The sequence below is a fragment of the Lontra canadensis genome, unplaced genomic scaffold (assembly GCF_010015895.1).
Source record: "Lontra canadensis isolate GAN:19392208 unplaced genomic scaffold, GSC_riverotter_1.0 scaffold80, whole genome shotgun sequence".
NCBI lineage: Eukaryota > Metazoa > Chordata > Mammalia > Carnivora > Mustelidae > Lontra > Lontra canadensis.
The window spans coordinates 1,914,024-1,974,971 of NW_022631074.1; the positions used below are offsets into that span (position 1 = coordinate 1,914,024).

General features: G+C 34.1%; 1 pseudogene; it reads left to right on the forward strand.

The window, feature by feature from the left end:
• The first annotated feature begins 47,496 nt into the window (after nt 1-47,496).
• LOC116882074 lies at nt 47,497-47,628 on the forward strand (annotated as a pseudogene).
• The last annotated feature ends 13,320 nt before the right edge of the window (nt 47,629-60,948 follow it).

A 60,948-nucleotide genomic window follows, 5' to 3' on the forward strand; every position in this document is an offset into this window, starting at 1 on the left:
AAGGACATTGTTACAGCTATAAACTGTAACTCTTCATTTAGAACCAAGGGTAAACAATATTATCTGTGAATTTTTTATAGATATAAGTTCCAAAGACTTGGATGTTTGCACAGATTCATCTTGGATACTCATCAGCCATCAGTAGTTTAGGTTAGATGGGAAAAAGTAATGTAAATTCGTTTGGTTATCTTAATCAATTCCTTTAGATGAGTACATTAAAGAAAAATAAATCAGAGTGATTTTCAGTAAATTTGATCTAGAAATTTTGGACATACCAGTTACTAAATGTATGTGTTCTTTTAAAAAAATAATAACTTATTTTGCCTCCAAATCATGATAGATTGAGAGGTGGATAGCATTATTGTCCCTTGCAGAAAAGTTTACAGTATGGTTTATTACTATGCTAAACTCTGATAATTAAGTCAGAATGGGCATTTCCAGTTTCCAGTGAGAATATATGCTATTCCATTAAAAAAAAATGGGGTACAACATAACTTCTCTCCACCAATGATTAGCTATCACACCAAGAGATATGCTATACCATTTGATTTCCTGTTTAACTCATAACAATATCAATGATATACTTTTTCTAATGTAATCTACTTTCCAGTAGCATGGTGAAAATAAAAACAGTGTTCTAGAAAAAGCCAATGTAAATTCACTTTCCCTCAAAATATCTAGAACAATTAAGAAAAGCTGATATTTTAGGGCCAGTTTACTGCATGATTGTATTCTCTGTTTAACTTTTGGATGTATCACAGGTATATACTTTTATTATTTTTCCTTAATTTTAGGGAAATCAATTATACAACTTAACTAAGGAAACTGTAATAATCTTGAGGAATTAGATTTTTTCCTCAGAACTAAATATCCATATATGAAAGCTTCCTAGATCTTAGCTAACTGTATTCATTTTGGTTGCACTCAGTGTTATCAGCTACTTATGGCTATATGCTTATTAATGTCATTTGCATTTAAGTGTGATGATTTAGGTCACTCTTTTATGTTTCCATCTTTGTTTATTGAAACAAAGTGGTGTTTAGAATTTGTTTGCCTTAACGGTTCTAAGCACGTGACTTTCAAGGAAAGTAATTCCTTTCTATAAATGAATATTTTGAAAATGAAAAGTAATTAGAGATTAACAAAAGTAAGCAAATGGATTTTTTAAAGCTCCTTAATTATTATTTAAAGCACAATGGGTGTTTAAGATAACCAGTCTTCTGCAGAAAATTTAAAACCCTGTAGCTAATTTATATATTCAGTGAGTTCATAGAATACATTCACATTTGACAGGTGAGAGAATTGTGGCAGAAAGTTGAAGAGATTTATGGAAGGTCAGTCAGAAAATTAGCAAAAGATCAGGAAATGACATAAAACATTGTCTTTTCCTGTATTCTTATGTGGTGATCCTTAAGTGGTGAAAAGAATACTGCATTGAAGCAGTCATCCTGATGGGAGGTGAGCCCTCCCTCGAGCTTATAGATCCATAAGTAGTAATAATCGCCGTCTCGGGGTGTTCTGGTTTAGCAAATGATCTTCTCCGGGCTCTGAGTGAATATTTGTAGGTTTGGGAAAACACCCCTCTTTTGTTAAAGAAAGTATTTCTTTTTGTCTCCTTTATACTTTTGTAGATTTCTCATGAGTTCATCCTACTATGATTTCTTCCGTCTTCACTGTTCTCTTTATTCACCCAAGTTTTACTTCCTGCTCTAAATCATATTGTATGCTCTCCCGTGCCTGTTTCTTTCCTCTTCAGTTCATTGTCACACGTACACCTTTCCCAACTATATATTAATAGACTTAACAATAATTTGACAATCTGAAAATTTCAAAAAGTCATTTTTCCTTTTCCTCATAGTAATTCATCTTTTTAAGTTAGATTCGAGGCAAGTTAATTAAATGACATTTGTAGAAATGCTTCATTCAGTCCATGCCACAAAAATAAATGCAAAATAAGTAATTTCTGTCATTCCTTTATAGTATAGAGGTAATTCCATTAAATAACTATCAAAAACTTAATAGTGTGGGCAAGATGTAATGTAACAAATATTGATATTTTTAAACTCTATATGGCAATTCATTCTAATTGTTATGACTTTGAATAAGTCTGGAAAATGCAGTTTCAGAGAAACGGGTTTATAGACCCCATCTACTGACTTCTGTTCGACTCCATTCTGTTCCTTCTTTGTTCTGTCCCACAAAGAAGACAAGGAGCTTATGAATTTGCTGCCTGAAGTAGAGGCAGTGGACAAACACAGTTACTATGTTCGGAAGTTTAAAATGGGAAAGGCACATGTCAAAAGTCTAAATCCAAGGGATTAGAGAGTAACAGACACAGGGTTGGTAGCCTCTGGATCTCCAGCATCAAGAAGCTTCTGGGAAAGAGAGACAAGGGAAGAAGAGAGAGAGGCCATATGTAAGGCCATAAATCCTGGAGATTTGGTATAATTTTTTTCCTTAAAAGTATACAATACTCTAAGACAGATACTACCAGGAAACAGGATTATATTATTTGCAGCTCACTTACTTCAGAAATGCAAGGAAACCTGAGAGAAAAGCATAAACAAACACCTCCTCTGACCATACCCCTGCACATTAGCTAGATTAAATATTAATTTGCATGCATATGTCCCATATAAGTTGCGGACTACCTAGAAGTAACATAGAGGTAAGGACAGATTTCCTTTTGTCTTGATTTATTTCTCACATTTAAAAGAGAATATCTTGTAAATAGAAAGCCTCCAACATATAGTGTGTTGATGAATGACCAAACATATTTTAATTTTGCATCAGTCATAGAAGAAGGAGCATTGTAAAGGAAATTTGAGTTAGTTGTGTCTACATCTGACTCCCAGGTTCATTGTTTATGCATGAACTAGGGCAAGAGATAAGAGCTATGTGTGTCTTTCCTTATCTATATAATGGGGTCAATAATCGAACATAATTCACAGAACAGTTTGTATAGGAAAATATAATTATATAAGTAAAGTACTTAATGTACATATTAAACAATAAAATGGTAGCTGAAAACCTTTTGGTATGTATACACACACACACACACACACACACACACACACTTTCTTTTTTCTTTTCTTTTCTTTTTTTTTTAAGTAGGTTTTATGCAAAACATGGGGACCAATGTAGGACTTGAACTCAGACAATCCTGAGATCAAGATCAGAACTGAGATTAAGAATCAGATGCTTAACCAACTGAGCCATCCAGGCTCCCCCCTCATACACATTTTCATTGGCAAGGAGAAATACTCCTTTTCCAAAATATATATCTGTTTTATTGCTTGCTTATCTGAAATGTTTCCTTCAGCTTCAATTGCAAATATCCTCAGTAAAAGCAATAACGTAGGAATGAGTCTGTCACTGTGTAAGAAACTGATTTTTCCCCCTCTTTTGCTGGAAAAGCGTTAGAGCATAAGAACATACTGGGTCTGTACTGGGGAAAGGTATGACTACAAGGAGAAAAAATGAAATATTTAAGATAAAGTTTTTAAAAGCCTATTTGTAGATAAGCAGAAAATGAACCCTGGTGCTTACATATACACCTTAGGCCAATAAGAAAATTAAACTGCTTATTTGTAGGTTGGTCAAATCAGAAATAGATTTAACTTTTTGTTAATCAATTGGAGGCAGATATAATTTAAGGAGGCCACTCATTTTTGAATACCAAGGAATATATAGACATCAGGTTAAGAGGAAATCTTCAAACACTGTGAAGATCACCCACAAGAAACTACCTCTAACAAAACTAGAAAACCCTGTCCTTTGTGAGTTATGACCTCCAAAATAATATTGACCAGGCGATGATTGATTTTATTGAGCTTTTTGTTTCAATAAACTTTAATTGTTTTTCTGTTTTTTTATTTGATTAATTTCCTTTCTGATCTTTATTATTCTTTGTCTTTGTCTTTACTTGGTATGTAATTTGCTCTCCTTTTCGTAGCTTCTTATGTAAAACTTGATGCCATGAGTTTGAGAACTTTCTTTTTTTCTAATATAGGTAATTAATGTTATAATGTCCCTTCTCAGTACAGCTTTGGCAGCATTTCACAAATTGTCATATGTTGTTTTTCACTTGCATTCAGTTATATAGATGTGTGTTACTTAGTTCCCAATATTTAAACATTTTCAAGAAAACATCCTATTTTTAATTTTCTATTTAATTCCGTTGTTCAGAGTATACTTTGTATGACTTGAGTAATTTTAAATTTATTAAAATTTATTGTAGAGTATAGTATATTTTATCTTGGTGAAAGGTGTGTGTGAACGTGGGAGGAATATGTAATCCTATGTTGCTGGGCGGAATGTTCTAAACTATCAGCCGGGTTCAATTGATTAATAGAATGGTTCAGATTTGCTAATATTAGGTCTACTTACTAATATTAGGTCTACTTCTTTAGCCAGTTATTGATAAAAGGGTTTTCTAAGTCAATATGATATCCTGCTATTACAGGATATCATAGCCTCTGTAGCCTATAAGCAACAGAAATTTATTTCTCACAGTTCTAGAGGCTGGGAATTCTAAGATCTAGGTGCTAGCAGATATGGTATCTGCTGAGGGCCTTCCTGTTTTATAGATGTACATCGTTTTGCTGTGTCTCCCCATGGCAGAAGGGGCAGAGAGCTTTTGGGGGTCTATCTGGTATGGACACTAACCTATTCAGGAAATCTCTACCTGCAAGTACCTGTTCACCTCCTAAAGGTCCCACTTCCTAATGCCATCATATTGGATGTTAGAATTTCAACATTTGGGGCATGAGACAGAGTCTATAGGAGGGATTTTGAAATCTCAGACTATGTTTGTGGATTTCTTTTTCTTTGCAGTTGTATCACTTTTTGTTTCATGCATTTGAATTTATGTTATTATATGCATAAATGTTTAGGATTTTTATATACTTCTGATCTATTGATAACCTTTATCATTAAGAAATGACATTCTTCATTCCTGATAATATTCGTTGTTCTGAAGTCTACTTTGTCTAATATTGATATTATCATTTTATGATTTCTCTTTAATTTTTTTAGACTTAGCTTGAGATTTTACAGTTTTAGATTTATAGAAAAATTATGAAGATAGTACAAAGAGGCTACATCTACCCCACATTGTTTTCCCTTTTATTTATAGTTTCCATGAAAATAGTACATTTTTACAATTAGTAAACCAACAATGGTAGGTTATTGTTAACTAAAGTCCGTAATTTATTCAGACCCTCCATGTTAACTTAATGTCATGTTTCCATTTCTCATCCCATCCAGGATATTATGTTACATTACCAGTCAGGTTGTCTCCAGATTTTTTTGACTGTGGCCATTTCCAGCTTCTTTTATTAGAGTTAATATGCTATGTGTATTTTCCTCCTATTTTACCCTATTTGTATCTTATTTTCTAATGATTATTTTTTTAAAGAATTGTTTTATTATTATTATTACTACTGTTATTATAATTATTAGTAGTGGTAGTAGCAGTAGTAGTAATAAACTCTACCCCAAGGTGGGGTTTGAACTCAGGATACCAAGATCAAGTGTTCCATACTCTACTGACTGAGCCAGCCAGGCACCCCAACATATTTGTATGTTTTTATTCAAAGTTAGTTTTTAGTAAGTAGCATTTAGTTAGGTCTTATTTTTTCCCCAATATGATAGTCTTTGTCTTTTAATTGGGGGCAGTTTTTACCTTTTAATCATTTGTATTTAATGTGATTATTAATTTGGTTACCTTTAAGTCTATCATCTTTCTCTCTCTTTTCAATTACTTTAATTTGTTCCCATTTTCCTTTTTTTTTCTTTTTTTTTTTTTCAAGATTTTATTTATTTATTTGACAGACAGAGATCACAAGTAGGCAGAGAGGCAGGCAGAGAGAGAGGGAGGAAGCAGGCTCCCTGCCGAGCAGAGAGCCCGATGCTTGGCTCGATCCCAGGACCCTGAGACCATGACCCGAGCCGAAGGCATAGGCTTTAACCACTGAGCCACCCAGGCGCCCCCCTTTTTTTTTCTTTTTAAAGAGTTGAATATTTTTATGCTTCCACATTTTCCCCTCTTTCTGGCTTATTATCAGTAACTTTTTTTTATTATTTTAGTAATTGGTTAGTGTTTACAGTTTACATCTTTAACCCATCACACTCTATTCCCAAGATATAGTATCACTTAGTATAGAGGAAAAGAACCTTACAATTGTATTCTTCTATTTTTTTCTCCCAACTTTTATGCTATTATTGCTATACATTTTACTTTTACATATTTATAAACTTCACACTATATTACTATCATTTTTGTTCAAAAACTTAATTATCTCTTTTTTTTTGGCACTCTTTTTTAAGAGCTGTGGCCACCTTGGGAGTCAGCTAGGCTCATCTTGGGTTTCCTCTCCATGCAGTGAAACATGAAAATCCTCAATAAAGTAAAATGTAGTATTTTAAGGGCTCACCTTGTTTGTTTTTCATCTTTCAGGGTTCACTGTCCTTTATTCACTGTCTGATAAACAATATCTCATAAATTTATATCTCATAAATATATTTCATATATTTTGTTTGCTTCGGTGAGAATGTGTATCTGGTCCTTATTGCGTTTTGGCCATCTAAAATAAATTAAGAGCAGAGTAATTTTCCATGTAAATTTTGGTTCATTGCAAGTGCTCTAGCAGAGAGTTGGAACTTCATGGGAAGATATCTCCTTCCCTCCTTCCCTCCTTCTCTCTCTCTCTCTCTCATTCTTTCTCTCTTACACACACACAAAGACATACACTTTATATCCTCACATCCCAGGTTTTTTTGTACTACAAATTATGGAAATATATTTAAGACAAAACATAATAAAAATTTAATGCTGTATGGTAATGTGATATTATCAAACACCCTGGATAAAAATCCAGGAACATAACTCTGTGACCCTGAACATATGACATAGCATATCTTAGACTCACTTTTCTCATGTCAATAACTGAATTAATAATTCTATAATCACAAGATTAAACTGATGATCAAAACACCAAGCACACTATGGAGCTTATAATAGATAACCTAATTTTTTTTTTAAGATTTTATTTATTTATTTGACAGAAAGAGAGAGATCACAAGTAGGCAGAGCATGAGGGGGAAGTAGGCTTCCTGCTGAGCAGAGAGCCCAATGCGGGGCTCAATCCCAGAACCCTGAGATCATGACCCGAGCAGAAGGCGGAAGATTAACCTGCTGAACCACTCAGGTGTCCCTAAAATATTTGTTTTATTTTCCATTGAAATAGGTATGGTTCCATATCAACTTACATAAACATTAATGTCCAATATGTGCATTTTATATTATATTATAATTTACCATCTCAAAATTTTATATTATATTATAATTTACCATCTCAAAACTCTGTAAAAATAACTACTTCTATTTTATAGCTAAGGAAACTGAATTTCCATTAAATAGGTAATCATGTTTGACAATACAAAATGAGCAAGCATTTTCTATAGGATTTGAACCCAGTTAATTTTTTTAAATATTTTATTTATTTATTTTATTTTAGAGAGAGAAAGTATGTGAGCGAAGAGGTGGACGGGCAGAGGGGGAGGGAGAAAATCTCAAGTAGACTCCATACTGAGCACAGAGACTGGCATGGGGCTTGCTATCACAACTCTGAGATCATGATGGGAACCAAAATCAGGAGTCTGACACTTAACCACCTGAGCCACCCAAGTGCCCCAATCCCAGTTCAATTTCGATCCATGCTTTTTTCTACTTATTTCTGTAGAGTTTAAGCCTCTCTTTCATAAAATAATTTATACTAATATTCTTCTAAGGATATGAATCTATACCAGGATTTTCAAACATAACACTCTGTATGCTCTTTCATACGCAATTTATACCTAAAATTCTATGGAATCTATAGTTATGTCCTGCTACTTCCATAAATTTCACATCATAATAAATAATAAAAATGCTATTTTCAGCAAGTGAACTTAATTTTATATACAAAATTAATATTTTGCATTAATCGTATTATACTTAATTTAATATACAATAATTAAGATTTCATATTAATTGTATTATACTTGATCTTATATACACAATAATTAATATTTTGTATTAATTGTATCAATTGCACTGTTGTTGGTTTCCTTAAAATATTGTATTTGGCTATAGCATGTTCAAAAGACTCTTTTTTTTTTTTAAGATTTTATTTATTTATTTGACAGACAGAGATTACAAGTAGGCAAAGAGGCAGGCAGAGAGAGAGGAGGAAGCAGTCTCCCTGCTGAGCAGATAGACTGATGTGGGGCTCGATCCCAGGACTCTGAGATCATGACCTGAGCCGAAGGAAGAGGCTTTAACCCACTGAGCCACCCAGGCGCCCCTTCAAAAGACTCTTAATTAAAACCTAAAAAACATCAGAAGGTCTCCAGGCAGAGACAGCTACCACTTTTTACAGTTCATGATTCAACATGTTTTGGTTATTCTTTATGATAGAACATAAACTTCTCTCGTGAACACTACAAATTGACAATGTCAAAAAAAAAAAAACCAGGATTCTGGAGGCCTGGCAAATGTCATAACCACTCTTAAAATCATATGCTACTATTTTATGGTAGTATTTTAAAATGTTTTGCATTAGCAGCACTCTGAATCATTATAGTGAAGATTACATTTTTTTCCCCCTAGTAGTAGTATTTTATGTTCTTTCAGTGTGACATTTTCTTTGGTCTATTTTGAGTTCATCTCCCTTTCTGTCAAATATTCTTTGGTAAAATGTTTTAACAGTCCATTTCTCATAGATGATCTTTGAGACTGTATTTCTCAGTCTGATTCCCTGTCTCTTATCAGCAGTTTGGAGACACGTGCCATTTTTGCCACAATCTCACAAGCACAGAAATCCACCTTTGTATCACCTTTCAAGTTTACACATTTTTCCACAGGCCAACCTCTCAGGGATCTGTCTTGTCACTTTTTCATGTGTCTATGCTCGGGAACCTCTTCTATCACTTTCCTGCTGTAATCATTGTAGGTCCCCTGAGTGCCACACATCCGTTTGCTGCCATACTTGCCCAGGCCTTTCTGTGAAGAAAATTCCAGAATAGCTTAAGCCTAGCATGCTCATGCACACAGAGGATCTTTTTCTCTTTATAGCTCAGTAGTCAAAGAGCTCAGAACCTGGAGTAAGCTTCCTGGTTTCCAAGTCCAACTTTCCTAAAAGTAACTGTGTGACAGTTGACAAATTGCTTAACCTTACTGTGTTTCAGCATTCGTAGTTGCAAAATGGGAGTAAGTCATATACTTACCTATGAGTGTTATGCTTAGAAGTGGTCCTAATATGGAACAGTTATCATGTGAATTTTAGTTATGACTACGGCCACACCTAAAGCTTCTATTAATATATTGCCATGACTATGTCTGCTATGGTGGTACAAGTAAGGATTTGTTTAGGCAAAAGTATGCCAAAAGCACAATATTGATTTTGGTGATTTCATGGCGTGTACCTCTCCCATAACTGACCCCAAATCTCAAACATCCAAACTAATGTTATTTATTTCCTTCTCATAAAATTCTTCTCTCAGGGAAAAACAAAGCCAAGTGACAAACAGAAGAACAAAATGATTCCTTTCACATGATTAGAAATGATAATTGACTTTCCAAATCTTTCTACTTGTTGAAGAGGAAGACAACCAAATCAGAGAAATAGTTAGCTTTGGTAAATACATTTTAAGCATTGCAGAACTTTACATGCATCACTTACTGATCCAACCACCCTGTCAAGAAAGTATTACTGTGCCATTTTACAAATGAATTTATTAAAGTGGAATAGATCGTTCAAGGTCGGATACAAAGTCGGAGTTTGTATTGTATTGTCTTTTCTGTTTCCAAAGATAAAGAAATGAAATCTTAAGTTCAAACCTGAAATTTCTGATTGAGTCACTCTCCATTCATAACTAACTGCATGAAATGGGATTTTGAGCAGGTAGTGACTGGGCATTTTCTAAGCACACCTGCAATTTATGCTTATAGTTAACAACCATATGTTTCTATGACTTCCCCAAGCTTGGTGAAACAGGTCAGCAGTTGATAGGGTGTCATTCAGATGCATACACTACTCTCTGGGCTAGAGCACAGAGAGCTGCCAGTCTTGACTTGTATCCATCGATTTATTCAGCAGGTAATTAATCTCCAGTGTATGTGAGACTTTGTTGTTCTTTTAGTATGCTATTCATTTAATGCTAAATTCTAATTGCTAAAGATTATTCTTTCTAACCATAAATTATGGTTTAGATTTAATGCTAAATTCTAATTGCTAAAGATTATTCTTTCTAACCATAAATTATGGTTTAGATCATTCTCTTAGCTTGGGCTGGTATAGCAAAATGCCATAGACTTGGTGTGTAAACAAGCAAGATCTGTTTCTCATAGTTCTGGGTGCTTGGAAGTCCAAGATCAGGATGGCAGTTAATTTGATTACCTCGTGAGGGCTCTCTTTCTGGCTTGAAAGAGAGCCCTCACGAAATCTATCTCCTTGCTCTATCCTCACAAGGCAAAGATCTCAAGCTCTGGTCTCTTCCTCCTTTTACAAAGACACTAACCCCATCGTGAGGCCCAACTGCTTTGACCTTATCCAAACCTGATTACCTCTCAAAAGACCCCAGTACCATTACATCGAAAGTTAGGGCTTCACCATATGAATTTAGGGGGTGCACACAGACATTCAGTGCATGATAATCATGTTTTTTTTTTTTTTCCCTGTTCAAACTCTTTAATGATTGCCTGAAATAATAAATTAAAGCATGTTTCACCATCTTCTCTGATGTGGAACCCCACCCCCTCATTCACTGCTCCTCTCCATCCTGACATTTCCTCAGCTCTTGAAATGTATCCCCCCACCCACAGAGAATAGTGTTACATGGCAGTGTTCCTTCTACATGTGATATTCATGCTCAATTTTCTCCTGGTTAATTTATCTTCAAATCTCTGCCCAAGTGTTAACTTCTTAGAGATGCCCTCTATGAATTCCAATACCTTACAAATTTAGTCCCTCTCTTATTCTTTCTGTTAAGTCTCTATTTTTTTTTTTACCTTCACAACATTTTTCAAAATATATAATTACACATTTAACTGCATTTGTTTGTGTAATGATTTTTTTTTTTTTCCCATCTGGCAAACTCTGGTAGGGTCACAGACCATTTTATTCCTGTTTACCATCATAATCTTAGCACCAGGCAGAATCTGACACATAAAAGTCAATTAATAAGTAGTTATTAAGAAGGCAATCCCTAAATAAAGGGTAGTTTCTTTGGTCCTAGCAAAATATTGTAGGTTTCATAATCAAATTGGTATATGTTAAAAAAGATTAAAAAAAAAAAACCACAAAACTCTGTTACTGGATGACATCAGGAGGATTCCTCAATATTCTTGAAACTCAGACAATCTTCTCAATAAAATGGGCATACAAATACCATATTCATCAGAACATTTTGAGAATTAAATGTGTAAATCTTTTAGCTTAGTATGTGTTAGTTTCCCTCTCTTTCCACTTAAGACCTAGCACTGATGAAATCTATTCATTTGACATTCTTCCACTAAAATCATGATTGCCTAGTAAGAAGCAGCTTCTGCATTTTCTTCTCCTTGATCATTATTTTGATTCATTTCTTTTTTTTCTTCACAAGTTCATGACTAAATACGGTATCTTAATGTATTGATTTTAGTAAGCTGAAAAATAACTATAGTTTTCTTCCACTTCTGAAGATGAGAACCAACAAGATGTGAAAGTCTTCAAATTGTTAATAGTGGTGGTTTCTGTTTTAAACAGCTTATTTGTGGCCATCTAAACTCTGATAAACTATTTGGAAATCTTAGTTTTTCATGGTCTAAGGATGATTTACCACTTGAAGAATGAGCATGAAGGCATAAACAGAAGAGATTAGGGGATTGTGAAATAATATGTATGATTGCTAAATTTTACTCAGAGGGATATTTTTAATATAAGTGACTGTTTACAGTTGCAAGCGTGTGTTCCCCATTCTTCCTAAAGCGTTTATTTGTAACTCTTTGGCTTTTCTGGTCGGTTTTCTTAATTACATCCCCTCAAACTGTGATATCCAATAAAGGTAATTAAGAAAATACTCATAAGGAAAGTGTTCCAAGGGCACCTGAGTGGCTCTGTTGGTTAAGTGTCAGACTCTGATTTCGGCTCAGGTCATAATCTCCGGGTCATGAGATCAAGCTCCTATAGTGCTCCACGCTGAGTGTGGAGGCTACTTGATTCTCTCTCCCTCTCCCTCTGCTCCTCCCCCTGCTTGTGTGTGTGCTCTCTCTCTCTCTCTCCCGCTCTCTAAAAAGTAAAAAAACTTTAAGAAAAATTTAAAAATAAAAGAAAGTGTTCTACCTCCCCTCTCCCCCCCAATCCAAAGATAGAGCCATGATCTCTAAAGAAAGAAAATAAAATTTGAGACAGAAAAACATATATGAAATGAAACAAAGTAACCATTCTCCATTATGGAGGAGGAGGAGCCATCCAACTCTTCCTCCTCTTCCTCCTCCTCCTCCCCCACAGAACCATTCATAACTCCATTAAGTTAGTCCTCCAATTCTGTGATTACTATTATTTCATTGGTTTATAAATGGTACCTGATTATGTTTTAATGCTTTATAAATGATAAAAATAGGTAGTAGGCAGTGTTTTGATGTTAATAATACTGAAGAAACTACAGCCAATATTTTTGCTGTTCAAACTGTAATAAAGTAATTATTACTGTTGGCTGGAAATTAATGAAATTGAGAAAAGCACTATTTATAAGCATATGTATGCTATCTCTGTACCCTAGAGTATAATTTTCATCTTTTGTTCATTCTTTAAATTGGAAGTGCATTTCAAGGAAAGTATTTGTATTTTAAATATTTTTAAATACGAGTAGAGTAAATCCCTATTTGTGAGCTACAGTTCTCCACTAGTTAAACTCATTCTGCTATAGTTGCTTACGCTCATAAATCCTTATCCATATAAAAACTACTTGTGATTTTAAATATAGAAGCATCAATGTTTGGTGACAAAATATTTGGAAACCTTAGATTTAATTGGCTCTTCAAGCAATATGGCAGCCTTAAAAAAATCTCAGGGCGGCTGGTTCTTTGCATTTGGCCATATTTGGCCAATGAGTCATCTAGGCAACTTGGTCTGTGTAGTTTCCTTGAACATACTATGTATTTCCTGTTCTCTGCTGACCAAAAGAGGTAGTGGTCAGGGAATAGAGGTAGTGTTTTTAATGCAGTAATCTATAGCACAGCAGGTGAGTTTGATTGACTCATATGGGAAACTTACATCCTTAAAAAGGTCCAACACTGACAACTACTTGAAAACTAATTTAAAAAAAATATTTTTGAAGGAAGCAAATATATGGCTTCAGCAAAACAGATTTTCTGAAATTTCATCAAATTTAGGTATAAATGAAAATTTGGCTTGTATGAATTTTATTCAGATAACAAGTGGCATGAGCCAAGACATCATAACGATACCTCAAAAAAAGGAAAAATCAAGCATCTTTTTAAAAAAATATATTTTATTTATTTATTTATTTGAGAGAAAGAAGGGGAGAAAGAATGAAAGAGAAGAAGAGAAAGAGAGAAAGAACATAAACAGGGGGAGCGGTGGAGAGAGAGGGAGAAGCAGGCTCCCTGCTGAGCAGAGAACCCTGATGTGATACAGGGCTTGATCCCAGGACCAGGGCATCCTGACCTGAGGCAAGCCAGATGCTTAACTGAGCCACCCAGGTGCCAAAGCATCTTTTTGTTGTTGTTGTTCAAACAGAATCATAGTTCTTGTTTCAGATGCTTTTCCCTTGAAAAAAAAAAAAAAAAGTCCTGTGAATCCAGACAGAAATAGAATAAATAGTATGTTAAGGAATTATTACAGCCAAGGGTCATTAGCTATAATCAAGGGCCAGCTTAAAGACAGAACAAGAAGCAGGAGGTGATTTGATCTTAAGCCAGATCAGAAGCCATGCACCATGGAAGCCATCTGGATGCCCAGAAAGTTAGTTTAAATTCTGGTCATTGATTTTTATTTAATTTGGAATAAGTCCTTAAATTCTAGGATAAGAGCAAATCTTTTTACAGGTAGGCTGGAAATTCCCTTTCTTCAGATCTCTTTTACTATTGTAAAATATTCTAAGCCTATCATTTTTAGAAATGCCACTGTCAAAGAAGCTAAGATGCAAAATGATAAATTATAGTTCAACCTTAGCAAATTTGAAATCTCCATATTTATTCAGATGTGCACCATATGTTGATATTTTCTTTTTTGTATTCTTCAGGAAAAAAAGTTCACTACCCACCTAGGAAAATACTGAATTTATTTCTGTGTAAACATTTTTGGTATCTGATTTTAAAGCAATCCATTGTCTTGGAAGGTTAATGCTTCCCGTAACTCTTGTTATTCAACTGTTTACTATCAGAACCCCATCTATATAGGTACTGTTCAATATGGTGGCCACCAGCCACATGCAGCTATTTAAATGTGAATTTTAATTAACTAAAATATATTACAAAATTAGTTTTTCAGTCATACTAACCATATTTCAAGTATTTGATAACCACAAGTAGATATAGACTATTTCCATCATCAGAGAAAGCGCTATCAAACAGCACTCTTCCAAACCAGGTGTGTTTGTAAACTATGGCCCATCAGTCAAATCTGGCCCATTGCCTGTTACTGTGAATAAAGTTTAATGGGAACACAGCCGTGCCCATCGGTTGAAACGTTACGTATGAGTGCTTCATCCTACAAAGGCAATGTTGAGTAGTTGTGACAGATAACAGTGTCTCCCATGGAGCCTAAAATATGTATTGTCTGGCTTTTTGCAAAAGGTGTCTACTGAACTCTGAACAAGACCATTGTCTAAAGTACATTTTAAGAGCTATAAAAATGAGTAGCTCTTGACTTTTGCTTTCCATTTTTTTAAAAAATTTTTATGTAATTTATGTTTTGCATAAATATGTTTCAAGGTCTGTGTCTTGGGCTCTTCTTACAGAGTGATAGTCTAAAGAGCTTTTTCAGATCCAGGTAGGAAAATGATTGCTAGGAATGGCTACTTTCATTGTTTATGTCAAATTGAAGTCATAAATTCTCTAGATACAAGGAATTCTGGGTATTACAGCAGCTAAGCCTGCCATTACAGCCACAAAATGTATCATAAATCAGCTTGGAGTTGGAAATATTTACAAGCCTTTTTTTCTTCATGTCTGTTTTATAATATGTAACAAATGCAGTTCACGATGTTCCTCAGTAATTTGAAGTTCATTTTGTATTTACAGACTCGATTGCACTTTATATGCAAATGACTCATTATACTTTAGAAAAGCAGAATGTTAATTTGATTAATTTCTTACCTTATTTAAATCTTATGAAATGTCACCTGCCATTCAATCTACACACCAGTTATAACAAAACAACAAACATTACAAAGAGCTGAAGCATTAAATTTCTCCTAATCAGAAGACAGGTATGACAGGATTCACTTTATGCACATACAAATACCGGATATGTTGGAGATGTGGAACTCTGCAACCAACCCCTCCATGGGCCCTAAATAACAAACTTCCTGTAATAAAACTGTCCTTCTAAAATAGACACCTGGGAATGTTGATTCCATTTTCTATGTGGTTTGCAGTAGTTTGTGAATTAGGCAATTTCTGTTTGCAAGTCTGAGGTACAATATAAATAAAACATTGCTTTGCAAGTATCCTTTGTGCAACTCCTTGTATCTAACATGATGCCGTCCCCTTTGAAGGAGTTTGTTTCCTCTTGTCATTGCCTTTGGTCATGGGGAATGATAAGGATAATTATGTTGTCTACCCCTGTGATACTTGGTGCTGTGTGTCTCCCTGGTAGGATGCCATATTTCCTCTTTTCAAAGCAGCTTCCGTTCCTTCTGTCCACTGTTCTCTCAGCTTTAAGGAAAGGGGAAATGTACAGCACAACACTGCAGGCTAGAATTTATTCCTGGAAGCCACAGAAGGGAAATTAGCATGGTTAGGTGGAAAAACCATCCCTCGAGCAGAGTAACCCTGTAGGGTCAGTTGGCTATCTCATGCTAATGCTGTGAGGAGAAGGAATGGTCTTTTAGACCTGTGTCATCATGCAGTCCTTGTGGCATAATAGGATGGTCTATTAAAGAGAGTAAAACTCAGGGACTCTTGTTTGTCCCAGCAAGCCATGGGAAATTGTAGCACATGAGAAGGAATATCATGGTAAAGGAGCCTTAGACCACTTCGAAATCCTGGGCTATCTAGAAAGCAAAACACAGATATTTTATGATGTAAGGGGAAAAACTAATTTGAAGAAAAAGGATAAGAATATGAGAAAAGTTGAAGAGAGGATTTGTTAAGTGAAGAATATTCAAATATAAGGAGGAATAAAATGTATCTGGGATTCATTAGGAAAAGCAAATTCAAAGGAACAGTAACTACCCCAATAGAAAAGAAAATATAATAAATCATAGAAGTTGCCTTGAAAATGCCTTACCTAAATATTCTTTTTGTTTTTTAATCAAAATTGGCCTTTTTGGGGATACATATATATATATATATGTATATATATGTATATATATATATAGAGAGAGAGATACATATATATACATCTCTCTCTCTCTCTCTCTATATATATATATATATATATATTTTTTTTTTTTTAGATTGAGTGATACTTTTTTTTTCTTCCAGGTTTGGCAAGACTGATTTTTATTTCTCATTGATTGTATCAATTTTTATGTAAGATGGTTATCTGAAGCTGTTTCTACTTGCGTTTTCTTTTCACTGGATTGAATAATAAGGAACTTTTGTAGTTCTTTTACTGCAGAACTTTGTAGTGACCTTGAGTAAAGTAGGAGTGTGTAGACAGACATCTGGTAATTCAGAGGTTGTTGTTTGCATAAAAAGTAGGGGAAAGATTTAGTAAATATAAGAGATATGCATAGCCAGATTAGTAGGATATTATTAATGACTCTGGACCATGGTATATATTTTAATTGATGTTTATTAATAGCTTAGCTCCCTGCGGCTTTGTAATATAACATTTACCAAACTTCTTTTTTGATGGAATTTACATATGGCACATCAGGATGATTAAAAGCCAGCAGTCTTTTCACAGCATGGCAAAAAATAGGATTTGATTTATCTTCATGCCTCGCCTACCACTTACTGTGACTGTACTTTTGAAATTTTAATATTCTCATTTCTCATAGGAGTTTGTTATGTAAAATATTATGTAAATAACTTTTTACATGTCTAAGAATTTTTTAAGTCTTTATTTAATAAAATAGTTGTCTGATGAGAGGAAAGGTAAGCTTGGTTCTCACAATATGTAATGGTTTTTCAGGGGATGATAGGTCTTTTAAATTAAGCAGAATTGTACATAGTCTAGCATATTGGAATATTGAAATTACTAATACAATGACTTTTTTAACAAGTACTTAAAAGATTTCTAAGTATTCTGTGTGTGGAATTAGCTACCTTGGCATATATTAGCACTGCTAGAACATTGTTAAAAATTAGGAGCTTAGGGGAGCCTGGGTGGCTCAGTCAATTAAGCAACAGATTATTAATTTTGGCTCTGGGCATGATCTCATGGTCATGGGAGCAAGTACCTCATCAGGCTTCACGGTCAGAGGGAGTCTGAGATCCTCTCTCTCCCATCGCCCCTTCCCCTGCTTGTGCACTCTCCCAAACAAATAAATAAATCTTTTTTTTTTTTAAGATTTTATTTATTTATTTGACAGACAGAGATTACAAGCAGTCAGAGAGGCAGGCAGAGAGAGAGGAGGAAGCAGGCCCCTTGCTGAGCAGAGATGCGTGCTCCATCCCAGGACCCTGGAATCATGACCTGAGCTGAAGGCAGAGGCTTTAACCCACTGAGCCACCCAGGCGCCCCAAAATAAATAAATCTTTAAAAAAAATTAGGAGCTTCACAGAATAGATTTTTCTATTCTCTCAGCAAATGCAATTCTGAATTCTTGTTAAACTGATGTGAAGTGCAGAGTAGTAGATATGTTAAAATGTTATATGGTTATAAAATACAGATTGAAGATAGTACAAGTACACCTGTGGGTGTGTGTATGTGTGTGTGTGAGAGAGAGAGAGACAGAGAAATAGTACAATGTTAATATGAGAACAAAATGATTTTCTTTCCGCAAATAGAATCATCATACTGTTTAGTGAGTGTAGCTCACTCATATTTTAACATGACAGGATTATAACAAGTTAAATTGAGTGATATTCTAATTTAGGTAAAATAGACTGCAAACTAACTTTAATAATTTCATTCCCTGATTCTATATAAAATAATATTAGCTACTCTGAAGTAAGAACTCATTATGTGTGAGTAATTTAACAACATCATCTTACTTCAACTTTATCATAACCTCGAATTATAAGTAATTTATATTCTATAGTTGGGACAAATACAGACTCAGGGTTTTTACTAAAGTAACAGTGGTCACAGATAGTAAGTGGCAGTGTCAAGATTTGAACTCAGAAATCCATAGCAAAAGCTGGATTCAAACCAAAGTTTATATTGTTCTATATAAAAATTGAATCACTCTTCTCCTTATTAATGAAAAACAAGATGTATAAGACTTGTTTGAATATTGCAATTTTTAATTTTAGTTCTAGCAAATCCTCCTTGGGTGTGAGGTTTTGAGGTAAGTATATAACATACTGGGGAGAAGGTGTAAGAAGTTGTTCCTTCAAATGCTGTGAGACACAATTCTAACAAGTGCTCTCAGGCATATAGTTCTTTAATAGCACATATTTTATTTAAGTGTCTAAACCACATTCATGCTCATTGTTTCTTTTTGATCCCCACAGCGTGCAAACAGCTTGCTGACAGGAGAGTCTCATTAAATCCATGATACGTGGGGGAGACCCTGAGGCTCCTCGTTCAAGGGTACATGGTCTTGAAGCAACTGTGTTGTAACTCAGGTTCAGGTGTTGAAAATAGCTTTTCTCTTCCCACTTTCCCCACAGCTGCTTTCATGAGTGAAAGAGGAAAAATCCTGCTTTGTTCACATTGTTTTAGTGCTAAAGAAAAAGAAATCACTAAGAAGTTTGAAATGCTGGGGTAGATTTCAAAGCTATAAGCCACGGGTCCATATGTCAGGGTCGGAAGAAGACAGTGCATTGTATAAAATTTTATCACGAAAACTATTGTCAGGAAATTGTTGATGCAATTTCTAGTCTGCTTATAATAAAATCATAGTGTTAAAGTCACTCCGCATCCACTGCTTCTGTAGATTTGATTCTGTTGGATGGAGTTGGGTTTTTTCCATGTCAGTCTGATGTGGGAAGTGAGGGAGGTGATGGCTGAGATACAGGAGCGAGTGCCTAATCAGCTACACTGACCTTTAAGGACTGTAACATCGTGAGTTGAATACATTATATTGCAGAGCTATATATATATCACTGTGTGGGGGCGGCAGAAGATTTCAAAATGTATGCTTTTTAAGACTGAATATATTTGTGAGTAGAAAAAGCTTTTTTTTTTTCTTTTTTTGGAGAAGCTTCTTAATACAAGACTCAGATTAGTGTTGCTTCGCCTTCTTTTCTATAGGGAAGTTTGGATTTAACAGCTCTATGATGGATTCACAGGCATCATTTTCTTGATTTAAATGACACTAAAAGAGCTTTCATAATAACAATGGTTTAAGTAAAAAATATTAAGATTACATTTTTTAAAAAGCAAAACAAAATGAATAAAAACTTAAATGGTTTTGTAGTATTCTTTCAAAGTTTGACTTGGGATTTCTTTGCTAAGTATGATGGCAAATAAGAATGTAATATATCCGTTGGACTAAAGTCAATCATATTGACATGCAATTTAATATATCTTAAAAGTTCATAGTGCCCTCCTTTTTTTAGTAAAATATATTTAAGATGATACTAACATTTTTTAAAGTATTGCATTTTCAATAATTACCATGAAATGTCTCCAGAACATGTAAAGCTTTTAATGTTTCCAGTTTTCTCAATTTCCCTTTCTACTGCCTCACTGCTTATGATATGCAGCGCATAAGAATTCCTTTGCAGTTTTATCCTGAGTTCCCTACTCTTTACCTTACTAATATGACAATCTTTAGCTCTATTCTTCCCTATTCCATTATATTTGCCTTTAGTTCTGTTCTACCAGATAATTTAATCAAATCTTTATAAATCATCCATGTTCTTGTTAATGATTGTTTTTATGGTTTTTTTTGGGGGGGGGTTATAAGTTTCCATTCATTAGTTTGTTTATTTTTCCCCCCAAGGAGTAAAAATGACAGGTGAGAATTAAATGGATTGAATAAAAGAAAAGGGGGATCAGTTAAAAATGATAATGACTTTGGCTTGAGTGTTTGAACAGATATGAGTACCACTTTCTAAAATAGAGGAAAATACACAAAGTGAAGTTTAATAAATAGATATTGGTGATGTTGGATAAAATCAGGAGTTCAACCTGGGAAATATTGTTTGCATTGCCTCTGCCTTCAAAGCAGAAATGTTCCTTAGAAAGTTCAATATATAAGTCCAGAGTTAGAATAGAAATACAACTAGAGATAATAATGTCTGATTCATGGATTAGATATGACAATCTCGGAGAGAGAAAGAGTGAGACCAGGACCTGGGATAAAGCTCTTGGGATCTTCATCATGGTAAATCTATTTTCCTGTTAAGTATGATTTTAATGGAATTTAAACTTTCAAATTGCACATTATCACATTATTCGTGTTATCATGAAAGCCAAATGAAATCCTTTAGGATTATGTTCATTTTCATAAAAATCTGTAGGATAAAGGTGGCTATCACTATTCTAGGCTATCACCTGTAGTAAACAAGGAGCCCTCAAATCTCTTTTAATTTCAGAAGATTAACACACCAGAGCCTTTTATCAGCAGTTTACCTGCAAAGTCCTTTGACTATTTTGGGTTCTGGGCTTGTTGTAGATCTTTGTTGAACACAGAAGTCAGTGGAAAACGACATCTTTAAGGCCAGATACTTTTCATGTTAGAATCGAGACTATTTAAAACATATTGTCTATAAAATTCTTTATAGATGACAAATATGCTTATCCATGCCAGTGGAAATATAATCAACATTTACAGCCTAGTATTTTTAGTCTAGACCTGGCTTTAGAGCACTGCCCTGTACTCTGTACATCATGCAGATAAGATTCTTCTAAACTCATATATTTGAGGTAAAGTTGTGTCTAATTTATCATCCGTATTATGATTTTAATGTGCAATTTTTAAATATTTGTAAAATAGCAATTTTATAGAAAGTGCTTATTATGATGGATACTGTATTAGTCTGCTAGTGCTACCATAACAAAATACCACAGACTGAGTGACTTAAACAACAGAAATTTATGTTCTCAGAATTCTGGAATCTAAAAGTCTAAGATCAAAAAGCAGATGGCTGCTTGTTCCCTGTGTCCTCACATGGCCTTTTCTGTGTGTGCACACTCCTGGTGTCTTCCTCTCCCTATAAGGACACCAGTCCTTTTGGATTAGAGCCCACTCTTCTGACCTCATTTAACCTTAATTATCTCCTTAGAGGTGTTCTCTCTATTAGGAGTTAGGGCTTCAATATATGAATTTAGGGGGGTACAATTCAGTCCATAACAGATATTAAATCCAATGAAATGATTATTAAAATATAATCTTGTCTTCAAATCCTCTCCAGCCAATTTGTCGTATATGTGCAAATTTGGCAAATACATAGAGTATATGTATTTTTCGTCATTATATACATCAGGTATATGCGCACATATGTGTCTATATGCACATAAACAATTACGGAAGGTATTATATGGTAACTTCTTTGTAAGCATAAGGTATTATCGGAGTTTAGACATTAATAGGCAGAGACATGAGAGTAGGTACCAAAGGAATATTTATAAAGGAAAGATGACTATAAAAAATGGCTAGGCACAGTATTGCAGGATGATAGGTGCCAGGTTCTGCAGGTAGACTGCATAGGTACAAATCCTGGCTCCATTTGCTGTATAAACTGAAAAATTAATTTTTTATCTAAACAACAGTAATTACAACAACAACAACCACTTGAATTGTTGGGGGAATTAAACTACATAATGTAAAGGGGCACCTGGGGGGCTCAGTTGGTTAAGCGACTGCCTTCAGCTCAGGTCTTGATCTTGGAGTCCTGGGATGAGTCCCACATCAGGCTCCCTGCTTAACAGGGAGTCTGCTTCTCCCTCTGACCCTCCCCCCCCTTCATGCTCTCTCTCATTCTCACTCCCTTGAATAAATAAATAAAATATTATAAAATTAATTATGTCATGTATGTAAAGCCTCCTATCAAAGACTGGCACACAATAAGAAGCCACTAAATATCCTTTATTATTATCCGTACATTTAAGTGGAAATAAAAAGTGGGTAGATAGACAATAAGGAGGGTACACCGTTAGTACTTTCTTAATAATTTAAAAAATCAACGTTTCCAAATCTTCTCCCATGAAAGTATAGTAGTGGCTCTCACTCAGTTGCTCTCCACTAAGACGTAATCTATCATCTCCCAGAGTGATTGATTGCCTGCCTCTTTTCATGAGTTGATTGCATTATGGCAGCCCATAAATTTCACTACTCTTTTAAAGCCTCAAGAGGCTCTGTGACATCTCCCCCAGGTTTTAACTTTGAACCACAAAGAGCTAACCTTGCTCTGGAGTGTGCACATAGTAGATCAGTAAAGTCCAGCTCTCTCAACCCCAAAGAAGCACCAGGAGAAAAGAGACACCTTACTGCTAGAATTGTCTAATCCCTGCCCTGAGGAGTTAGCCCCAATGCCCACCAAGGAATTTACCTTAACATCAATGCAATTTATTTATTAGAAAACCCCAAATTTTACTGATTATTTTCCAAGCATTGTGCAACATACTCTAACAGCTCCTTCAGGGGGAAAGCAGATTCTTTAAAGCAATGTTGTTTCATTAGTCTTTCGTCTTTGACACCTCATAGGATAACTTGTATAGTCTATTTGCCAGGCAGTTCATGCATCCTCAAAACACATGTAACTACCCCACTGTTAAAACCAGAGTCAAAGAATATCCATATGTCAAAATTAAAATCTCATTCTAAATGATATTTTCAATTGTGCCCTCACTTTCCTGTTAAACTTATATTTAAGTATGTTGACATAGCTATTAGAATTGGCTGCATGTCCTCTAACTACTGTAGAAAGAAAAACATCCCCCACTGCTGTCATGACTTTATTATTTCTAATAAGTAATGAACTTGGAAGTATTTAAACCAAATAGCTAATGATTATAAGGAAAAAGATGTTTAGCATCAAATATCTGAAATCTAACATCGACAGTGGCAGATAGTCTACATTTAAGAAAGGAGTGCTTTATAATTTCATCTAATAATTCAAATCATTCAACTAATTAAGAGTATGCGACACTGCTTTCAGGCTGGAGAACTTTGTCCAGAGCTCTCAAAATCATATGGTTGATCGTGGTCAAATTGTACCTCTAACAATTTTTACTGTAAAATGTTTTTGTTAAGTTTTCTGTCAGAAGAGCTGAAGAACTCCAGAACTTGCACAAATTTTTCTGCATAAATTGCTAATTTCATAAGGAATTCATTCTCCTGAATGGCAGCAGATGTCCTGGTTCTCTATATGGACAAAAATAAAACGTGTTCCAAAATGTACATAACAAGTACACTGCCTTCTAAAAGCATACACAAAGTTATAGAACTCTTCTGACCAAAAACATAGCCTATCAAAACATCATGTGTTCCCTAAAAATTCACTGTGTCCCAGTGTCCTGATAGCATTTATGTTCTACTCTAATCCTCTTCTGTTTTTAAATTATGCTTAATTTTTCTTTTTCAAATTAGAAATCTAGTGTAATATTTTCAGATATATACAGAGAAAAGTTAAAATGGAAAATAATTGAAATTGTAACACAATTTATGAGAAAAATAATGTTAAGACATAGGCAAGTAATCGCATACTTGTTTTGAGGCTGGGTGTGTTTTGGTTAAGTGTAGAAGAGAGACAAATTCAGGGTGGTGTCAATGTCTGAATACCAAGTGAAGGGAATTCTTGAAGGAGGCCCATCAAGCTCGCTAAATATAGTTATGGGAGCAAGCAAAAAGGTAATAAGCATTCCTGGCTTAGAGGATTATGTGGGCAAAAATATAGAAGCCCAAGGAAAAAAGCCCAAGAGAATGGCCCAGTTGATGTGAAACTCTATTATCAGAGGGAGCTCCTGGATTGGACATAATAGACAATGTCCCACTTTATGAATTTTCATCTCTTATGGCTAAAGTTAAACTTGGTGACAATATCTTATATGTGTCAAAAAGTAGAAAAAGAAGACAAAGGAAGGAGATGAAGGAAGAAAGGAGAATAGGAAGGAAGGATCTCTTATATTCAATCATTTAATCCCATATTACTTAGATGCCATACAACTTGTAAACTCTTTTTGCTACACCTCGGTTAGATACATCTAATATTGGCAGAACAGCTTGAGGGAGACCCATCATCTCTGCTGCACCTCCCAAACACAGAGCAGAACTGTGCTTCAGGATCGGAACTCTGAGATCTGGTGCTTTTCAAGGGTTTTTGTTTGTTTTGTTTTAATTTTTTTTTTCTTTCTACCCTTCAAGAAGGAAGGAAGGAGAGAGAGCAAGGAAGGAAGGAAGGAAGGAAGGAAGGAAGGAAGAGAGGGAAGGAGGGAGGGGAAGGGAGGGGAGGAGAGGAGAGGGGAAGGGAGGAAAGGAAAGGAAAATGAAAGAGCTTAAGTTCTACTTTTTATCAACTAGATTGATGAACAAAAAACTCTTCTACTCTTCCAGCATATTAGACATCTATTTTGGGGTGAAAATTTATAGATAAGAATGCCTACTATATTGTCCAGTTTCTTTTCCATCCAGTTTCCAGCTTTTCATCAAGAAAAGATGACCATATATGGAGAAATTTACACTTTTAGAGGAAGCTTTTGTTTTTCTTGAATTGAATATCACATACTATAGATAGTAGTAATGTGATTACCTAAAATGTACCTGACTATGGCCGCTCATAATACAATAGTAGCTCTCAAGAATGTCCTAAATCATGCTGCTCTGTTGCCTTTATGCTCAAGTCACAGGGATATAGATTTTTACATACCTAAGAAGGTAATCTGATAAGAAAGCTCTTCAAAATTCTAGCATCATGCTGAGCAAATCTTGGGTAGGCCTGTTGTTTGTTAATCCTGACATCTCTTTCATTTTTTAAGCAATTAATCACCTGCAGAGATACTAAGGTTTGCCTGGAATTTTTACATTTTAAGTTGCGTCTTTGATAGCATCTTCCAGATTTTATTTAAATGGGAATTCAAATAAACAATTAAAACAGCTAACCATATCAACCTCCTCTCTTCCCCCCTGAAAAAAGATGCAGGAGGCATTTCTGCCTGCTCTCGTTTTCATCCTTCCCACCTTGTTCTTCTTTTGTTTTAAAAGCTGAAGAGAAGTAAGATAAAGATATATAGCAAAGCATTTGTTAATACTAGAATGAGATTAAAGAAATAAGGTACTGCTATCATTAAAGTATACATGGAGAAGATTAATTGGATAAAAAGACCAAAAAGGAGGGGAGAGATAGTAGACTTAGTTGCAGATCGTCAACTTCAGTCTACTCAGAGATAACACAGAAAACTAAAATGACTATTTTGATGAGGTTATTTTCTGCTACTGTCTCTTCTTTGCTGGTGAAGCACAGATCATACAATCAAATAGAAAGCAGTATGTCAAATGAAGTAAATGGTAAAGGAGGTAAATGGAGTATTATATAATTCTTGGAGTGGTCAATGGAAAAAAAAATTGAGACATATAAGACCCTATGCATAAATAAGTGAAACCATATGATAATTCTGAAACACTGAAAAGAAATTTAAAAAATAAATAAAAATGTTTAAAAAAAGGTATACTCAGTTTCTTATACAAGACATTATATCAATAAAAAGTGGAATTAATTTAAATGACAAAAAAGACCCTATGCATATTTAGCAGATAGAAATATGTCAAACACCATCATTTTCTGTCACATTTTAAAAATATTTTACATTGTTTATATAAAGTGTTCTCTTTAAAAAAAAATTATTTATTTATTTGACAGACAGAGATCACAAGTAGGCAGAGAGGCTGGCGGGGGCGGGGGGGTCACAGGTTCCTTGTTGAGCAGAGATCCCGATGTGGGGTTCGATCCAGAACCCTGAGATCATGACCTGAGCTGAAGACAGAGGCTTAACCCACTGAGCCATCCAAGCTTTTTTTGGTAAGCTTTTTGAGGTTAAAATGAAAGTGAAGGGATTTCATTTTTCTTATTTTTTAAATAAGTTTGGAAGCAGGGATTCTAACACCTAAACAAAATACATTTTGTTAAATATACACTATTTTAATGAATACATTTATACACACATCAAAATTATTCAAGTAAAATTAATTATTTGTTATTTTGATATAAAATTTCCTTTGAAAACTGCACTTTTTCAAGCTCATGATAACAGATCTGTAATATAATATCCAGCAAATGGATAGGTCTTTGCAAATATTTGTTCAGTGCTAAGCACTTGGAAATTTTGGCATGGTGATTTCATAAAATTCAAGCTGCTATTTATGATTGTTTGAATTATACAGTGCAATGGATGGCAGCAATTAACCAAGAAAATATGAAGTGAATTATCCAAATAATTAAATCAGAGCCTAAGCTGTAATTACATATTGAAAATCCACTTGCAACATTTAATAATGCAGCAAGACTTGCTTTATTTTTTGTCATAGGAAGCTGTTTGATATTGTGGAAAGAAGGCTGACCTAGCAATTAGGAACCCTCGGTTTTACTGTCAACTCCAAAACTAACCTACCCAGTGTCTGATTTTGTCACAGATTCTTTGACCTTAAAATAAGAAGGGAATTGATGATTGCTTAGGTCCTTTCTGGCTCAAAGAATGCTGTGTCTTTATAAAACCTATAAAACTGAGGTGCCTGGGTGGCTCAGTCATTAAGCGTCTGCCTTTGGCTCAGGTCATGATCCCAGGGTCCTGGGATCGAGGCCCACATTGGGCTCCCTGCTCTGTGGGAAGCTGGCTTCTCTCTCTTCCACTCCCCCTGCTTGTGTTTCCTCTCTCGCTGTGTCTCTCTCTGTCAAATAAATAAAATCTTAAAACAAAACAAAACTATAAAACTAACCAACACAGAAGCTCCACTTTGTTCAACATGGTAAGAATTGTTTGGACGTAGGTAAGAAGTCATTGGTGCTCGGTGTGATCAAGACTATCAGTCTTTGGATAAACATTGAAAATTCTAACAAAGTTTGTTGTTTTTGTTTTATTTATTTATTTATTTATTTAATCATGGAGATCACAAGTCATCACCACAGTCATAGAACAAGTTAGCTTTTAGATCAAGTTGGCATTTGTAACAAGTTGGCTGAAGTAGATAAGCTCACAGCGGCCAAATACCATTTAGTATCAGGGCCAAGGACAGCTGAACCTACTCACCATGGATAGCATCGAGAATGTAGTATCATGCTATGTTTATAAACCCGATTTCAGGTTATCAGTCCTGAGCTGTAAACCAGCCTTTCCCACTTACTTGTGTTAACTGGGTTAACATGAGTCAGTTTCTCTATTTATAAGATGATTCCTATGGCATAGCTATAATGACTGAAGAAAATAGTGGACTTAAAACAGTGCTCACCAGACAATGAGTGCTTGGTAACTGAATTCAGTATTACTATGCTCTAATGCAGTGGTTGTAAAGAGAAAGAGGGCTAAGAGACGAGGAGAGGACTGCATGGATAAATTGATTCACATCCTGTCCCATCATATTCCCTAAATGATTGTTTTGCTTAGGAGACTGCATCCCTGGAGTATCTGTATTTTTTTTTTTTTTTTTTTTTTTTTTTTTTTGGCAGCAAATTGGTGCATCTCCAATTGTGTGTGTTCTGTGCTTTCACAAATATTCAAGAGTAAACTCTTAGAATCTGGTAGGTGTGTGCTTACTGGAGCTTTATGCATTCTTTTTAAGTTAGACCAAACAGCTTATCTTTGTTCCACAGAACAGCACCCAGTACATAGAGTGCTGACTATTACAGAGAAATCCTCTAATTCTGTTTGGGAAGATTAAGACACTGCTGAAAAATGAACCCTTTGTCTAACCACAGATCGGGGAGAACACAAGCTCAAAAAACTACCTTCTTCCCGCTGCCTTTGCCGTTGCTCCATGGTCTGCCCGAAGGGCACTGCCACTCATGTGCCATCAAACACCTCTGTGGGTCTCCGGAGAGGTGCTGCAGCACCAGTGATAATTCTCTACTATTGAGAAAGAAAGTGGACTGTCCCACGGAGCCTCGGTGTCTGCCTTCTGAGAAAACCCACCAAGAGAGACACCTATTATTTACCGACAGCCAATCCTAGAGTGAATATAAAGAGTTGAGAATATTTTCAGACCCTTTCCATTGTATTTCTTTCTAGGTTAAGAAGGATCATAATGAACATTAAGGTTTGGGAGGGGACTTAACAAATAAGCCACCATCTATTCTCTGTTCCCTTGGGGCATTTTAGGCAGAATGTTTTGTGAGACTGTGGGCCTCAGACCTTCTCCGTGGCCCGGTTAAAATAAACATGTACTGCCTGGTTAAATCACAGGCGATCCGGATTTCCAGTTACTGACAGCTTGCTCAGAACTCCCATTTAATCCTCACATTTTTCTGCAAGCTCTCCGGATTTCAACCCTCTTTCCCTGGGCTGGAGCACTTTCATGTTATGACCTCAGAGATAACATGCCATAGTCTAAGATGTTTAGCTAATATAAAATTGCTTTAGCCTGTGGCTTTGCCTAAGGATAAATGTGTGCCACCCTGGCCAACATGAAGGAGAAATTTGCAGCAGTAAGAGCTCGACAGTCTAATTAATTATTTAGAGGTTTCAAGGGGGAAAAGAAGTGTGGAGTCCCAGAGTTCCCATTTGCAATGCATTAAACAATCAGAATAATAAGAAAAAGCAGAGAGAGACTGTCATGGCTGTCTGGAATGTGTAGTATGTAATTTAAGGGCCAAAATTAGAAATAACCTAGGCTCTTAAAGACAATTTTAAGGCTGAAGGTTACAGGAAGGCAAATCCTTCTAGAATTGCAATACTGTTTTTTCCCTCCTTTTGTCTTTATTTTTGTATCTTGAAATGCCTGCAGAGTTTTACTTCCTTGCTTCCTAAATTGTCTTCATGTATTAGAAGTCTTTGGCTGAGCATATAATTAAAGAGTCCAAATGTGAACACCGGGGAGAAAGGTGTCTAATAAAGTAAGTGGCAAATGTGAATTTATTAAAAGTAGGTCATGTCATACACTGTAATAGCCTTCTTTGGCATATCTCCTAACTTAAGAGATAAAAGTAATGAAAGGATACTGCATGCTTAGTTTTGAGAAAGGCATTTGTTATAGTGCTACATAATAGATGCCTATAAATTAATTAGATAAATACCTGAAAGAAAGCCTGGCCATATAAAGTAGAGGAAGCATAATCAATAAATGCAGGCCCTCTAAGTGGAGAGCTGCAGGGAGAGTCTCAAGGGGTCAGTATTAGCACATGTTAAGTATTTTGTTAATGACACGCTCACATCTGTGGAATACATTTTCTGATACCAGAATCAAATTAGCCAGCAAACACGCAGAAGGGCAAAGCAACCTGCAGAGTTAACAGTAGTGAAATGAAAGTCATAATGAATATAAACTAATATTAAGATAGAGAATACACAAGACGAATGTAACAGGAGAATCCAGTCTGAAAAACACTGAATTAGAGACATATGCAGGATACACACGGGTGTGTGCTTAAAAACATTCTCATGCATAAGAGGGAAAATAAGAACTCTAGATAACTACACACGCTTCATGGAGTTTTTCCAGAGACTTTATGGCAAGTGAATGAAGACTAAATGAACTCGAAAGAGTGAAAGCGGATACATTTTGAAAGAGGAAACAAATGGTTACTAAACGTTTTTACTATTCATACTCTTTAGTTATTGAAGAAATTTAAATTAAACCATCTGTTTTAAACTACAAGAGGAGAAAATTTTTTAAAAACAGGGGCGCCTGGGTGGCTCAGTGGGTTAAAGCCTCTGCCTTCGGCTCAGGTCATGATCCCAGGGTCCTGGGATCAAGCCCCACATTGGGCTCTCTGCTCAGCAGGGAGCCTGCTTTCTCCTCTCTCTCTCTCTCTCTCTGCCTGCCTCTCTGCCTACCTGTGATCTCTGTCAAATAAATAAATAAAATCTTAAAAAAAAAATGATGACAATAGTCATTGTTAACACACATATCACTTCCTGTAGGTGAGGCATCACACTAAGTGACTTAATAGGTTAACTTATTTATAATAACAGTAGTCTTAGGCAGCAACTATTATCCTAACCTTTGATGGATGAGGTGTAGGGGGTAGTGAATGAGTAGCCCAAGGTCACACAACTTGAACCCATGGAATCTGGCCCCAGCATTCCTGTTACTTTGTGCTATGACTACCCAGTATCTCTGGGGTTGAAAAGATGTAGGTTGTATTGTGCACTTTAGATTCAGAGAATATAAACCGTGAATTCGTTCTGATCCAGTTAAGGAAAGAGCTCACATGAAAATCTGTTGTGGGAAAAGAGATTCAAGAGTTTAGGTCCATGGTCCATTCACAGAGATCAGTGGTTCTTGGTGTGTAGTCCTTGCAACAACAGATCAGCAGCACCTGGGTATTTGCACCAAATGAAAGTTCTCAGACCCTAACACTAACATACTGAATCAGAAATTTGAAGTTGGATCCCCTGTAATCTGTGTTTTAACAATTTCTCCATCTGATTCTGGTATACTCTCAGGTTTGGGAATCACTGATCTAGATAGCCTAAGCTCTTTCTTACTGGTAAGTTAGATCCTCACAAATCAAAGATATTTACTCTCCGAATTTCCTAAATTTATATGCAGGATTTTAAAAGCAGCTAATTGTACTGCTGTTGTCACATACCCTCTTCCCACCAATAGAGTTTCCATTATTCTGAGGCAAAAGACAAAGCCTCTTATCCTGGACTGAATTGTCTTTCTCATTCCCACACCTTCTCTCTAGGCTCATCTTCAGCTAAGCTTGCCTTTGCATTCATTCTCTTCCAGCCACAGGCCATTCAGTCCTTTGTGGCCATCTCGTTGTACCTTTTATACCTCCCTTTTATACAGGCCTTTTATACCTGCCTTTCCCAAAGCTGATAATAATATGTTCGATCTTCTTCTCTAGTAAACTCCAACTTAGTCTTAGATTCGGATTTTTGAATTTTCAATCGCTGAGAAAATCCTTCTCTAACCCCTTTGATTAACAAGTCCTTATTATTTGATCTTCTAACTGCAAGGACCTCTCTTGAAGCCTGCATTGTGATTGCATTTTATAATTACTGATTTGACTGATAATTGCCCCCTTCCACTGGCCTGTGAACATCATTTAGATAGGTACCATTAAAGGGCCTTTGATTATATGATTCATTGAACAAATGAATGCAAGCATTCCTTTTCCTTCTATCTTATTTCTTTCAATTCCAAGCATGGCATAGCTTATCATGAATTAAAAAGTTGGTATCTTTGTCTTTTCAAGAATCAGCTAAAGGATCATCTCTGTAAAGAATGCTTTCTAATAGTTTGTAAAAAATGAAATAATTGAAAATATTACAGTGTTCCTCAGCTTTCCTAGTATCCATACCCACATGATTACAATCCTTATTGGATTAGCTTTTAGAGAATTCCATGAAAATTCTGTACTCTCTCTTTAAAAAAAGTTCCTACCTAGCATATAATTTCAAAAAAATCACAAACACCCTAAAGTCTAGATAAAAACACTATTTAAAAAAAAAAAAAAGCTCTGTGTTAGATACATTTTTCCTCTGAAAATTCCATTCTGTCCTATTTTGACTTATATCTTCCTTATAGTTACTAATTTGGAAAAAGGACTACAAACCCTAAATTAATTTATAGTGTTTTTGAGATCATACATACATATACAAACTCTTTTTCCCCTCCACAGGAATGAAATATTTCAAATTTGTAGTATCCATCTTAACTTGTAAAGAAGGATACGTTATAATTACTCTTTGTAAACTTTATCATTTATATCCTTTTTTCAACTTAACAGAATCAGTTAGTGGGATAAGCAGTACAAAAAGGGCATTGCTAAATAAATATCATTTATGGAATGCCAAAACTTAAAAAGTATAAAAGACTTTAGACAATTAACTATCCAAACATTTTATTTATAGGTGATGGAATTGAAGTCTAAATGTTATAACTGACTCATTAAGGATCAAACAATTAAGAAGCAAAACCAAAATTAGAGTTCAGTTCTATGACATTTGACTACGACATTTAAAAAACAAATTGGAGACAGGTGTACTTTATCAAATATCAGAATTAAAAAAATGTACAATAATTAAATCACCCTACAAAGCTTTTAAGAAGATTTAAGTTATGCAGGACAATCTTACTGAACAAGAACTCTACAATTATGCATTCCTTTAAGAATGCATCCTTGGTTTTGTTTGTTTTGTTTTTGATTTTTAATGTTGGCTACCTATGTCTTGGTGTATATGATTGATGCTGTAGTCTTAGAAATTTAATTATTTATTTTCCACAATTAAGGTAAGATTATTTATCAGAATAATTAAATAAACAATACTAAGGGGAGGTAAGTTCAAAGATTACTGGCTATAGGAAAAGAGCATGTGGGTGTACTTCTTTATAACAGAGTTGAAATTAGGATCAAGAAAACAGTGATACTGATGGTGATCACTATTTTCCAAGCATCTACTTTGTATCAGATACTTTAGCTGATTCATTGTTTACATTTCTTTAAAAAAAGGAAAGAGTCAGATATGATTCTTCTTACCTTTTATGGGGAAAAAAGAAGTTTTTTGACTTAGGAGCATCACTGTCCCATGGATACATAATTATTAAGAGCCACAGGGCTGGCTGATTTTGAGAGGAGCTGATTTGAGCCATTTTGCTACATGGAGTATTTACTGTCATTCTGGAAAATTACCTAATTTGGTCTCAATTTCCTCATAAAACATTAGAATTCTATGATGCTACTTAACTGATATGTTTGGAATATATAAACTATAATTTTCTCCAGTAAGGCAGTGGCTCTCAAACTTTTGTGTACGTAAGAATCCTGGGAAAGCATCGAGAAAATCCCTTCTCTTAAGCACTTACTACAAGAGATTCTGATTCAGGACGGGTGTGGGACCCAGGAGTCTGCATTTTTATATTCACAGTCCAGAGTGAAGATGGTCCCTATGCCCTAGGAATTAAAAAACAAACAAAACAAACAAACAAACAAAAAACAAAACCAAAAAAACCCTGTTAGAAATCAACAAAACTATTAAAATAAAAAAAAAATCATATGAAAATGTTTACTTCCTCCCACCAGGAATGAGCATCCAAAAATGTTGTCCTTGCCAACTCTAAAACAGGTTATTTATATTGCTCTTTCAATCAGAAAAACTCCAGAGTATTTGGTCTGAGTAAAAAGGAAAGTTATGATTTATGTTGGGATAAAATCTCAACGTGGTAAATAGCAAATTGATCCACTCTTTATATTTCAAAATTAATATTACCTGTGTTCTATGATGTTATTGAATTTGAGGCCTCAGTAAATGAGATTTAAAAAAATGGTCTAAGTTGAACATTGTTTGAAAGCTCTTTATTTGTTTTAAAATCAGCATTACATACAGATAAATAGAGTGAAAGAATTGTCATACTTTTGTGAAGATACGCATCTATATATAAGAGCATGAAGAAATTTTTAATTTTATTTGTTTTAAAATTAACAAGGGTTTATTCTACCTCTACTCATCTTTAAAAAACATAGTTCAAATCATTGAATTACTCAATTTAAAATCTGATAACCTTATTTAAAAAGGAAGAATCTAAGTATGCCTGGGCTTTTGCTGTGTTTTTACATGTAAAGAAAATGCACAATTAGGGTAAATAAATAATTTAGTAAAACAATTACACTAATTGTATGAGTATTTTATATACAAAAAGTGTTTTATGGTGGCTTATACTATACTCAACATGTGTGAACGTGGCTTTCGATAACTGTGAGTGAATTTGATGCTTTTCAACAATTTGAAGTAATCTACATTGCTCCATCACATTCCCCATTTCTTGCTTGACATTTATGATGCAAGGTAACACTCTTTCCATAAGATTTTAGGTGCTGTTATTCTTGATTTAAAATAACTACCTTGATCTGGATGCTGACAAAAATAGTGACAAGGAAAAGAAGATGGTATGTATAGTATATTTGTTGTCTCTCGGTGTGATTCAAATTGATTTAAAGATGTTTCATATAACCAGAAGTAATTATGTCATAAGATAATATGCACAAAAGCAGGAAGGAAATGAATCTACTTTGAAATTTGGTGTTACTTTGATTTCTACACTAAGTCCATGTTATACCTCTAAATTGTTCAGTATGTTTGTTGAAAAAACAAGAATAAATTATGTGAGACATAAAAATACCTTATAATTTCCTACTGAGTATATCCTTAGATTGTCCTTTGTTTCCTAAGGCATTTTAAGTTAATTCTCCAAAGTTACACGTAGGACAGGATTTATACGCTGTCGTTCCCATTATTCTTCATTAACAACAATAACAGCAAAATATATATATACCCAAACACACCTAGGTAGGGTTGGTTTATAACTTTTATTTTGTAAATTGGATAGATATTTGAAATGTTTTTAATATTTAAATATTTAAAATTTAATAATATATTTAAATATTTTATTTATTTACTTATTTCTATATTTAACTAAAAATATTTCTATATTTAACTAAAATCCAGACTAAGCCCCCAAATATAGCTAATACATATTATTTGTATATAGTTTATGTATATTCATATGAACATTTATTTTTGTTTTATAATACTTAAAAAATATAACTGCAAAAACTATACTGTAACTTTTTATATGTCTACAAATTTACCTTAAACAATGTTACCATTCGCAGTGTTCTAAAGTAAATTAAAAGAATTATGTAATAAAAATAAATTGTAAATCCTTGCAATTTACAGTAGTAACTGTAATTATTTAGATCTTGAAACTTCCCTCAAAATGTTAATGTTCATCAGCTCAGTTGAGAGAAAGCACAGACTGCTCTAGGTCAGCAGAGAAATAATTTATTTCACAAGTGTAGCTCTGTGAATAACTTTGTATTCTCTCATTAAGAACAACAGTACAGGAAATCATTTACTGATCATTTTACAATGTACATAATATCCTGTGCATGCTTAGGCAACCCTGTGGTGATTTACAGATCTGGACAGGCATCAAAATTGCTGAACTTAGAAAATAATTCACAGTGTCAATGTGAATAAATTTCTAGATTTTGACAATATATTTAGTCCAATAAAATAAGTTTCCTTATTCATGAATAAATTTGAAAAGGTATTCAAGCAGGACTCCTAAACCATTTACTCTGAATTATTGGCTTTATTATTTTAATACCATTTTCATGTCACTTTATGGTAACCTTGTGACTGCATAACAGAAACTAGAAAAAAGAGATCAGTGCAGGGCAAGATGGAGAGTTATAAATCAACAAGTACATTTTTTTTTTTCCCTTTTAGAGAAAGTTAGGGAAAATTATATTATAATCAGATTTACCTTATTGCCTCAAGGTTTCTTATCAGAGTGAGCCAAGGTGATAAATGAAAAGAAATAAAAATAAAAAATTTGGGTTAAAACAACATACAAATATAAATACATATGTGTGTGTATTTAATTGCAACTAAGATGAAAATGATCTCTGCTCCTTGTGAATTTTGAGAGGACAGAGGTCAGAGAACTGAAGTAAGAATGAAAATAAAATAATAACCAACAATTATTGAAATAGTAGACTTTCAATTTCTCAAAATGATAGAAAAATTTGAGTTGGTGTTTATCCTGTTCAGTTTATTCTTTTAAATCTATTTTTTACCCATTTCTGAGTAGGAGTTTCTTAGCAAAACCAAATATAATTAGATATAATTACCACTAGTGTTAAACCCAATTTGTGGTTCTGTTTAAGAATTAAATGCATCCCTCCCTGTATTTTTCATAAAGGAGATTGAGACCATACATACAACCAAAGTATTATATTGTAACAACAATTTAGTACTTCCGTTATGAGTATATTGACAGCAAAATTGACTCACCTGGTTTTAGGAAGGTGAGCCACAAATAAATATATGCTCATTCTGCCTCTTGCAGGCATTTTGAGAACACTTAATCTATTACTGAGTCCATTCCTCAACCTGCATCCCATGTTCCCTGGTAAAGTCCACATGACTTTACCCTTTGTGAGAAATTCTTTCACTATCATTATGATGATAATAGTTTACTCAAAATTCAGTTTCATGCTTAATCTGAAAGGCATAAATATATTTGTACATGCAAAGCCAGTTTTGAGACCAAACATTTGAAGACTAAGAATAAGGAGCAGGAGCAGATGGCATGCCTTTTAGGTACTTCTCATATTTACTTTTCTGTTCATAAAACAAGTTCTAATTTCACCTTAAGAATGCAGACCATAAACAATTCCCTGACGTGTGAGTCTGTGTGTATGTGTGCGTTTGTGCATGTGTATGTGTGTGTGTGAGAGAGAGAGAATTGTGTTGTCTATGTTTCTCATTCCCACAGCAATCTTTTTTTTAATCAATCTATATGCTCAGTGCTGCTTATTAGATAGATATAAATTATTATAAGTAATATAAATATATCTGGAGAGGGAAGCCTGACTTTATATAGTATAGACATATAGATGTATAGTTAGTTCGATGCTTTTATCTTCCTAGACAATTTATTAAGTATACAATGAGTTACTTTAGAAATCAGCAGACCTGAATTTATGGTTCTGATAATCCCATCAGCTTTCCACAGTGACATTTTCTAGAATATCTGCTATGTAAACAAATATTTGTACGTTATATCCTTGCATTTATTTGGTAACAATAACTTAAGTTTTTATAACCAAAGCTTAAGTGTCTCTTTCTTCTACTTTTCAGTTTGATTGAAAAGCTATCATAATATTTAGTATGTATGAGGTCCCATGCAGGGTACAGATGGCATCTTAACCCCATCCATATGTTTAAAGCATTTCCTTCATTTGGAAGTCTTACAAGCACCAAAACAATCATGGAGAGAAGTGGTCTTTAAATTTTAATTTTATCAAAATAAACTAGATCTCTTGTGTATAAAACCTTTGCCAGAAATGGATTTTCTTCAACAGACAGCAAGCCAAACCCATTTGTAAAGGCCAAGGAAAAGACTGCTAAGTAGGCATTTGATTATATGAGTTAGATTAAATTATCTTTGTTTTGGCCATGATATTTTTGTTTATACATCCATTTTCTTGAGTGTTTTTTAAATACCTTTCGAATAGCCTGAGTCTCTTTTCTGATATGTTCTGAATTTTACTCCGCATTTATTTAGTTATCCATTATGTTGTAATATGTTACATATTATACATTCATGAACCTATCTGGTATAAATAAATAGCAAATATAAGCACATATATACATCAACATTTTATCTAAATCATACTTGGTAATAGTCTTACTTATTGAAGTAATTTAGTTTTTTAGGTTTTTCTTTTATATTTAAAAAAAGGCATCTACTTTGATAAACGTAAGATCTTACCCATCTTTTTTATTCAAGCTCTTAATGGCAATGGTCTACCTTCTTTATTTTCTTTCCATTTTCTCAGAATTTATTCTGTATTTTATGGTGACATGGACTATTAATGTCTTATTAGGCTCCTAAATTAGGATGTATTAAAAAATTCATAAGCTACCGCTTGTTTCCATCAGACAGGTTTAGTGAGGAATTACATAGTATATGTACTTTTAGCTGTTTCTTTTTTTTATTTTTTTTTTAAGATTTTATTTATTTATTTGACACAGAGAGAGAGATCACAAGTAGGCAGAGAGGCAGGCAGAGAAAGCAGGGAAGCAGGCTGCTCGCTGAGCAGAGAGCCTGATGTGGGGCTCGATCCCAGGACCCTGGGATCGTGACCTGAGCTGAAAGCAGAGGCTTAACCCACTGAGCCACCCAGGCGCCCTTCTTTTTTTTTTTTTTAATGGAAGCTCAAGTTAAGCATTGAGAACAAACACATTTTTTTTTTTTTTTTTACAAAATTGTATTATGTAGGTCATGATTCTGCAGCAACAATTCAAACTTTACTTCTATTATGTTTAAAAACAAACCAAAATTTGCTGGAAGATAGGTAGAGGGAAACTCCATTCAGTGATGGCAATTGTTTAAATGATATTATTAATTTAAATTAAAAGTTTAAGGAATGAAGAAATTACCAGGTTAGAGTTTCCCATCCAAGAGAAAATTTGCCCCAAACACCTCCTTCTAAGCCTCCCTAAAAAAAATTAATATAAACATGTCTATGTTGACCAATAAAGTGTCTTGGAAATAGGAAGAAGTTCTTTGAGTCATAGTTCTAGTTAGGAGAATTAACTCACCCCTCTGCTAGTTCTGAAATGCATGAAAATGATTGTTTATGGATTAAGGACATGTAGAAGAAAGCTGATAGAAAAAAATATATTCCTGGGAATGTCTTCACTCTTTCCATGAAACATTTCTACATGCCTGTAGTTGCTTTCAAAGCTAAGCTGGTGAACCATGAGGGGATTACAGTTTTATCAACAGCCTGATTCTGCACCAGCAGCAGGTGCACTGGCTTGGTGACCAGCAAGGCCACTGATGCCACAGAACCCACGTTTCTGGCAGTAGTCACTTTGTGTTAATACCATTATTGATGGTGGTTCAGCAAGATAGAAGTTGCCAAGGAAAGAGCTGAAGTACTAAATGTTGCTTTTAAAATTTAGAGGGGAGAAAGAATGAATTAAAAAAAAAAGAAAGAAAGAAAGACCCAGCTTCAAGCACTTGACTAATTTCTTGCACTATAACTGCCAAATACAGCCAAAGCACAGCTACCGGAGTGGTTGCCACTTGAGAGGCAGACACGCCTGGTAGAGGAAATTGGAAAGACTGAAAAGTCAGTGCTGAAACTGAAAGCAAGGAGAGCCAATTCAAAGGCTGCATTGTGCAAGTACAGGATGTTTTCCTTTCCATTTTCCACAACGAGGCATTTCTTTTACTCCCTCCTGTTTTGATAGTAGACCAATGTTCTCAACTCTCAGTCACCAAATTGTCATGCTTTGTTACTTATTTATATTAGCTCTGAGTGGGTTGTTATTCAAATAGTTTAACCTGTAAAAGAATTAAAGTTTAAAATGTGCAGAAAATAGTCTGATGGTCATTCATGAATGCAGCCCCAACATCAAACGTAAACACTTTGCTCTGTTTTCTTATTTGCATATTTTACATATTTCCTGATTTCATCCTCTATGATAATGGGACCTTGACTTACATAAAGTTGTTTAAAAGTTCAGAACAGGAGGAAGTCAAATGTTTTTGAGTGCCTTCTATTTACCACCTCCTGTTCTAGGCATTGGGGACACAGCCATGAACAAAACCATCTGTTCATCTGTTCCTTCATTCAATGAAAATACATTATACCTGTCCTTTTTATACAGACAGACATTGTGTTGAGTGCTAACTTTTTAAAGGTAAACAATATGCGAGACATTTAGAGTTTAGGATTTTACTCAAATTTACAAAATATCTTGCTTTTACTTATATCAGCTTTATAATTTTAGAGAAGTAGCACTTCTCATTGATCAAAAATAGGAAATAAACAAAAAAGAATAAAAGCGTTTTTAAAAGGGAGATCATCAAGAAAAATCTGAAGAAAATTTTGAAAAAAATCTCAGATTATAGGTGAAAGAACAGAAATCCAGGAAAGCTAAAGACGTTCCCATAAATTTATGTCTCGGTACATGAAGCTAGATAGTGTTCACTAATAAAGGATGAATTCTTTCCTTTACACTATATACATGGTTTGGTGGGACCATGGAAATAAAAAAAAATCATCTGGACTTGAGCTTGACTAGTAGTCTTATAAACATTTTCATGACTGTTAACTGTAAAATTAGAATAATAATAATTACTTTGAATCAGAAGACATCCATGAAGCCTTTAGCATAAATCCCACCACATAGCAAAATCATAACAAGTGATTATTCCATTTTTATTAATTTGCTAGGAAAATACACTTTTCTCCAGATTTTATAACCTAATCTACAATATAGGCACATGCATCTTTGTCCTCCATTACCTTTTTTTCCCCATGATTAAAGGGGGAACAGATGTATGAGACAGCCAATAAAATATTTTATTGTACTTTGCTTCTGTGATATTGCATACCTCTTGCCTAAATCTGTTTGCCTCCTCCTTTTTATTTATTTATTTATTATTTTAAAGATTTTATTTATTTATTTGACAGAGAGAGATCACAAGTAGGCAGAGAGGAAGGCAGAGAGACAGAGAGGGAAGCAGGCTCCCTGCCAAGCAGAGAGCCCGATGCAGGACTCGATCCCAGAACCCCAAGACCATGACCGGAGCCAAAGGCAGTGGCTTAACGAACTGAGCCACCCAGGCACCCTGTCTCCTCCTTTTTAGAGACTTGTCCATATGTGGATATGCCAGTCTCCATGTTATTCTTCATTACAAAGTTATGCAGTGTTAAGAAACCTCTAACTTGGGACTTAACATTTTTCCCGGAAAGTCATTGTACAGGAAAGGCAATAATGCCCTTATATTTTCTATTCAGCTTCCTTGAAATATAAACACAGCACCAATCTGTAACATTTGGTTTCTGTCATCTTGCTCAATTTATAAATTGAAACTGATGCTCCAATATCACATTTGAAAATAACATTCTATTTATTAGAAAATTATTAGGCAACATGACTGTGCCAGAACATAAAAGTCACCTAGAAAACGAACTTGATAAATTATTAAAAATGTGAAATTTTGTTGGGGTTAAGAGGACGATGTCACATAAAATTCACTCAAACAGTATCAAATCTGGCAGAGTACGTGCAGTAAAATCTGCTTATAGTAGTATTGATTTTCAAGACTTGAGTGAGTAGATTAAAGTGGAAATTTGATATTAAGTCAAATACCTACCTACCCACACCACCATTTTAGAACTTTTATGACCTAGAAAATGATTCCACATACTGCAAGAATAGGGAATTTTTGTGGGGGATAAAAAGGTAATTTAATTGAAGCATGAGACCAAAACTGAATCAATCAGTTGATATTATTAAATCATAAAAAGACAAAAATAATACAAGGAGGAGAGACACTGGAGTATCTTAAGGATGTGACCTTGTGCATTCCATATATATTTATTTTCAAATAATATTTTTTAGAATGGAACAATTTTTTTAAAATCAACATCTAGTTGCAATTAAATAAAATTTATAAATACTTTAAAATAAGGCATGACAATTCTTAGTCAAGTAAAATCATAATAAGACTATTAAGACTGTAATAGGACTAACTTTTTGCAATGCTAAACATACATGATACAGAATAGTGAAATAGTAGTGAATCATAGTTTCAAGATAAGAAGAAAATGACTAGTTTTTCCCCCCTTAAAAGTGCAAGCAAAACAGTTTGAAAAGGAGTATTATGTTTGGGGAGGAGGGTAGGTGTAGATGAGTGCTATTTTCAATTTTCTTGATATCTATGTATAAGCCAGTGTGACCCTTTGAACAAAATCCCAGATCTAAACAGGGTCACTAGAGCTTACAAGTAGTTTGTAATGGCAATTTTCATTTTCCTGTGAATTTTTAAAAAGGGAGAATTCCAAGGATTTGAGTCAAGATCTTTGCTTACATATGGATCCACAGAGGCAGAGGCAACTGAAAATAAAGAAAGTAGCTAAAATCTTCTACATAGATGATTGATCCCAAAGGACTGTTACGCATGACGATTGCAGGGGCACCATATACACTGGGAAGCAAAGAGAAGGGGACCTCCCTGATTACTATAAATATGCTTTCTGTACCAGCAAAGATAGTTCTTAAATAAAGTACAGCTGCTTTATATTTATTCAGGTCTTTAATATGACCCAAGAATATTTTAACAATATCCTTCCCTGAATTTCTCTCCTTTTTTTTTTTTTTTGTTTTGTCTTTAGAATAAAATTGTAAATAATTGCAGGCATCGGTTAAATATTTTCTTCCTATTAACTTGCTAGTGCAGGTCTAAAAACATGGTTGTTCAAATCTATTAAGTGCATTTTACATGTAAATAATTTATAAAGTATTACATATTATCTCTCTCATTTGTATTATTTTATTGTATAAATATACATAACAGTATTTACCATTTTAACCATTTTAAGTATAGAATTCTCTGGCATAACGTACGTTCACATTCTTACACGTTTTCTCTTGAAAGAGAGGGACTTTAATGATAATCATTATAGAATAGGAATTAAAGATTATTATTATAATTATAGAATAGATTATAGATTATAGAATAGAAATTAGAGATTATTAGAGATGGGATATGCCTCAGGGAGATGAGAAGTCATATGGGAGAGTTCACCCACGGATCGTAATACCAGAAGGGTGCAGTTAACACAGATAATGAATGACTCTAACACTCCACACCCTTGTCCCTTTATTAATACACCTAGAGTTTATTGCTTGATTCTAAAAGTTTATAGAATCTTCATTCTACACTTTAACCTGTGTACTCACTCAACTACAACTTATGTGCGACTCACTTGTAGTTCAGATATATGATGGATTTATCTTTAGGATATCCAGTCATGTATTTATGTATGTGGGCTCACTAGAAATATTTTTAACATTCATTCTTCATGTTTTTCTACCAGCCAGGAAACTACATTGATAAGTTCTTTAACAAATCTAGATATAATTGCTTAGATATTATAAATTACAAGATGGGAGGAGCAAAATATGTAACAAGTATACTGATCTACCAATTCATGATTAAAAATGAAAACTACCTTAGGATGCTGAGAAATAACTCATCTAAGAAATAATTGTCTTCTAAATGTGGACTTTGGAATTTGTAAACTCTATGTTGAATAGTTGTTATTCCATGGAAAAGTGTTGAGATGTAAGACAAATGCTTAAACATTCTATAGGGACACAAGATGTTTATAGCTCAGAAGTCTCACATATGGGTATGTCTAACATACGCCAGTCAGGATACATCTGGCAACTTTAGGAGGTGGACAAAGACTCACTAGCCATCTTGAACAAAAACAATTACCTGGGTTATGATGTTCTTAATTGCAGATGGTATCATGCCAATTTATTCATACCTCATGGAGTTCTGTTTATGCTCATTGAATAGCACTGTTTATAATAGCTCATAGAGTTGTTTGGCTTTGTAACTTGTGCGTGTGTCTGCCAACCTGTTTGTCTAGAAGAAAAAAATACTTTCAAATGTAATTTGAAGCACATTTTAGGCTATTTGCATTAACTATCTTTAAAAAGGGTTTAGAGTATTTTAAGAGACTGACATTTAGAGTGTATAATCTTTCATGTAAGAAGTTTCATCTTTGTCTCCTGAGGCTTCTGTTTATATATGAAGAAAACTGCAATGTGACATTTGCTAATGGTGTCTGCTGAAGGAATGCTGCATCTTCAGGCTACCTCTTAGACTTATGCATTATGGCAATTATTAGTGAGATAAATGAAACCATGTTAGAGGACAAAACTGCTTATTGTTTAAGTAAACTCATTATATTTGATGTATGCCACTTTTCTACACCCCTCCCCAAATAATTTTGATTTAAAAAATGCTCATCTTTTTTTGTGATTGTATCTCTACTCTCCCTAAATAACAACAACAACAACAATAACAACAACAACAACAACAACAATAACAACATGAACAACAACAACAAATTCTTTTTGTTTGTTTTAAATGACTACTTATTAGATGTCTAAACTTGGAGAAAACACTGTCTCCTCAGCTTTAAGATAGGGAAAATAAAACATTTCTATCTTTTGAAAATCCAGTGAGATTATATACTGGATTATATACTGGAAAAATTTCAGTCGAGTATTACACAACATTAAATATTATTTATATTTTTTTAAGAATTATTTTACTTTTAAAGAATTCCAAAACCCTTCCATATTTAGTTATTTATTTTAAAGATTTTATTTATTTATTTGACAGAGAGAGAACACAAGCAGGGGAGCAGCAGGCAGAGGCAGAGAGAGAAGCAGGCTCCTTCCTGTGCAGGTAGACCAATGCAGGGCTAGATCCCAGGACTCTGGGATCATGACCCAATCCAAAGGCACATGCTTAACCAACTGAGGCACCCAGGCACCCTAACTCTTCCATATTTAAATTCTTTTTTACTTACACTTTTTTGTTGTTGTGTTGTGTTTGGTTTAGGGACAACAAGTTGTTTATGAGTAGGTCCTTGTAGGTTTGCTAAAATGTGTACTATAGAATATGGTTTAAAAGAAAAGGCTGGCAAGCAATAGCAAGCCATTTCTCTCTAAATCTCTCTTCAGTTGTATAATAACATTTGAATGCTAGTAAGGCATCAGTGCTTTTAGAAAAAAAAGTTGCTTAATACTTCATTGTTAACTAATCAAAATTATCATTTGATAAAGTGTTCCAAAATTTAATTTTGTAAATCATTAACAAATCCACAAACATATATAGCAAAAATTTGTTGTATGTGATTCCAAGGATTTTTAAAACTGATTCTAGATGGGGCACCTGAGTGGCTCAGTCATTAACAGTCTGCCTTCCGCTCAGATCGTGATCTAAGGGTTCCGGGATTGAACCCTGCATCGGGCTTCCTGCTCAATGGCAAGCCTACTATTCCCACACCCCCCACTTGTGTTCCCTCTCTCACTGTGTCTCTCTCTGTCAAATAAATAAAATCTTAAAAAAAAAAAAGATAAAAGATTTTACATAAAATTTCATCAAAAATTGTCAATAATTGTACAAATAAGAAATGATGCATTTTATTTTGACGTCTCAAAGGTGATTGATGAATTATCAGACTTAAAACTTGAGAGCCAATTTATGAACCTCTCAAATTCTCTTGAGGTATATTTTAGGTAATGAAAAAATTCTCAGCTTTTTTATCTCACTCTAAAAATAATCTGTCCACTAAATGTATATACATGGTTTCACCCTTGACAGCATCTTCTATTTTTTAAATCTCATTTAAAGTAAGTTTCAGGCAACCAAAAGGCGAGTAAAAAAATGAATCCTTTAGTAAAGTAAAATGTAAGTAACTAGAAATGTATTTTTAAAAATCAACCACATAATGGAAAGTTATGGAAGAATTTAACCTCTGAATCATGGCTTTACCCTGTAGAAGTTGACTTAAGTTTGAGCATTAATTTCTTGCAATTCAAGTTGAGTGTATACCACCCCTATTTGGATCAATGTGAAAATATTAACACTTAAATAATACATTTCTTTCTAGAAAAAAATGGACACTTTCTAATAGGCATGTATCTATCTTAGATACTAGGTAATATCTTACAGGGAAATGCTACTTTAAATTATTATTTACCTGGGTGTCTCTGTGTGTGTGTGTGTGTGTTGTATGTGTGTAGTAACTGTGGAATAGATGGACTTGTATTATAAAACTGTTTCTAGAAATGTTCTAATACTTACATGGGAGAAGCAGTCTGTAGAAAGTAATACTCAATCTGTCCCAGACTTTAAACAAATAAAATGTACTGTTTCTGCTTTGACCCAAGACAGCGATCAGAAAAAGTCTTCCCTCTAAGTGGAGATTCAGCATACGGGATACGGGCTAGTCGGAGACTTTCTATGGTACTCAGGCCATAGCACAAATTGGGTATAAAAGCATCTCACCTTAATGACTCAAAATTTGAAACATCAGATCAGTATCATAGAATCTGAATGTGTTCAATTTTTGTTTTAAGTTTAGTTGAGGTAGTGGTTATAAACTTTTAGTACTTTCAAGCTATCCGTGCAGCCCCATTTAATAACCAAATTAGTTATAATTGAAAATGACAAATGCTATTGCTGTATGCTGAGCATTGTTTTAGTGTTGCCTTTTCTATTAGAACAGGCAAAATTAACCTCTGGTCTCAGTTTCAGGAGCATATACGGCTCTCAGAAGCAACTTTATTCTATATAACAAACACTGCGACTTTTTAATTGACTCTGAGGAGTTGATTGTTTTGAATTAACTCCGAGAAAGCCAATTTTTTTTTTCTATTTTTAGGGGGTTAAATGAATATCCTTGGTAGTCAAGTGGACCTCAGTTTACATCCAAAATATGTCACATTCCTCCTTTGACCCTCAATTTTTTTTTCACGTATAAAGGGTATAATGACTATTTCATAGGGTAGTATTGGTGATTGATTAAATTGGCTGACAATTAAAGCACGTAAAGTAGTGATTGGTAGTCTATGCATTATAAATTATGCTCCCTGTCAGTGAGCACTATACAATTATACTTTTTTTTTCCTTTTTTCTTACTTTTTATAAACGCATTTACAATAGCTATATTGCATACATTTTGATGCCAAGCTAAAATTATTTTTGGTAGAACACTGATAATAAACACATTAAAATTTAGATTTTTCCCCCCTACAACTAGATTTTATACCATACAACTTTGATAGAGAAAAAGCTAACTGTTTTGTTTAATTTCTCTTCTCTCCTTCCTGGTGGCTATAGTACAAATGTTTGTTAGGATGTATTTCTTCAGAGAAGAGAGAAAAGGCTGTAGGCAAATCTGTGTCCTTACAATTCACTGGTCATGACAGAGAGCGCAGACCAAGACCATAATTCACTCTGTTTAGAGATACAAGAGTGATATAAGGAAGAAACCTCATACAGATTAATGTGTTTGAAGTATAGATTACAGGATAAAGGTAAGGAGAGAAGGCAGAAAGTGTAAAGAGTGATGAGGATAAAAATTGTCTAAAGGCCATATTCAGGATGTTCATATAAATAATTTTGAGTTTGTCCTTCTTTCTTTAGAAATACTGAAATTATCATTGTTTTTTGTTTTAATCAAATTTTCATTCTGAGATATTTATATGTTCATGTGATATTTTAACAAATAACATTTAACAAATAATACAGAGATCCCAGTACTAGAACACAGATAATACAATTATAATATCTTGCAAAACTAGGTTACAAAATCCCAACCTTTATTATGGTTTTATCAGAAGGATCCCCGGTATTGCCCCAGCTTACCTCTACCACTATTCCTGATGCCCAGCTATCATTAATAAAGTTTATCTAAATGGAATCATCAATCAAGATAGCTGGGTGGCTCAGTTGGTTAAGTGCCTGACTCTCGGTTTCAGCTTAGATCATGATCTTGGGGTGGTGAGATTGAGCCCCATAGTGGGGGGGGGGCTCCCTGAGCTCAGCAGGGAGTCTGCTTGAGATTCTCTTTCTCCCTCTCTTTCTGAACCACCCTCTGCTCATGCTCTCTTTCTCTCTCAAAAATAAATAAGTAACTCTTTAAAAAATAAATGGAATCATAGCTTTGCGCAGTGGCAGTATCGTAGCCAATGAGGTTTATCCGAGGCGCGATTATTGCTAATTGAAAAATAAATGGAATCATAAATCGTGTTATATGTACTTTTTTCAGCTATATGGATTCTTTTCACTCAGCCTCATTCCCTTGGATCTATACAAGTTCTATGTATCAATAGTCCCTTTTGAATAGTGACTAGTGTTCAATTGGAAGAATATAATATAATGGGGGTGTCTGGGTGGCTCAGTTAAGCATCTGACTTTGGCTCAAGTCATGATATTGGGGTCCTAGGATTGAGCTTTGTGTCTTGCTCTATGCTCAGCAAGGAGTCTGCTTCTCCTTCTCCCTCTGCCCCTCCCACCACTCATGTTCACTTTCTCTCTTTCTCAAATGAATAAAAAAAAAAGTTAAAAAAAAAAAGAATATAATATAATGTATATAATCATTCAACCATGCATGATTTCTGTTTTTTCTCTTTTTTTTTTTCCCAGTTTCTGGCTATTATGGATAAAATTGCTATAAACATTTATGTACAGGTTTTTGTGAGAATATGTTTCTATTTCTCTGGAATAAATGCCCAAGAGTGCAATTACTGGTTCACATCATAGCTGCATATTTAATTTTATAGGAAACTAACAGTTTTACAAAGTGACTGCACCATTTAGATTTTCACCTACAATATATGAGTTCTCCAGTCTCTCTGAATCCTTGTCAGCATTTTGTGTTTTTTTAATTTTAGTCATTTTGATAGGTGTGTCATGCCATCCTAGGTTTTTAAAAGTGGATGATTTGGTTCCATCCGTGTTTTAGAAGAAACTTTTTGGTGGCAACGAATGGAAGATGGAATGAAATGAGAGAAAATTGTGTCAATGATGTTATTTAGAATTGTATCACAGTGATTTATGTTGCAGAGAAAGACCTGATCCATGACATGGCAACAAGGGTTAAGGGGGATTTCTGCAAGAATCTGACAGTTTTGTAAAGATTTTATTCAATATTTCTAGACAATTCTAGTTTGACAAATTAAAGCTGATCGATTAAGTCAAATTCAAAGGATATGTTCTTTAATCTCCAGTGGCAAAGCAACCCTACTATATGGAAACACAGTTTGCTATACATAACTGTTATTCAGAGAACAACCACATGATATAAATGTTTGATGATTATCCTTAAAGTTAGATTGCTTTTATGCATATGGCTTAAAGATTTGACAGATTAATTTGAAAATGCAGAATAGTTATTTAAAAAAGGGAACTCCTGATATATCTTTCAGTCTGCATATTTACTTGCCAATCAATTTATTTGCCAATTCAGTCTGCAATTTATTTGCCAAACTATCTTCCTCTCAAATACCTGCCAGATCATTTCTATTGACTTTGGGGAAACTTTTGTAGTTCCAACAGAAGCCTAAATAAACATGAGTTAATAGTTAATGCACATGAAAATGGAGGCTACCCAGAGAGGGTGCCCGGTATTATAGCAGAAATAGTTTATGAAACCCAAGTAATACATTATTGGATGTCTAATAAATAAAAATTAATAGAACAATCAAAAAGGAATAAAATGATTCTTTAAGAAGTTGAACTAATAGATTTTTAAAATATAAACTACGTAATGTGAGCAGCCGGTTAGCTCACTTGGTTAAACTATGTAATGTATTCAGCTTCGGTCTTGTAGACACACAGAACACTATTAATGTCTATATTATATTATTAAAGTTCTCTGTGCTCTGATATAAATTTTTCTCAGGCACATGGTATTTTTATGATAACAAAAATAGGTAGCATTTTTTAAAACTGATTTTGAGACTTAAATTAGAGTATCAAAAAGTACATAACCTGACAGAGTGATTGGTAGTATACATTATTAAAGATGGTTGTCATTATCTAAGGGAAAAATACAGAATTCTGGGTTCTTCCATTACAAATAGAATCTATTGCCATGAATCTGGAAATCAATAAAACTTGTTTTGGGAGAGTAAATGATTAATTGATAATTTATCTTCTACATCATCTTTCAGTGAAAGTATTACCAAGATTGTGTGTGAATCTAATCAAGTGTGGAGGGCTGTTGAAAAGTGAGAGTTGGGGCACCTGGGTGGCTCAGTGGTTAAAGCCTCTGCCTTCAGCTCAGGTCTTGATCCCAGAGTCCTGGGATCGAGCTCTCGCATCGAGCTCCTTGCTCAGCACGGAGCCTGCTTCTCCCCTCTCTCTCTGCCTACTTCTCTGTCTACTTGTGATCTCTGGAAAAACAAAAATCAAAAAACAACAACAACAACAACAAAAAACTTAAAAAAAAAGTGAGAGTTGCAGCTCAGAAAAGGGTAACTTGAATTGAGATTTAAAAGAAGTACCTGAGAATTTTTAATTTTACTATAAGAATAACTAAATATTAGCGATGTGACCATTCCTATTATTATCCTTGTTAATTATACAAAGCTGATAGTTGTAGACTTTTGCCTGGATCTGCCAATAGACTAGTCAAGAAAAGAGAGTGCTCATTTATTGCACAGTATCTGTTTCCCTGTCCTTCTGTTTGTACCATTCTGAAGTAAAGATTCCATACAAAGACTTTCATTTGGCATGAAATTCTAATAATTTTACTGATGAATCTGCAAAGTAAGAACATTAAACTAATAAATTATCCATATGAATGTACTTTCAAGATGTTAATAATTTATGCCAAGTGTTCTCATTTTATATAACTCCTTTACTCAGTATGGCTTTCTTCAGTTGAGTTATAAAGCTTAGTGAAATAGAATTATGGCTCAGATTCTTATACTTAAAACAATTTGCAGTATAGTTCTCCAGACAGTTTTCTTCTCTGCTGAAATTTTGCAGGCTACTTATTTAGGGAAATGTCAGCTTGGGGTGTATGTATGTTAAAGAAAAAAATAGAACGAAGTTTAAAAATAACAAATTGATGGCTTAAAAATAAGCTGAATCTCATTAATGATGATTATAAGTACATATTTCTGTGTTCCGTATTTATGAATACGTGTCTGTAGTATATTGAATTCCTATACCATATCATAGAGTAGGATATTTTTTCTCATGCTTTGTTGGGAATTCAAATTAATATGATATTTCTCCCAAAGATATTTGGCTAGTATTTCTTATTTCTAGTTTTTAATAGATTATATCACCTATTAAATGAGTTTCTGGCATTGATGACAACTCAGACTATTTTCTGAAGGAGGTCTGTTTTCCAGATGATGTTGAACTCATATCTTATAGTCATCAGCCATCAGACCCTAGTAATGAAAGTCATGGCCTTGAGACAAAGAAGTTGCAATTATATGCAGTGAGCTCTGACATTGCCTATGTCAAAGACAAGGCTGACATCACATTCTCTCTTAGCTTTGCCACTAATCACAAGCCAGTGTGGTAGACCTCTATTTCAAAAATTTGTGTGACTTTTCATATTACAAAACTATATAAAAATATATGAATTAAAATAGCTTTATAAAGGTATCCATGAAGATATATATATGTATATATATATATTTAAATATCTGTACATAATGTTCTATTTGAGTCTATATAAAATGCAGTGATTTTAGCAAATGTTATATTTTAATAGAGAAGATAAAGTTACCAGAAATGATTAAGTTATTATTGTCTTTAGACAAAAAATAATAGCTTAATTCAAGACCCACGTGTCAGTAACAATATAATACAGAAAAGTATGTGCTTTCAATGATGGTATTTCTGTTATCTGCAACCAGTATGTTATATCTGAAAATACTGGATTAGAAATTCCTGAATTGTTGCGTTTTATTTATTTATTTATTTATTTATTTTTAATATATGTATTTTTTTAAAGATTTTATTTATTCATTTGACAGAGAAAAAGAGAGCACACAGTAGGCAGACCAGCAGGCAGAGGGAGAGGGAAAAGCAGGGCTCTCCATGAGCAGGGAGCCTGATGCAGTACTCCATCCCAGGACCCTGGGATCATGACCTAAGCCTAAGGCAGCTGCTTAATGGAATGAGCCACCCAGGTGTCCTGTTGTGATTTTTTTAAATATTTTATTTATTTATTTATTTATTTATTTATTTATTTGAGAGAGAGAGCGAGAGAGCGCACAAGTTGGGGGGCGGGGTAGAAGGAGAAGCAGACTCCCTGCTAGACAGGGAGCCTCTTGTGGGGTTCATTCCCAGGATCCTGAGATCATGACCTGACCTGAAGGCAGATACTTAACTGACTGAGCCACTCAGTCACTCCAGAAATTCTTGAATTCTAATCCAGGTTATGATCTTGTATTAATACGTGGTTTGGGGAAGGTAATTTTTCTTTTTTTTTTTTTTAATTTAATTTTATTTTTTTCAGTGTTCCAAGATTCATTGTTTATGCACATACCCAGTGCTCCGTGCAATTCTGTGCCCTCCTTAATACCCAACCCCCAGGCCCACCTAACCCGCACACTCCCCTCCCCTCCAAAACCCTCAGTTTGTTTCTCAGAGTCCACAGCCTTTCTTGGGAAGGTTATTTTTCTTGCACATATTTTGTTCATAAAATGAGGTAATTGGATTCACATCTAAGATATCTATAATAAAACTATGACACGGTAGCTTGCTGACACCCTACAAATTGCTCTGATCTTGTTTTCTGCTTAACCCTTCTTGGAATATCTGTAACTATTACTGTTACTGTACTAGTCTTTATGAAATTTCCACCCACAAGAACCAGTTCCCACCATCTTCCACCACATTGCTGGTGCCACTTGAGTTTACTATAGTAATCCACATATGAAATCCAGTTTCCGCTGTTCTAAACTGTCTAGTCAGGTTGCCTAGGTGACTTACTCTGTTAAATGCTGGACTCTTAATGTCAACTCAGGTCTTGGTCTCAGGGTCATGAGTTCAAACCCCACATTGGGTTCCATGCTAGGTACGGAGCCTACTTAAAAAAAAAAAAAAAAAGGAAAAAGTAATCTGTCTGTAATGCTGAAAGGTTATTCCGGATTATGTCCTGGTGTATTCATGAAATATTTCACTTTATCATTCTATGCATCCCTCCACTTCACTTTACCTGGTTTCCTCACCTATGTGAGGTCAAACTTTGTCCAGTTAAAGTTCAAGCAAAGACCATATTTCTAGTCCTCGGTCCTGGCAAGTGTTTTAATCTTAGACATTCCCTTGTTCCTTGTATGTGACAGCTGGAATCTGGATCTTGATGCTCACTGCTGTCATTCAGTGCCTAATCATAAACAAAGGATGGGTTTGCTTTAGCAACACAGTTTATCTCCTTGTCTAATTAGTACCTCTCTGGCTGGGGTGCAGCTAAGGTGGCAAAAATTTGGCTTCTAGCTTTGCGCTGCTAATGAGGATTTTAGTCTGCAAGTATGCTTTGCCTGTAGCAACTTGGTTTATTTACTTCATTTCGGGTCCATTCATTACACTGTTCCAAATTGTAAAATGATATATAGTCACTAGAATATTTTCCTGTTATATCTCTAGGACAGGATCATCTGCAAAAATGTGTTCCCTGGCTAAATCATGAGCAGACCCACAGTCTGTTCGGCTTCTCATGGCTTTACTAACCTTCAAGGACTTCATTGTTTCATCTCTTTAAGCAACATAGGAATACTCAAATAGGCTCATGTTAAACAAAAATTCCAACTTGGTAAAATATACCGTAGAAAATATAGACTCACTGTGAAATTTTGTGTTATGTGATATATTTCCTTAGCTGCACATCTGGAGTAGATATCTCTTATTTTTGGTATTAGTAGCCTTCTCTATGCATTGGGAAACTTTCACTCGTTCCAGATGGTTTTGATGAGGTTGTCCATTAGTGTACTTTGTACAATGTCTGGTTACAGGAGGCACTTGGCCCTGACCTACCCAATCATAGAACCTCATACTTTGCCTAAGATGGAGAATCCATTACCCAAACAGAATCAGAGTTTCTCATTGTGATTAAATGGCTATTTAGGGAATAAGAGTCACCTTTCCTCTGTTGGGGAAAGAAGTTGCCTTCTGTAAAGATATTTAAGTCTTTAACAGTTAACAGCCTTTCTTTTCCAGCCAGCACCAGCCTGAATATGAAATACACATGGTGATAAAGAAAGAAGCCTGGGTATCTGGATCTATCCAGGTCTTAAATGAAATTACTCTTATGATTTCTAATTCCATATATAAATACATTTTTAAATTTTAACCTAGTTTCAATTAGACTCCTTCAACCAAAGACGTTAACTTGTCAAAAACATACTCTCTTAAAATGATCTTTAGTAGCCTGATAATCTAATGGTTTGGCAAATTTCATGCAAGGTAAAAGGAGATAGTATAGAACATATCTTTTGATATGGGATAAATAGATTATGTTGATTGCCTGGGATTGCATACTTGATAATATTACTATAAAAAAAATGGCTTAAGAGAACTCTGTGGAATGTAACTTCATGATTATACATGCAGAATAGGTCTCCCACAGAAAATATGATTTGAGATGACAGTTGTAGGACAGTAAGATGTTAAAATGTTGAGTAAGGAAAAGGAAGGGAGACTGTGAGTGAAGATATATTACAGAGGTGTTTTTTAAATAGCATGCACACATATGTGAGATGGGAATTTTCTAGAAACTGCAAGTAACTCCACATAGCATGATCTTAGAACTAAAGATGACAACCAAAATGTAGACAGGAATCAAAATATGAAGAACTCTGAACATTTTTAACTTCTATGAACTTTAGTTTCTTCATTTATAACATGGAAATAATACTACCTTTTCTATAGGATTTGTGAGTTTTAGCACAATTTGTGGAAAGTACTTAGCCAAAGAAACATTTAGTAAACAGGTTTGCATTGTTACAGTGATAATGAATTATGTGAAGTTCCTAGTATGTCCACAAGGTTGCCAACTTTTTAAAACATAACAAACATATATTATAAAAACTAATTATATAAGCAGTAAAGTTATATATTTTCAGTAATAAGATATTTTCTTTGAGAAAATCTTCATTGCTTTGTCATTTGCTCAAGGAAGGCTGGCCTCTAGTGGTAATATCCCAGAATTACAGACATATAGTCCTCACTGCTGAGAAAAAGTTCCAAGTACCTGCCAGATTCAAGCCACATATTAGGGCCTCGTTTGAGAACAAAGAAGACCTGATAATTTTGGAAACATTAAATCTGAATTTCTACCATATAGGTCCTTTTAAAGTCCTGACTCTGATAAGTTTTTTAAAGATGGGTTTAAAGCAGTGTATCTCAAAAGCCACCTTAAAAATGGTGAGATTCTGTGACAATGTTTGTGTGTGTGTGTGTGTGTGTGTGTGTATGTGTGTAAGGAGAGAATATAGTATATTTCATAAATATATAGGTTTATATGTATATAGTATAGTACAGAATATAGCTTATATAAAGTTTGTATATACTGCAAATTGTATGTATATATATTACATTATTTATATATGCTTCATATATAAAATTTTATATATTTTGTATATGTATTATATATACATACTATCTATATACTTTATATACATATATACATCATATCCTTATATACATGTTGGTGTAACACATAACTTCTCTCTTGAAAGTACCACCTTTTTTAAAAATGATAATGATAGTACATTGTAGTTCTTTTGTGTACTTCTTAATTTGAATTTAATGTTCAAACTCTTCAAATTGAGAAGCTGGCAGTTCTATTCCAAGTCTCACATTTTCTTTCAAAATTATACTTTTCTCCCCAAAGCAAAAGTTTGAAAATATTTTATCTCGGCTCATGTAAAAAAAAATCTCCTCCATTGTATTTTATAATAGTCATTTAGTTTCGCTGAGAGCCACCAAGGAAAAGTAGCAACAGATGGAACATAATTGTGGACAATATCCTATTGTTAGTTAACTGAAATAAAGACCATTGTAACAAAATTCTCCTAGATGTCAAGTCCAGGAAAAGTATTTGTCTCTGTCAATGAACTGGTAAACTTCCTATATAGTGAAGTCTGTATAACCCATCTGAATGTCATCATTTGTTTCTCCATTTTTGCTGACTTAAAATGGGTTTTCCAATTCACATTGTGGATTCACCATTTGTGAACTACTTACACATTTGGGTTCCATTTAGCTGCATTTTAATGACAACAGGTTTTTTATGTATAGTTTATATAAAACACATATTTTAAATGTTTAATTTTAACATTGCAATCTGTGAAGTCTATTTTTATGGCTTTAAAAAAACAAAGTTTCTTTCAATATCCTGCTATAATTCTTTTATAAACAATTCTGTGTAAAATCAGACAAGTAGAGAACATTTCTAAATAAACAATACTGTTATATTAAACATATATTCCATTCACTCTCTCACATCAGATCCTCTATTCCAATTTTAAAAATCCTCCTCTAATGATATAGGATTTATATAAACCTGCCCTATTAATCACTTCTCATCTTTCCCATTATGTCTTTTATGGGCTGACAGGTAGGAAGTCGGCATTGTCAGGTGTGCTAATGATTATGTAGTAGTTTCAAAACAAAACTAAAAGCACAAAAGAATATATTCTAAAAAGTAAATCAAAATATCTACCACTCATCTCCAACCCTCTTCTACAGAAACAAACAGACTTTCTGTAGTGTTTTGAGATTAGGACACTGAATTTCCCTTTAAAACAGGTTTTCATACTGGTATGGTAAAAAGGTTTTTTAATCAGAGTTGGATGAGGTTAAAAACAGGGCAAAGGCCATACATTTTTTATGACACTCTAAACAGATCAAGAATTTGGGGTTCTTTTGTTTAACAGCCCTTCCAGAAGGTAAATTTATATGCAATTCAAGCACTTAAAACCATAATTTATTCGTCAGCATCGCTTTCTCTAGCTATTCTTTATGAAATGGCATCATGATACTTTGCAATGGGATGTGATTGTGCAACCTGATATTACTTGTGTGTGCTGATAAGGGAGGAAGTGATGATTGTATTCCTATTCTTTTGCATACTATGAATTTAAATTTCAATTAAATCAGATTAGATATTCTGTTCTATGCCATCTTTATTTAACATTAGTGGTGATTAGTTTCTAATTTCTGTTGCTACTGATATCAGCGTTATACTCTCCCATCTGTGAATATAAAGGGAAGGCATTCACACATTTCCATTATATTTATTTGTATTTTGAATTTACAGTGTTTTAAACCTCTTAAAATTTAACTAAGTGTGAAATGTTTCAAATTAAGAACCACAGTCTTAGAAGCATTAAAGCACACTGTGGGATGTTGAAGTCTATAGCTGGTGAAAGTTTTAAGCTTTTTTCAAGTTGTGCCTTATTTTCTCCTTAAAATAAGTGAGTAAAGAGAGCAAGTTCCTTAGATCTACTGCTAATACCTAAAACAACAAATTTGTAAGATATGTATAGAAAGAGAAATAGTTTTGAATAGTTTTGAATTATGAACTTAATGTATAATATTGAAGCCCAAATCCTTTAAAATATAAAACATGCCTACACACCTTCATTTTTCCTCATTTTATTTTTTCCAATTTTTGTTTGTTTGTTTGTTTGTTTGCAACCAACTGAATTCCAGACAGTCATTGACTCTAGAACTCTTTTCCTGGCTTCTTTTCCTTCCCTTTCTTTCTCATAGCCATTTGGCCTCACTGTCACTGCCTTAGATTAGGGCTTGATCATCTCTAGCTTGTTTGCCTGCAATAGCCTCCTGGATGGTATTCCTGATGAGTAAATCCATCCTCCACAAGGCTCCTAAACCAACTTGTCTAAAATGTAAATTTAATCAATGCATTCCATGGTTCTCCATTGTTTGATGATACAAGCAATTTGTTTTTGTTTTTGTTTTTATTTAATGGAATGAGATATGGGATGCCTGGGTGGCTTAGACAGTTAAGCATTAGACTCGTGATTTTGGCTCAGGTCATGATCTCAGGGTGGTAAGATGGAGCCCCACATCGGGCTCCGTGCTCAGCAGGGAGTCTGCTTGAGATTCTCTCTGCCCCTCCCCACTAAAATAAATAACTGAATCTTTAAAAAAAATAATAAGTGGAATGAGGTAACTCTTGATTTATTCCTGGTATTTATACCTTCTTTGATTTCAAAAACGTGATGATAAAATTAAGTCTCAAAGTTACAGAAGCAATGATCATAGGCTGAAGGACGTAGAAGGTAACATAGAAGTAGATATTAATTGGGTTTTGATTAGTTCCAAGAAAGCAGCACAGACCAAATCTCACTATAATTGACACTGTTAGACTAGAAATCTGTGTATTACCAAAATTATTCAAAATCCCCTTACTGGCCTCTTTCTCATGTGAAGCAACAGACAGATTGCTTATGGCCAGAAGACTGGGTGATAAACTGAATTTCCCTAAGTTCTCCCCTTAAGGAGCTGACAAGTCCATTCCCTACTTGCTCCCTCTAGCTCTATATCTATCAAATGGGGATAGAAATGACTGACCTGCCTCCTAATGGAAAATATAAAAAAGAGACATATTACAACAAATCTAGTATAGAATTTATAATCAATTAATGGTGGCAAAGTTTTTTCAAACATTTTAAACCATCTGATCCTCACAATAAGGCAGTGGTTATAACCTTACCAGATGTTAGATACCTTTTATATAATAAATGTTTTGTAATGCCCTTTCTATAAAACAAAACTAATGGATAATATAGCTTCAATACATGAGATTTTTGAAACAATAATTACCTACAGTAAAAGGAATATTATTCAAAAATGTTTTAAGATCCTTAAATTATTAATGTAGTAAGAATAAAATAAAAACTAGTTTCCTAGTAAAATGCGTTTAAAATAATGGATAGCCCCTTGCAAAAAAAAAAAAAAAAAAAAGAAAAGAAAAGAAAAAAAAAAAGGAGCTTATATCTGTCTCTGACATATAATGTATTTATATATTTATGTACCTGTGCATGTTTGCATGTGTACATATGCATCCTGTAGTATATGTATACATTTATATACACATATGGGAAGAAGTCTTTAACTAGATTTCTTGGTCTACCAATACCTCAAGTAGTTAAATATTTCTACTCAGCTAAATCATTGTCAATGGCTTCGATATCAAAATTGTGAGGACTATAATGAATCCACTCCATAATCTTTTCCAGTTTGTATTGGTTATTTGAAATGAGAATCATTCAATTTTATTCATTCAATCATTAAATAAGCATATAATTTAAAACTGGAAAGCTTTGAAATTTAGGTTATTTATTGACCCACTTAATCATTTCAGTTGTTTACTACGATGCCAGCAACCTAGAATTTAGATGCAATTGTCCATTTTATTTGCAGGAGAACAATATCTCCAGTAGAAGGTATCAAATTGTCATCTATCACTTATATTTTAATATTTCCTTTGTTGCATTTAGGGGGGAAAAAAGGAAGAAAATAAGAACTTTCATGATGCATCTTAGTTTGTGGAAAACGGTGGGTGGTAGTTTAAAAGGTGGTTAGAAAATTATCCCCTAAAGACATTTTAGGTTAAACAACCTTCAGAATATGATTGGAACTAACCCAAAGGTATTGGAATGAAAGGGTGATGTGGGTGGTAAAGGTGGCTTGTGGCTAGAAACTAATTAGCATTGAATAAATTACTAATCAAATTTCCTTTTTCAAATATAGATATGATTTATTCCAGGGAGGGTCTTGGTATAATTGACCTAAATATTGACCTATTTTTGCTATCTTCTGGTATCAAATAAAAAGCTTTTGATAGATGAAAATTTGCCAAGTGACTTTCTGAATATTATTTCATTAACAAATTTTATTTTTTGTTGAACTATGATGCATAGTACATTCAATTCCAAAAAATCTTGTAAAATGCTGTCTAATTTTTTGTTTATAATGGTTTTGTATTAGTATTTCATTTGTGAGAGTTCAGTGAGTTAGTACATGTAAAATAGTTTAGAACAAAATTGGCAAATGGTAAGTGCTCAGAATCTGTCATGTATTATTATTACTATTATGTATAACTTTGTTCTGGTATATAAAGGTGTAAATATCTATACACATATATTTTAAAAGAGTAGTTTATTATATATCCAGCATAGCTTTTATTTTTATTGTGTTTTTACTTGTTGAGACTGTTGAACATAAATTATCATTATGTGGAATGTTGCCATAGTTTATTTTTTTAATGATTTGTCTTCACATTACTTTTTAGAAATGTGTCTATTTTTCTGAAATCATTTAAATCACATGAGTTTACATTGTATGTAAATCTGTTTTAGTAGTAATTAGGAACTACATTTGAATGTCCTTTCAAAACAGTTTCAATTAATTCTTTCCTACATTAAACCAACCAGTAAACAACAGAGATATACATATTGAACACTAGGTCTGCAGATAAATATTCGTAATATCCCTTTTAGGAAAGAAGCTAATATCTAAAAGATGAGACTTACATGAATAAAAATAATTGTTATCTCTTGTCCTAAGTGCTAAGCGGAGATGTATAAAAATTAGAACAAATCCATCCTGAAGAAGTCAAGTATGTCTTTAAGAAAAAGGAAAGGTCCAAAGATAAGTAGGAGTTTATGAAACAAGAGAATGAAGGAATCTGAGAGGAAGTCAATTGTTTCAAGAAATCTAGTCATTTCAAAAGCATGATTTTTTTTCCCTTGTGTTTGCAACACAATTACAAACAATCCTTTGTTAAATTACCTTTTATTTAAGAAGGTTTTGGAATTGAACCCTGTATCACTTAAGAGCTTGCCCAATAATCCCTGGAGCAGAATAAACTTGCTTGTACATGAAAAGCTGGGTTATCACATCTTTATTTCCCAGCGACTTGAGAATTACCTGGACAATTTCGAGACAAAAGTAGAGCCAAATTAAGACACCATTATATGTTACAAGTGCTTAGTGAGCGTCATGCTTATTTAGTCTTCAAAGAAAGGTGAACTGAAGAATTTAGGTATGTAGTCTGCTTAAGACGAGTTTTAAACCATGGTATTTTTTTTTTCTAGTTGTTATTTCAGAGTAATTAGCAATATTTTGAGAGAAAGATTTTTAAAATTCAATAAAATAAAGCATGAAAAGTGACCATGGACTAGAAATCATAATTAGATAAATAAATCTAAAAGCTATTCAAACAGATGATAAATAATTAATTACTTACTGTTGGTAAACAAAGGATGTCTAAGACCATTTATTACAAAGGTAGTATATGACCACTGTCTTAGCCTGGGCTGTCATAACAAAATACCATTGACAAGATGGCTTAAACCGCAGAATTTATTTCCTCACAGCTCCGGAGGCTAGAAGTCCAATATCAGGGTGCTAGGGTGGTCAGGTTCTGGACAGCTCTCTTCCTGGGTTGTGGTTGTTGCCTTCTTGCTGTGTCCTCACCTTGCAGAGAGAATGATAGCTTTCTGGTATCTCACTTTAAAATAAATAAATAAATAAATAAATAAATACTTTATTTATTTATTTGAGAGAGAGTGAGAGAGTGCATGAGAGGGGAGAAGCAGACTCCCATTG